At 41.0% G+C, this 72,089-nt stretch overlaps 1 protein-coding gene across 1 annotated transcript; it reads left to right on the forward strand.

Annotated features, from left to right (window-relative positions):
- The first annotated feature begins 16,905 nt into the window (after positions 1-16,905).
- LOC132206807 (deleted in malignant brain tumors 1 protein-like) lies at positions 16,906-47,956 on the forward strand. The gene is made up of 9 exons (XM_059641854.1): positions 16,906-17,242; positions 18,648-18,965; positions 19,051-19,107; positions 19,194-19,382; positions 21,415-21,639; positions 22,512-22,625; positions 24,005-24,136; positions 39,832-39,902; positions 47,645-47,956. The coding sequence occupies exons 1-9, from the start codon at positions 16,906-16,908 to the stop codon at positions 47,954-47,956; spliced, it is 1,755 nt and encodes a 584-aa protein (XP_059497837.1).
- Positions 47,957-72,089: the final 24,133 nt, after the last annotated feature.

Here is a 72,089-nt window from a genome sequence, read left to right on the forward strand (position 1 = left end):
TATTTTTAGAGGCATGTACAGGAACGGAAGGAGTTCTTTTTTCTACAAGAGAGTATGTAGCAACAAACAGACATTGGAGTTTGACTCTATCCTGCAAACAAAGCTTTGTCGTCTCTTACTTGTGCAATTTTTGATATATACTTGAGGCATCAGGAGGGTTCAAATTAACTTCAACAGGAAGAAGTCAGACAGTGGTAATTACTCACTTCGCCTTGATGGTAGCCATTCCAACACTTAGTGTGTCTCTCAGCACGTGGAACTCGAGTTTGAATGATACTAGTCTACAATGCAAAATCGACTCAACGCCTTGTTTTTTTTTGAAAACCAACAGTTTTCAGATAGACTAAAGAGCATCTTTGACCGAGTTGGTGGCCCTCCAGATATAGATCTTATGTTTGTGTCCCTCTCTGTGCAGGGCAACAGATGGGATAGCGAAGAATCCTGTGTCACCGAGCTGTGTGAAGCAAACCAATAATAACTAACAGAGTCTTTCGGTAGGCTTTCTTTGCAATGCCACATTCCAGAAGGATATGTGTGACAGCCTGTGCGACTACCAACCCCTGCCCTCCTTGACAGCCCTCAGATAGGTGTGAAAACTTCCCTCAGTACTGTGCTGTTTATTTAGCGTGAATTTCATGCTGAAACCAATGGAAATTCATTTGAAAACTTTTGACTTTTTGGGTCAAGGCAAGTATACTGCAAATTGAAATGTGTCTGACATTAATATCGTTTTGCAGGCAATGTTACCGCTTTGTCAATGTAAGTGCATTTTAAAGATATTTCCGATTTTCTGTTGAGAATTTTTTTTCCGAACTCCGTTTTTGATGTGATTTGGATGGATATGTCAAGAAGGTGTGTTCACTTTACCTTGTTTTTATTACTTTAACTTTCCCCAGAGGTATGACTTGAGACAAGTGAACACGAAAGCAACTGTCCAGAAAATCTAAGCAACTGGCAACTGAACAACTGATTCTTTTGCTTAATTTATTCTAAATGATCAATGGGTGGTGGTGACAATTAATATAGGGACGTTAATCCTCCGACTCTATTTCTATTTTTGTTCAAAAATATGGGGGTGTCTGCTTTGGCCAGTGTTCCGAAAAATCTAAGCCTAGTGGTGGTGATTTGCATTCATGAACTGTTGCATTCTGTTAATGCAAGAGAGGGAGAAAATATTGCTGAAGCTCCAATCAACGAACAATCCAATTTGGATGGGACCCTCAGGTGCTACTGTTTCAAATTTTTGCGCACGTTTCATCATTTCTAAGAGTAGAGTTTTGTTAGGTAGTGTGAAGGAGTTTAGCTGAGTTGTTGCAGTTCACTCTAATGGTGATGCCTTAAGTTGTTAAGCTAATGTGAAGACTGTAAATGAAGCCGTTACTTTGTGCCATGTGCCGTCAAGCTTCTGAAGGCATGTGCCATTTCAACGCAGGAAGGTAAATAGCATTTTTTTTCATAGACCTGGATTGTGTACTGCTGACAGTCACCAATCTCTGGAAGTCACAGGTTGTATTATGCAGAAATCCGCCACCTATTCTCCACTTCTACCAAAAGAATATCCCAGTTCAGATTCTGGTAAATGCTATATTGTAGTGTGTTAATAGTGCTCAGGTGTACGTGGATATTTGTTTTGTGTTGAACTTGGTTTCTCAATCTCTTTCAAACTTGCCTCCTATTTACTAAGCATCAAGAATTATTCAATGAGACATGAAGTCTTTGTTCTCATTCTGTTTCTCACTATCAAAAGTCTGCCTGTAATTACGTTAATTAATCCCTTTCAACTGCAATTAAATTGCTCCTGCTCAAGGGAATGTTCAATGATTAGATCCTTTTTGTATTTATCTTTAATAGTTCTGTGAGTATTAAACAATTAAGTCTTGAATCCGAATTATGTGTATTATTTTCATGAAGAATATCTTAGTGTTTAAGTCAGCATTTCGGGAGTGAAATTTCTGGACTAGAGTTACTAGTTTGTGCAGACTTTTTTGATGTGCAGCGTTTGGTCAATCAATTAATGTCGTGTCTGCTGCTACTTTGATATTTACAGCGACTACATTTTATTTCCAGAAGACTGAATTTATGTCTTTTCATGTGAATTTTAGTTATAAAAACACATTCAGCACTTTTTGCGTTTTGTTAGAAGACTACGATTCGCATTCTAGAAATTTGGATGCATTTTCTTCTTTCAAAGAACCGTTTGTTTTATGAAGAAATTGATTTGATTCGAATACTTTTGCATAGATTTGGTCGGGTGTTACTCAAACAAACATAGAGATTGTGGAAGAAACTCAGCAGTCCGTGAGCATCTATGAAGAGATAAGCAAAGCTAGTATTTCGACTCCAGTATGTCTATTCTTCAGAATTAGAGAAGAAAAACAAACTATTATACCACCCTCACAGCCTTAATACCGTTTTTGTCTCCACTTATGCTGCTATGTCTGCTGGATTTCTCCAACGTTCTCTGCATTTGTTTCAGATTTCTAACCTGCACATTATTTTGCTTTTCACTTGGTGTCTCAGCACTTTTGCGTATTTTTGTTTTGGGATTTGTACTGTTGGACTAGACAATATTTGCGACAAGACAGAGAAATGAAAAAATTATAGAGACATAGAAGGTAGGAGGATGAAGAGTCCATTCTTCACGATTTTTAATGATCACCCAGTTCAATAGCCCAATCCTCTTTCTCCCCCATAACGTTGATGCAATTTGTCCCAAGTGCCCTGTCTTGTCGCCTCATGATTACAATCAATGTTTTGGCATTAACTACTTTCTGTGGTGATGAATTCCACAGGCTCACCACTCTTTGCTTGAAGAAAAGTCTCCTCACTTCTATCCTCCACTGTCCACCCTGAATCCTCACACTGTGACACTTGGTTCTGAACACAACCTCCATCAGTTACATTCTCCCTACATCTACCCAGTCCATTCCAGTCTGAGTTTTATAATTCTACGTGAAATCCCCCCTCACTCGCCTGAACTCCAGCGATAGCAATCCCAACCTAGTTAATCTCACCTCATCTGTTATACCCGCCATTCCCAGAATTAGCCTGGTATATGTTTGCTGCACCCAATTGAGAGCAGAGCATCACTCCTCAGAAAAGGAGACCACAACTATGCACAATATTCCTGGCTTAGTCTCATCAAGGTCCTGTTCAAATGGTAAGTAGTTTTATTTGAAACCTTTCCTGTTCGATTGGAAGGAGACCTGACTGGGGGACTGGGGACCGTTGCAAGAATAAATAGCCATTTTGAAGAGGTTGATCAAAATAATTAATAGAAAATCTTCTGTGTCTATTTTGCGAGCCTTTGAGAGCAACAGTGATTCATTCAAATTCTTAAAACGGCTAAATATCTGAGAGGGTTTAACCCTTCAGGTGCATGGCCATTCCAAAAATAGCCATCTCATTTCGCAGTAGGAATTGAGAAGATGCTGAGAAAAGATGCCAACAGATTTTATAGAGAAGCAAAATAACCTTGGATGTGTATTTCTTGTACACTACTTATTTTGGCTTCTTCTATGTAACTATACAAGTTGTGAAGTGCTTGGACAGATTAATTATTTATGTAGAAGTTACAATGTTCCCGCATCCAATGATTTGTAATAAGGTGGTGAATAGCTCCATTCATTACATTAATGAAGTTTCATGTTAAGCAGTAAGAGAACTTTACTAAATCCGATTTTGCAAGTTGCATAGACCACTTTAATATTCACACCGTACTCAAACCATAAATAACTGATTTCTTTCTCAAAAGTTGCACTTTTGTACTTTTTTAATCTCCTAAGACGAAACAATTGGGAGAAGCAATTTCAGGAGCCAATGTTTAAATCATTTGATTTTCTTTCATTGTGACATTTGGAGTATACTTTCAGTAATTAGTTACTGATTAAGTACTGTTAATTTATTGTTTATTTCAATGTTGTTGATCAAGTACTAAGCTAAATTTACTGGAATCCTTTGATAAGGGCGCCTTGCTTTGAACACTGATGAATAGCTATGTTCTCTAAAGTGACCATCACAATGTTGAGTCACTCTGCAGTGCAGCACGATGCAGAACAATCAGGAATTTTGAGAAACATCCACCGTGATAACACATGGGTCCCAAAGAGGCTCACCAAAATTCCCAGAAAATTGGGTAGTCAAGGGGGCCTGGCTGCGTGAAAACAATTCGTTAAATTTAGACAAAAGAATGGCAATATCAGTTCACGTCAGAAATTACACTTCCTGGGTTATACATATTGCATGTAATGATAATTTCATATTTCCAGGTACTATTTACTTTGCAAAGTAATGGCACATCCCCTCCCCCGCCAGATTATTTTCATCTGTTTAATTGGTATATCTACCTGTTCTATTGATTCATAAAGCTTTCATTCTTGTCTCTCTATCTTTCAGGCAGACTTGTCCACACTCAGGCCTCTAGAACAGGTAAGTGCACGTTATTTTCATATGGAGCAGAATCTCTACTTGCTGATGTATCTGTTCAAACATGAAGGTTTTGAGATTTGTCCATTCATTAATCTGGGTGTTGTGACGAGCCAATTGATCATAACTGAAGGGGATGCATACTTTTGAAGATCTACATTTCCAGGATTTCTGGAGAGTGTGAGGTTTCATCAACTACTTAAATTGCCATTCTCAAATCGAGAGATAGTGAACGGGGAGAACGTGAGGAAACAGTTCAACACACAGAGCTGCTATTGGAGTGGTAGTGAAATTATTTCACTCGCTGTTGAGCAGTGAAATCGTGCTCACATTATCATGCGTCCCTCAATATTTCTGTCTATTATGGACAAAAGTACCATTTCAGTTTCTGCTATTCACAGGGCGGGACCTCCGTGCTTTCTCATCACTCAGTGCTAAGCACGAGGAAGAAAAGCCCATTACTGGCTTTGCTCCTCTCAGCTTTGCTGAAGTTAAAATATTTTCTTCAAACTTGCCAGTATATGCGCAGATCAAACAAATTTCAAGAAGGTCAAACACCATTCAGGATAAAGCAGCCCATTCAATTCGCAATACTTCCAGAAACATCCAACCCTTCCATCACTAACGCTCATTAGCAGCACGAAGTACCATCGGCAAGACACATTCGGGAAATTCACCTTGATGACAACTTCCAAACTATGACCTCTTCCATCTAGATGGACAGTGGCAACAGATACATCGGAAAACCACTGCCTGCAAAATCCCCTCCAAGACACTCCTCGTCCTGACTTGGTAATATGTCATTGTTCAGTGAATCCCTACAGGCTACGCAGTCCATCGAGCCTGTGCCACTCCAGTGAGGAGCTTCCCACTCACATACACCCATTCTCTATCTCTGTAACTCCGACTATACCATGCTAGCTCACATAATCTACAGTTAACTGGACATCAAATTTGGCATGGCCAATCTAACAAATCTGCATATCTTTGGACTATGGCAGGAAAGTAGAATACTTAGATGTAATCCACGCAGACACAGGAACAATGGGAGAACGCCACACAGGCATTCGTTGAGCCTGGGATCAAGCACGGGTCTCAGTGGCACTGCGAGGCACTTGTGCTAACCAGTGAGCCAATGCGCAATTCCTTCACTGACAAATACAAAGATCCTGAAAATCCCTCTTTGAGGCCATGTGGTGTACCTGTAGTGTACGGACTGCAGTGGTAGAAGAAGGCATCTCACGTCTACCTTCTCGAGTGGTCAAATAGGGAGAGGGTAATAAATGCTGGGCCCAGCCAGCGAAACTCACGTCCCACGAATAATAAGGAAAACAAACTTCTTATGTTGGCCCTTCTCAAATATTTTCTTCCCCTGAGGAAACGTTTCCCCAAGCCTTGCTGTCAGTGACCAAGCACTATATTTTACACCCTGAAAACGGTCCCTTCCCCTTTCAACACATGTGATACATTTATTGAGTTATATTGTGACAGATTGCATTTGTACCATCTCGTCACTCACATTGTATGAGGAATAAGAGCGGTGATATGAGCATTCTTTATTTTACATTGTTATGCTTAGTTACTATTCCTGTGTTTTCCAGGGACAGTGAACCTAAGACTTGAGAATGGGGCCAGTCCTTGCGCTGGCCGAGTGGAGGTTCTCCACGAAGGGCTGTGGGGGACTGTTAATGATGAAAGCTGGAACCTGCCAGATGCTACTGTTGTTTGTCGGGAGCTGGACTGTGGGAATGCGGTCTCTGCCCCTCGCGGGGCTCACTTTGGACCAGGATCTGGATCCGTTGTGACAGGGGATGTGAGGTGCAGCGGGAAAGAGCGTTATCTGCGGGACTGTCAATCAAATGTATGGTATCGCCGACCCTGGTCACACAAATATGATGCTGGTGTCATCTGTTCAGGTATAAATCGACCTGTGTTTCTCTGCATTTGCATCAAAACCAGACTCTGCCTGAAACCAGAAAAGGATATTATAACACAACGACAAATATTTAATAATTATGTTTACGATAAAAATAGAATAATTGGTTTGTTCAGTATCTTTATATGATCTGTTGAACGTGTCTAGTTAATGAAGAGGTGAGAAGCCCTTCCGTTTTGTATGTCAGGGAGGGGACGAGGACAAGTATTCATTCTGATTTCACTTGAAATCACATTGAGAGCGCTGCACCACTGAAAGTAAATAAGTGAAGTGATTTGTCATTGTGTTGGCTGGCAGAAACACGTCGAGTGGTTTATCTTCAGTCTGCAACTCTCCTTCTGTCAGAACTGGTCAGGATGCTGGGCAGTGAACATAAATAATGTCACCAGGGCACCAAGCAAACAATTATTGATGGAACGTTTTACACACGAATATGCCAAAACCATCATTAATTAGAAGAATGTTCATCAGTGAACAATGTGAGTTATTCTTGTTCTAATTTAACTGGTCCACCGACCTTTCTTTTCCAGAACACAGGGCTCCGAGGTTGGTACCTGGAAAATCCAAATGCTCCGGTCAACTGGAGGTCCAGTTCGGTGACACCTGGAAAACAGTATGTGGATTTGATTGGGATTTGAAAAACGCCAATGTGGTCTGCACACAGCTTCATTGTGGAGTGGCCGTATCTGTTTCAAGCTCTGCTCATAATGGAGGCAGTTCTGTGCACAGGGCTAATGAGGTCTTTAAATGTGTGGGCAATGAGACCCAGCTGTGGAAGTGTTCTCGGTCTTCAGACACTCACCATGATTGCAGTGGACACGACAATGTCACCCTGATATGTTCTGGTGAGTACACACTTAATGGAGTTTAAAGACGCATTTCAGTTTAATGTTTGTGAAAGCGATGGCACTGGGATTCCTGAAATTGGTTAAAACAGTGCCAATTTTAAACTCATCCTTTTAGATTCGAATGTTGCCATGCATTAAACGTAATTTGGCAAAGTATACTTGAATTATTGGGAATTTAGATGTTTCAAAATGTTTAATCTTGTATTGGAAAAGACATTTCCTCACGTTGTATACTGTGTGCAATTAACATTTTATTGACTAGATTGTGTGAAAGTTGATAATTTACGATAATATTTAATATAGGTGTTCATTCTGATTTCATTTTAAATCATATTAGGAGAGCTTCACCGCTGGAACTATCAAATTTTAGACTCAATAAGGAATGAGACTTGAAACTGTGTTGCTGACAGAAAAAACTTGGGGTCATTTATCTGCACTCTTAAGGTCTTCTTCTGTCATTGAAATGAATATCAGACATTAAATTTGTGACAATCTTATGCATGTTTTTACCATCCCTGCCTCGATAATATTTTGACCAACGTTTGCAAACATTTTGGAATAACTACCCTGCACCCTTTGTAACAACTTTTTCAGGAAAATGTTCTCGCTCAGAATAACGCAAATTCTGGCGTGATCATTATGGTCATTTTTCCTCCCGCCGTTTTCTGCACATACTATGACATCTATAGACGAACCATTTGAATCACTGATCATTCACGTTGGTTTGAGTTTGTTTTGCCTAAATACCCCTTGTTCATTGCACCACAGTCTTTATATTGACAGTTGTTTGATTCAAGTTCGTTCCAATGAGCACACTCCTCTTGCCACAAATTTTAACATTTGTGCCCAACACTTTTGTGACCACCAGCAAACGGAAGTTTTTATTTTGTTGTTTTAACTGCCTTACACAAACAAGTTCCATTACTTAAAGACGAACGACAGCCTGTCTGCTAGACACTTGTTGATAATTGTAACCCTTTCGTACATCTGTTTGAGTATTGCTTATCAGCGCCTCCTGAAGAACCGTGTCTTTCTCTGTGAATAGTGTATTCATTCACTGGATGAGCGCATCGCTGGCTAGGCCAGCACTTATTGCATATCCCAAATTGGCCAGAGGCCAGTTATGAATCAGCCATATTGCTGGGCCTCTGGAGTCACATGTCAGCCAGCCCATGAAAGGTAAGGATGGCAGTTCCCTTCCTGAAAGTACATGGGACAGCACGGTGGCTCAGTGATTCGTGTTGAAGCCTCACAGTGCCAGGGACCTAGGTTCAATTCCAGCTTTGGGCGACTGTCTTTGTCGAGTTTGTATATTCTCCCTGTGCCTGCATATGTTTCCTCCAGTTTCCTCCCACCATCCAAAGATGTGCAGGCTAGGTGGTTTGGCCATGCTAAATTGCCCATAGTGTTTAGGGGTTGGGTCTGGGTGGGATGCTCCAAGGGTCAGTGTGAAATTGTTGGGAAAAATGCACCTGTTTCCACACTGTAGGAATTATATGATACACAACACAACAAAGATGTATTTATCCTTGGCAATCAGCAATGGGCTCATGGCGTGCCATAAGGCACTTAATTCCAGTTTTTTGTTTGAATCGTGGAATTCAATGTCCATCATCTGCAGGATTCGAACCTTGGTAGCGAGTTTTGAGAAGATTTGTAGCTCAGGTTGAGGTTCTGGATGTGAGTTTGCTCACTGAGCTGGAAGGTTCGTTTTCAGATGTTTCGTCACCGTTCTAGGTGACATCAACAGTGAGCCTCCGACGAAGCGCTGGTGTTATGTCCCGCTTTCTATTTATCTGGTTAGGTTTCCTTGGGTTGGTGATGTCATTTCATGTCATACTCGAACAAACAGCTCTGCCGATCATCCAGCCCAAACTTTGGGTCCACTATGTGGAATACACCTTTGTCATCACTAAGCAAAACAAATTAGAGGAAACCTTCAAGACCATCAATAATACCCTTTACTGGCATAACATTCACAAAAGAGGAGGAAAACAACAACAAACTGCCATTCCTAGATGTCACAGTAGAGCGAACAGTCAATGGGGAACTTCAAACCAGCGTCTCCAGGAAAACAACACATACGGACCAAATACTGAACTACAGGAGCAACCATCCCAACACCCACAAACGAAGCTGCATTAGAACATTATTCCAATGAGGCACCACACACTGCAGCACAGAGGAACTACGCAGAGCGATGGAAAATCACCTATACAGCGTATTCAAAAAGAATGGGTACACTATGAACACAGTCCGCCGATTCATCAGCAATAAACCCAAACAAACAGACAAACCGGGCTCAGAAACCATAATCACTCTCCCCTACATCAAAGACATTTCCGAAATGACTGCCAGACTACTCGGAACTCTTGGCATCAGGGTAGCCCACAAACCCACCAACACACTAAAACAGCAGCTAATGACCTTAAAAGACCCTATACAGACAACAAATAAAACGAATGTCATCTACAAAATACCTTGCAAGAACTGTGACAAACACTACATTGGACAAACTGGCAGAAAGCTCACCACCAGGATACATGAACATCAACTAGCCACAAAACAACATGACCAACTATCACTTGTATCCTAACATACAGATAAGGAAGGACACCACTTGGATTGGGACAACACATCCATCTTAGGACAAGCCAAACAGAGACACGCACGAGAATTCCTCGAATCATGGCATTCCATCCGGAATTCCATCAACAAACACATTGATTTGGAGCCAATCTACCATCCTCTGAGAAAAAGAACAGGAAATGACATCACCAACACATCACCAACCCAAGGAAACCTAACCAGATAAATAGAAAGCGGGACATAACACCAGCGCTTCGTCGGAGGCTCACTGATGATGTTACCTAGAATGGTGACGAAACGTCTGAAAACGAACCTTCCAGCTCAGCGAGCAAACTCACATCGAACCTTGGTGCTTAGGTCTCTGGATTTACAGTCCAGTAACAAAACCACGAGGTCATTACCTCCCCTTTCACACTGCTTTTCTATCAGCCTAAAGACAACTGGAGAACAATCATCACAACGATAATAAAATGTGAGGCTGGATGAACACAGCAGGCCCAGCAGCATCTCAGGAGCACAAATGCTGACGTTTCGGGCCGAGATCCTTCATCAGAGAGGTCTAGGCCCGAAACGTCAGCTTTTGTGCTCCTGAGATGCTGCTGGGCCTGCTGTGTTCATCCAGCCTCACATTTTATTATCTTGGATTCTCCAGCATCTGCAGTTCCCATTATCAATCATCACAATGACTCTGCTTCTGCTCTAATTAACTCGTTTTACCAATTTAGGTTCAAATGGCATTTCTGATTATTCTGCCACGTTTTTTGTCAACTTTACACAACTGAGCTCATGAAGTGCTAGCCCTTCTGATTAAGTCTACTCAATGAAAAAAAAAAATGAAAAAAATGAAGAGTGAAAATTTGGAAATGTTAAAATGCATCCTAATGCAGTCATGGGAAATTCCATGCGTCCCGTTTCAAAAAAAATCTACAGCTTATAAAATAACAGGCGTGGAGCTGGATGAACACAGCAGTCCATGCAGCATCAGAGGAGCAGGAAGGCTGACGTTTTGGGACGATTTCGGGTATATTTCTGAGGAAGGGCCTAGGACCGAGACGTCAGCCTTCCTGCTCCTCTGATGTTGCTCGGCCTACTGTGTTCATCCAGCTGTACACCTTGTTATCTCAGATTCCCCAGCAGCTGCAGTTTCCACTGTCACCTACCGCTTATAATCGTTTATATTACAGTAGCAGATAAAGTTTAAGAAATCTTCTTTTCCAATTTTCTGACGATTTTGCACAATTGAACTGCTTACGTTTTTTTCCAATGCATGTAATTAATTAAAATGAAAAAGAAACATGTCTGGTATAACGAGGCAGGAAGAACGTGGCTCAACTGGTCAATAAATATTGACAGCTGGATAATTGCATATTGCAGCCAGCATTTGATGCACTGTTCTGGATTTAGTCAACCCAGATACAATACATCAAATTATACAGAATAGCTTTCAACATTATAAGTCTCTCAATTACCTCAAGCGTATAAACTTCTTTGTTGTCCATGCTTAAGTAAATTTTGTTCATTAAGTAAATATTGACAACTTTTGCCATTTTTGTCGGACTGTACTGCAGAATTCCTGACAGGTATAGGTTAGCTCAGCTGGTTGAACGGCTGGGTTGTAACAAAAAGGTGATGCCACAACAGGGTTGGTTGATTTCCGCCACATTATGGGTTTGCCAGGAAAATCTTAACCTTCTTAGCTGGTTCCTTACCCGATGACTGGTGCCACCAGGTTAAATCACAATCAGTCGACTCTCTACAATGAGAGACCAGTCACATGATCGTTTGGGCACTGTTAACTTTGCCTTCAATTCATCATTCCCAAAGCTAATCTACCTTCGCCAGCACGCAAGATCAAAAGCAACACAGATGCCACCTAACCACAGAATGCCACAAATATACATTTGCATCCACATTACTTATATTCCCCAGGATAATACGTAAAATGTTACATTTTATTAATTTGTGAGGGTCCTTCCGCAGTCAGTGTTATAAACAGGTTCAAGAAGTAAAGAAGTCTATTTGCAAACTCCTGTATTTCTGTTTGTTCCAAAATAGGAAACCATGGACCCCGACTGGTTGATGGGGAGAACAGGTGCTCTGGGCGAGTGGAAGTGTTGCATGGAAATCAGTGGGGAACACTGTGCGATGATTTGTTTGGCTTACAAGACGCCAGTGTGGTCTGTGAGCATCTTCAATGCGGGGCTGTAAAGTCAGTCCCCAGAGAATTTCGATCTGTGAATGGAGGCAGACCAGTGTGGAAGGAAAACTACAGATGTCGTGGAGACGAGAGAAGATTGTGGGACTGTCCAGTTTCGCATGGAGAAAACTTCATGTGTTCACATGAAAACGTGGCTCATGTCGTGTGCTCTGGTGCGTACTCCATTGCAGATGGTCTGTTGCTAAATGGTGTTTCTTCACTGATGTTCTCTGTGTTCAAACTTTTGAATTGTTTTATTTAATATTTAATGGCATGTCAACTTTGAGACAAAGATTTTTTGATCATTAGTGATTAACTTCGGATTGATTGGTGTACTAGAACATTTCAGAAGTTTCTTCATATATGTATTAATCAGTCCGCAATCATATGCAAGAAACAGATGAATTTTTAGCAAAGATTTTTAGCAAGATTTTTTTGAGCGTCACCATTACTGATATTAGATTTAAATTCCGGATTGTTAATTGAGTTTCAACTCCACAAGCTGGTGTTACTGGATCGTGGCACTGTCACTGCATTACCATGTCCAAATTACTAACTTCATCCTACCAGTCAAATGATCGTAGAACATAGAACATAGAACATTACAGCACAGTACAGTCCCGCCGGGCCTTGATGTTGTGCCGACCTGTCATACCGATCTCAAACCCATCTAACCTACACTATTCCATGTACGTCCATATGCTTATCCAATTACGACTTAAATGTACCTAAAGTTGGCGAATCTACTACCGTTGCAGGCAAAGCGTTCCCCTCGTGCTCGCCGTCACCATCCTAAGAAAAAGGCTTTCCCGATCCAACCTATCTAACCTATCATGTTTGATTTGCAACAGCAATATTCTGAGATGTGATTATTAAATTGCTGGAAGTTACTTTGAATTAGATACACACTATGCTGAATTTCTGAACCTTTAGTAAATACCATTTCAGATAAAATTACTTTGCTTAACCTCTGTGTTACTCCAGCACTCATCAAATGTTAAACACCTCACTTTCCAAAGATGTTTCCAGACTGACTGGGTTATTCGAGCACATTCTGTCAGTACTTTTAAGATCTCTATACTCCTTCGCAATAGGAACACTTCACTAATATTTAAACAATAATTATTCCTATTTTGAATCATCTGGGTTTTGAAGGTGTCACCAGTGCGGGAAGAATTGTTGCCAATGCCTGATGTCTATCCAACCAAGTTGTTTGCACAGTCCATTAGTTATGATTTACCCATTTTTTTTCTTTGCCTGGATTCTGAGGGAAAGCATATCAGCTACAAATAACAGATATGCATTCCTGAAGAGCATCAGGAGCTGGATGAGTTTCCTTTTACGATATTTCTTCACAATTTAATCATTCACTGACAGAAACTAGACACCAATTCCGCATTATGTATGTAAAGATATGACCCCAGAGCATAGCATTATGCATCTGGATGATAACCATCAAGATATTAAATGCATCACATTCTCTCCTCAACTCTTGACAAGAAAGATCGAAATGGTCACAAATGTCTGTACAGAAATTCTACATGTTCACATATATTAAAAAGATGTTTTTACATATAAATAGGATTCTTTTTTAAAAAAATGTGCTTCGTGTCAACAGTCATGATAGTGACCGAAAACCTCACGTTTCAAAATATATGCACCGTCCCAGTATGTTGCAAGATGTTTGGATATCGCTAATTTGCTACTGTCCTCAAAAAGACTTTCTCAGTCCGCATCTTCTATTATCTCAGTTATGTTTTGTTGAGGGGGAAGGTGTGGAATTTGCTAAGTGCAAAGTGCTCTGCTGTTAGAAACGAACACAATAGCAACACAACAGGCGACGTAACATTCAGGGTCCCTAATGCTGTCTGTAGAACAAAAATCAGACTCATGTCGTTATTTTTTGGTGAGTTATTTTGGAACAATTTTATTCCCCCATTGCTCCACATTAACAACACTTGTTGTTCCAAATTTCTCTCAATATATTTTGCAAAGTTAATGTGATGGCAATGATGAAACAATTTGAAAAGCAAACAGAGAAGACATCGTTTATGGTCTCCTGATCATTGTTAATTATGAAAATTCTCTATTCATCTAATCTTTACTCTAAAACACTCCGATGTTACAGGTCAAAATTGGGCTCTGAGACTAGCGAATGGGGAAAGCCACTGTGATGGCCGAGTTGAAGTTTACTACAATGGAAGCTGGGGCGGATTACAGGACACTTTATGGAATCTGAATGATGGTCACGTTGTCTGCAGACAGCTGGGATGCGGTTATGCCATAGAAATATACAGCTCTTCAAAGTACGGAGAGAATGACCTCCGTCCGTGGGTGCTTATTGCCCAGTGTCGTGGGTGGGAAGCGCAGATCCAGGACTGCAGGACCTTCGGCCCATTTAATTGGTCTGGCACTGACAGCAGTGGTGCAGGCGTTATCTGTTCAGGTGAGCAGACTCTTCCCAAATAAACCTGCGCAGAAATGTCAAATCAGATATCTATGTGCTGAGCGAACTGAGGATGTACATCGCCTACTGCGCAGTGTCAGTCCGAACATTTTCTTTTTCTTAGGCTAAAATCAGACGTGAGCCAGATGACTGAATGCGAGAAACTAAGATTTTTTTTGTAAGATACCAACAGAACACTTTCATAATCCAATGAAAAAACTGCGACATGTGCGCGTGATATGCTTTTGTTCTAGCGAAGAGCCAGTGGACTCGAAATGTTCACACCACTTTCTTTCCTCAGATGCTGCCAGACCTGCAGTGTTTGACCAGCAATTTCTGATTTTATGAGAGAGATGGTGGTGTCGCTATTTCAAATTTTGATGAGAATGTGTATAACAGATGTTGATGAGATGGGCAGCATGCCAAGGATTGGCAGGTGGAGTTTAATTTAAACAATCTGGAACTGCGGCATGTTGGAAAGTCAAAGGGGGTGGACTTATCCACTTAATGGTGATCTCCCGTGCAATGTTGCAGAACAACAAGACATTGGTGTGCAAACTCATAGTTCATTGAAAGTGAAGGCTGACAGTACAGTGAAATGTTGGTCTGCTAATATTCATTGTTCAGTATTTTGAGTACAGGAGTTGCACGTCAAGCTGCAGCTGCATAGGACATCGGCTAGACCACTTTTGGAATACTGCATTCATTTGTTTTGTCGAAGAGTTTGAGTAAAAGGAATGTTTGAATAGGTGTTTTTTTTTCCTGGCAGCGATGCAGTTTAAATGTCTCCATACAGAGAATAACAATATCAGCAGGGGCTGATGGAATCTTCACTTTACATCGACAAATGCAAGGAAATGATTTGTAATCAGCTGATACGAATAGTTTCAGTACAAAGTGGTTAGGCTAAAACTGCATGAAAACATTGACCAGAGCGGAATAGTGTGAGCCATCCTTAAACCCACCATCAGAAGGTGGATTTTGATGTTTAATACTGGAGAGGATGCAGAGGAAAGGAACCAGGCATTTTTTTTCCTCAGGTGGAAAAAACTTAGTTACGAATACAAATTGGCATGGCTGGGATACTTTTCCATTGAACGGAGCAGACTGAGCATAGAGAGAATTCAGGGATATAAAAAGCCAAAAGGAGCCTTTTCCCGACTTTAAGGTAATGTGTTCCATGTATCATGCAGTGAAAATAAAGAACATAATATTACGGGGTCATGGGGATATTACTTTTCATTCAGAGTTTCGTCCAATTTGGCACTCACTGCCTATCAGGGTGGTCGGGTCAGATGTATTTAGATGTGCCCCAGTGATGCCAATGAGTACACGGGGAACACAACTGCAGGGAAACGACATTAGAATATTTCGCAGCTTGTATATCATCTCTATCTGTCTTCACCACTTCACCATCTGCTAACGATTATGTTGCTAAACAGACCTCCATTATTGTGAATGTTGGAGACGTAACCCATGCTTTCCAATGAAACCGTATCCATCTTCACAGCAAAATGTCTCTTCATGTCGAAGGCAGCATCAAACTGATGACAACAAGTGTTAAATCTGATCACAATGTATTTTTAAAATATCTATGTTATGTTTAAAGCCATTGATTTACACCATTGTATTATTGGCTCCGCCCTCATTTAACTGATCAACTGCTGAGGCAGTATCCTTATTAAATTTCCATTTGTCTCGTCAAACCCATCGATGACTTCCATCCTGACAGCCTTTTAATATCGTTCAGATCAGAACGTCATAGATATCATTGTCCTGCATTAATTCTGACATGCTGACCTGAATTTAAATAGCACAATCCAGGCGCTGGTAAGTTGCTTTCTGAAGACTATACAGCTAGAAATCCCTCTTTAAAACGCCTCTTCTTCTCAAAGTAGCCTTGCTCCTATGATTTTTACATTGGAAGTACTTTATCTTTGTTTTGGACAAATTAAGGATAATATTAAAAATCACCTCGCGGTGAAGATTGGCCTGGTATCTCTCCTGTATATGTGTTAATATGTTTTGTCCTGTCGTAGTTTTCGCTTAAAATGTTGGAGTTGAAGGTACGATGAGAGAGGCTCGATATCAAAGACAGATAAATTCGGTCTAGCTGTAAAGGTAAAGGGACATGGATATGCTAATGTATAGAACCAGTGGCCATAAACTGAGTGAAAGAATACAGAAAGGAAAAATCCAACGGATTGCACAGTAACTCATAGAATATTCACAACAGAAAGCGAAACTGAAACTGTCAGTACGAGACATAACCTGAATTCTTGAAATATTTCTCTGTTGTACCTTCTGGCTAGTAGGTTACATTTAGTTGATTTAGCTTTTGAAGATATTCTGTCTCATACTTTTATGGAACTGTCATAGAAACATTTTAAACTCTTTTTTTCCTGTATCAATATATTGTACTGGATTAAGCGATGAAAGAATTATGCCATGAATGCATAATGCTATGTGTTTTTGTCTAACAGAACACTTACAGTTAAGGTTGTCAGATGGTGGAAGCACTTGTGCAGGTAGAGTGGAGATTTACTACAACGGGACATGGGGCTCAGTTTGTGATGACTCCTGGGATATGGTAGACGCTCAAGTGGTTTGCAGACAACTGGGATGTGGAGATGCATTGGATATGACCCTTCCTTCCTACTGTGGACCGGGCTCAGGGCCCGTTTGGTTGAAAGATGTGAAGTGTTCTGGAAACGAATCATTTCTCTGGGAATGTCCTTCAGCACGATTCGGTGAACAAGACGACTGTTCTCATAAAGAGGATGTGAGAATTATCTGCTCAGGTGAGGCAATCCTCAATGTTCCGACTTCCCTAAAATATTTCAACCGATGCATTAAAGTGACACTTGTACACTGGACGAAAAAAGTATGCAAAGGCCGGAATTTAACTGAAAGGACTCTAACGTGTTTCAACCGCACAGCAATCGCAAGAACCATTATATCCTCCAATATGAATTGACTGTGTATGAGTTTATTCCTCTGTCAGATACACGCTAGGCTGAGCATTAAATGTGCCAATGGTGGTCCATTGTCCCTTCCCGTGCGTCACATAAATATTCTCTGAAATATTTGAAACGTTTTATTTGAAAAAAAACTCCATTTACTCTGAAGTTTTGTATTCAGACGTTGTAAACGTGACTCCTGGCTGTTTGCCCCTCAAACTCTTTATTATTCACGAACAAGGGGTGCCTGACGTCTACACAGGTCCCACCAGATTTCACCGCATTAAACATCGCTGGACAAAAATTACATCATACCTGTTGGGTTACCAAACTGCCCATTCATTCATTACTCGATACTTAGAATTTTAAAAATTATCCTGAGCAAACGTTTCCGTAGTTTGCTTTTAACTGGGGCATTTTGAAATTGTCTTCGGGTTGAAATATTCCAAGTTGTCTTCATAAAACAAATACAAACAGAGCAGTGATAATGGGAACTGCAGATGCTAGAGAATCCAAGATAACAAAGTGTGAAGCTGGATGAACACAACAGGTCAAGCAGCATCTCAGAAGCACAAAAGCTGACGTTTCGGGCCTAGACCCTTCATCAGAGAGGGGGATGGGTAGAGGGTTCTGGAATAAATAGGGAGAGAGGGGGAGGCGGACTGAAGGTTGAGAGAAAAGAATAGTTTTGGTACGTCGTCACAACCATTGTTTGGTAAATATGACACACACTGCTTCTGAAACAGGCTCTGTGTTTGCAGTCAGTTTCCTCACATCATCCATTTCACGTGCTCAGTCATTTAAAATGATTTTAGTGATCGCTTTCTCTCAATTTTGCACATCTTCGGCTTATTCCTGCAGAATACTTCCCTAACTTCATTCAATAACTAAATCAACTACATCGTGTAATATGAACAGTAAAAAGGAATTGGAGTGGACTCTGAAATATGAAAGAAAAAACGGAAATTGCTGGAGAAATTCTGCAGGCTTGGCAGAATATCTGGAGACAATTCAGAACCGATGTCTGCTCAGTACAGAATCAGCGTCGCTGTAGGATAAATGTTGTCTCGGCTTTGCCTCTCCACACAAGCTGTCAGAACTGCTGTGTTCCTCCAGCAATTCCTGTTTCTTTATCATGTGTCATGTTTGTTTCGGAAATCAGTGTTGGAAATATATGGTAACACAGAGTGATGCACGAAGGTCCTAAACAATCTATTAATCTGGATATCTGTTATTGTATGAACAGAGCACAAGGCGATGAGGCTAGTGAATGGAAAACATCGCTGTGAGGGAAGAGTGGAAGTGTTCTACAACGGGACCTGGGGAACAGTGTGCTCAGACAAAATGAATTCAGTCAATGGAAACATTATTTGCAAACATTTGCACTGTGGCGCATTCCAGTATATTGAAGATGACATTAACTCATTCGGAGCTGGAACAGGACAGATTTGGCTTGATGAAATAGAGTGTCAATCGCATGAGTCGAAACTCTGGCAATGTCAGTCAGATTTGTGGGGTCAACACAACTGTAACCACAAGGAAGATGCAGGTGTTGTTTGTTCAGGTAACGTGACAAGCATTCTCAGTATTCGGCTCTCAATTTACGTGCAGTTTTCCAATCCAGTTCAGCATATTTCTCCTCTTAACAGAGATCGATGAAAGGATGGAACAGCCTCTAAGTTCCAATTCCTGCATTCAGAACTCAGGTGCGTCCTCATCGTGAGGGTGAGAACTCTCGGAATAATATTGCTGTTTTCTCCTTCATTCAGTAATTATCTATTCTGTGCCACAGATTCACAACATACCTTGCGCCTTGTTGGAGGAAACAGCAACTGTTCTGGAAGAGTGGAAATCATGTGCAATGAACACTGGGGAACATTGTGTGGTGATTCCTGGGATATGACTGATGCCAATGTTGTCTGCAGTCAGCAGTCATGCGGTTTTGCTGTATCAGCTCAACGAGTGCCCGCTGTCTCCCAGGGTGAGGGTGTGATATGGCACAATGACGTGAAATGTAAAGGAAGTGAATATTCTCTGTCTGACTGTCTCTCCCCAGCACCAGCTCAAAGAGAGTGCAATCATAAGGATATTGCCAATGTGATCTGTTCTGGTAAGCACAATGCTGAGTAACTATGATTTGTGATCATTAATGTTGCAAATTAGTGCCAACGTTTCTCTTCTTGTATTAAATTTCACCTTCATGAATATTTGTACTGTCTCATCCGCAGAGTCCGAATTGTTGACGATCTCTCCTTCATCTTCACCTGCAGGTATTTACAACTGAAACGATTATTAATGTTTGTTGTAGCTTTACTTTCCTGAATTGATCCTGTTTGTCATTTTCACGAATTGAATGCTATTGGCCAGCGTGTTCTCATTGATGAATTCTTTACAATTGTACAAGACAGACGCTAACTTCGCGAAATGTCTCCATAATGTCTCCTTTAAGGACAGGAAAGTGAATCTATTTCCATACCTGTTGCCGTCTGCTTAACATTGGGAGTTCTGTTAATTTTTGATTTGATCGCACTACTGGTGGTAATGCAGAGAAAATTACTGATGAAAGGTGAGCCTCACATGTACGGATTGAGTTAACACTTCAGTCAGTTTTCTTCTTCCTTCTAGTTTCAAAGCTGTTGATTTATTTTTTCAATTTTCCATCACTTGGCCCGTTTGTTACGAGTGTGAGATGGTGTCTGGCTGCTTGATATCTTCAAGGGGCTTTTCCCACTGAAAGGCCACATATAACTTGAAGTGAAAGGTACAATACTCCAGCACATATTATAGGTTGTAGTAATATGCCATAAAGTTTCACTGAGACTTTTGCCGGTTCCCGCAAATTATGTATCCATCAATTAGTTTCGTTTACAGTTAGCCGGTTTCTAGGTGCTGATGGAATTATCCAAGATCAATGTAAGGGCGAAGTGTCCTTTTGTAGCGACTTCCAATCAACCGATAACTCGTTTCCCTTGACAAGCCAGGTAAGATTTCTTCACTTTTTACTGAGATAACGAAACCTGCCGATGCTGGAGTCAGAGATTACAAAATGTGGACACAGGGCAGAAGAAGGGACCCGCCCCCTTTAGCTCACAGGTCTGAGAATGACACCGGCTGATTATCTGCTTCTCTGATGCCGGCTGACCTGCTGTTTTCCTCCAGATTCACAGTCTGTTATCATATTGAATTTTCACATCGGTTTAGAAGCGTTTACCTGGGAACAGTTTTCCCAGAGAGCACAATGAAGATTAACACAAATAATAATTATTCTGTTTGCTTTTGACTGTCTCTTAAGCATAATTTACATAGAGTAATTTAAACTACACACTTCGCAGATATTCTCCTTAATCTATTTTTGTCAGATATCATGCCCAACTAATTCCAACAATTCTTCACTTGTCTGATTACAATATTCAAATTCTAATTTTCTAAGCATTGTTATCTAAGTATGTTTTTGTTGTTGGAGGTTGGGAGCAGCGTGACAGGATATTTATCTTGAACAGTGATTGTAAACTCAACACAGTCCACCTGGTTTGTTTCGACTCATTTCTCCATCTTAAAATTATTTGTCATTGTTCCTTGTTTTAAGCAGTTTCGATATCTATGGACTGCACTTTCCCTCACACGGTCCATTGTGAGCTGAGTTCTTTTTAAATAAGCATTTGAATGTCGATATGACGATTCCTCATTCAAACAGAGGTGACCATACACATCAAATCCATCAAAGTCTCTCGCGGCCTGTTATCACAATAAGTTTCAGATAGTGATGGGAAATGAAAATGCCTATTGGCCTGTTCACTTCCTCTCCAAAATTTCTGCTCTCGCTTTTCAGTTAATGTTGTGCCAACATTATGCTTTCCTGGATTGCATGAACTATAAGTGCTTTGCACTGGTGTTGCTTCACATAAAAACTCAGTGTTGATGCAAACGTCCAGTTGCAAATGTTGACCAGTCGATCCTTCCTCCAACAGACGTTTATGCTGGTGGCATAAGCTCAAGTCTTCCTTTGTACCAAGGAATTTATGAAGAAATTGAGAATATCCCCGTTAGTACGACGGCAGTTCAGAAACAAGGCACAGGTATGGATTTCCTCGTTCGTAGTGAGTCGTTGTTGGAGAAATGTGGCTTCCATTCAAGTTCAATCATCAGTGAACTGATTGAATATGTTTATATGTTAAATCACTTTCCTCGTGTGAAGGAAGATATCACATTGAATGAATCTCAGTCGGTGTTTGGAGAGAGTAAGAATGATAATTTGATAGTACCCAATGATCTTCGTTATTGAAAAATAAATATTTCTGACATTTGTTTGTATGCACGAGAACTGTTCTTTTCCAATGCCACCCTACTTCCACACTGATGTCTTCAGACATCTGAACATTAAATCCATTCATTGATTGTGCTATAATTTAATCTTCGTTATGATGCTCAAAGAATGTCACATAACATTAATCAGATGTGCTTAAAGGACATTTCATCGACTGAATGAATATGCATTCTAATTATTTTTTCATATTTTCTTAAACCATGGTAGAGATTACGATTTAAGTCATTAAGTTTACTGTGTGTGAAAGTGTCTGTTCGATAGGAGGAGTAAAGCATGTCCCCCATCTCTCATTCCGGTGAGGTGGCATTTCAACTTACGTTGTGCCACTGCAATCTGTGTGTTGATTGCTTTCCCAGAAATGGTTCCATTGATAATATTCCAGTTATTGCTGCAGATACAATGAAATAATAATGCCTTCTGTTTTCAAGCTCCAATGAATAACATAAAACGTTAAACCATTGTCGTAAACATTAGGATATGTAAGAGCAGAACTGCGTTATTTGGCCCTTTGAGTCTCTTCCATCTTTTGATCATGGCTGATATGTTTCTCAATTTCTTTTGTTTGCTTTTTCCTTGGGAGTTCTTTTACCCTTATCAATTAATGAACATTCTATCTCTGTCTTAACGCTATTCACACACTTGACCCTCATAGCCTCCTGTGTCAACGAGTTCCACAGGTTCACCACCGAATGGCTCAGGAAATTTCATCTCATGACAATTCAAAAGGGTCACGGTTTCACGTGGAGATTCAACTAAATAATATCTCTCACTTTCTGTTTTTTTTAGGAAATTCTGCTTCCATTGACTCACTCAATCGCATTGACTACTACACCAACCACAACGTGAGTGAGAATAATCCAGAATCACCAAATCCTGAGGTGAAATCCAACAGTATTCCAGGTGTGTACGTATTCTCTTTGGGCTAGCTTACTATTGCCCTTCACATTGTCTGCAGTGCAAACTTACAGATGTCAGTGCTCCCGTGGCTCAGAATGACATTGGTTCTTTCATGAGCATTGCCTGTTAAAAAAAAAACAAAATCGCTGGTTGGCATTGACTATCAAGTGACTGCCTGTCAAAACAGCCACGTAAATATTCTACTCACATTTTAAATATGAGGCAAGTTATATTTATAATGGATATCTGGACGTAGGCCACACAACAGATAAGCATGATCTCATTGAATTGAAGAAGGAGCTCGAGGGGATGAACGGCTCAATCCTGTTTCCTGAGATAATGGGAACTGCAGATGCTGGAGAATCCAAGATAATAAAATGTGAGGCTGGATGAGCACAGCAGGCCAAGCAGCATCTCAGGAGCACAAAAGCTGACGTTTCGGACCTAGACCCGAAACATCAGCTTTTGTGCTCCTGAGATGCTGCTTGGCCTGCTGTGTTCATCCAGCCTCACATTTTATTATCTTCAATCCTGTTTTCTGTTCACATGACTCAGAGCAATTTTTGATTTCACAACGCAAGCATTCCTCTGAATACTTCTTAAATGTAATTGGACTCTTATACATCCATCAGACTTCCAGGCAGTGTATCCCACGTTCCGACACGGCTTTGAGTGAACATAATTTTCCTCACATCCACTTTATTATTGTTTTCCTTTCCCTCAAAGCTATGTCCCTAATCGTTAATCACTCCACCGAAGAGAAAAGTGCCATCCTGTTGATTCCAGCTGTGTGCTCCGCAAGTTTAGGCAGCTCAATCCTGTCCACCCAGGAGTGTGCTCAGTTCGAAGGAAAAATACGAATAGAAAACACGATTGAACCATTCATCCCCGCAAGCTTCTTCTGTCTTTCAATGAGATTGCCTGTTATGTGGCTGAAATCCAGATATCTATGAATCCTGTCTCATATTTACAATGAGCAACCAAGGCAATATCAACTGTCTCATTAGGAAGAGAGTGTCAATTCTCTACCAACCTTTCTTCTTGAATGATATCTCCTTATAGACTTAACCAGAAGTCAGAAATTATTCTTCCGAGATCTAGAATCTCGATAATTGGGAATAATTCGTCTTTTTCTCACTTTCATTTAAAAAAAAAACTGGAAGAATTCGATCACATTCCCTTAAACTGCTAATTTCTAGAGAAAACAAGCAGAATTTTCTGCTCATGACTGCTTATGCCATGACTCCAGATGTCCTTGGGGACTAACTCTTCTATTACCACGTTTCAGAGCTAGTGTTATTTTCTGGCTCGAATCTGATTGTTTCACCTCTTGGCGTTGTTTGTTACAATTTGTGCCAATGATAGTAATCTTTTCCTCCAAGGTCCGATTTGTAGAGATTATGATGATATTATGACTGAAGAAGATGAATCTCAGGCTGGCCATTCACAACTGGACAGTGATCCTGATGAAAACCTCACATTGACAAATGCTGACATTGGACTTCATTCAGTCGGTGAGCTGAATTACAGTGACTCCCACATTAGGCAGTGCTATGTGCGTTCACACTGCAAAAATTACTTTCCATTCTGTGACCAAAATTGCAGACTATTATAACCTGAGAACATTCAAAACACCCCACCAGCCCCACCACCACTGGCACTTTTTTTTGCAACTGTAGCAAGTGCTACAACTGTTCCTGCAGCTCCCTCATTCCTCACCCCCATCCCAGGCTCTAAGAATACCTTCTATATTAAACAAATGTTCACCTGCACATTTGCTATTACGATATACTGTATCTGCTGTTCTCGTTGTGGTCTTCTCTCCTTTGGGGAAAGCAAGTGGAGGCCTGCGGACCACTTTGTGGAACATCTACGCTGGGTTCGCAACACACTACACCTCCCAGTCACGAACCATTTCTGCTCCCCCCCTCAATCCTTGGACGACATGTCCATCCTGGGCCTCCTGCATTGACACAATGATGCCAACAGAAGGGTGCAGGAGCAGCAACTCATATTTCACTTGGGAAACCTATAGCCTAAGGGTACCAATGTGGGCTTCACAAGCTTCAAAATCTGCTGTGACAGACCACATCCAAAAATAAGCCCAGCTCGTCCCCCCTCCCTAACCATTCCTCCCAAATCAAGCACCACCGCTATCTCTTACCCACGAACCTCATCCCGACTCCTTGACCTGTCTGTCTTCCCCGGACAGACCTATCCCCTCCCTAAATCCCAGCCTACATTCACCTTTACTGGCTCCAAACCTGCCTCTTTGACCTGTCTGTCTCCTCTCCACCTGTCTTCTTTTTTATCCATCTTCTGTCCGCTTCTCTCTGTCTCCCTATTTATTTCAGAATTCCCTTCCCCTTCCACATTTCTGAAGAAGGCTAGCGACTCAAAACAGCAGCTTTCCTGCTCCTCTGATGCTGCGTGGAATGCTGTGTTCATCCAGGTCTACACCTTGTTGTTTCAAAACCCCAAGAACCTTATCTCCACAACTTTCATCCTGAAACAGGCATATTTCTGGAGACGGATCTCAATTTCAAAATCATGAAAAAATCCCTTCAAAAAATGAAATAAGCTAATATAATTAGAATCTGTATTTTTTTCAGTTCTTTGAACAGCCGACACTGTCTTCACCCATTGGTGAGATTACAAGTTGACAAAACTGCTGATTCAATGAATCACCGTGAAGCCACATGGGGAATCTGGAAGGTTGGGTTTTAAAGCTTGATGTTTTAAAATGTTGTAGTTATTTTTGCCAACGGTCAACACAGACCTGTTGATCTTTATTTGTAAAATAGAACGGCAGATGGATTTGATGTGGTTCTTGTGTGGAATTGTATACTGTAAATTCCCGACAAGGAATGAATCACTCTGAATTGAACGCCATAAACGTCAATACCTCATGAGCGTCATTGGCATGAAAATCCAGAATATCTGGTTAGCTGCTCAGTCACATTCAAAATCTCCAACAGGCCAATCAAGCTACTGCATCATCTGTAATTGTTTTCTACCCTTAACATCACTTCATGGTAATCTCTGTCAAATGTGAAACATAACGTATGTATTCGTTTTTTCGAATTATACTTCCAATTGTTACATTATTGAAATGCTTCACCTAAGTTGCCAATAAAGTTCAAAATGAATGTGAAATTGATTAACAACAGTTGGTCCTCTCTAGAACAGGACGCAAGAGTCATTAACAAATGGGAAATAATTTAAAACTGAAAGGCAAGAAGATTAGAGGGGATGTGAGGAAGATAAATTCCCAGAGAGAGGTGAATGTCCAGAACTCACTGTCTGTGCGCGTAGTTGTGGCAGGATACCTAATCACTGTGAAGACAAACTTCCACGTATACCTCAAGCTCTTGAAAAGTAATGTCATCAGTAATTGAAGTGTTGAAAATTGAAGACTATGGAGGTAGAGCAGGAAATTGGTGCTGATATAAGTAGTTGCTTATCTTTAGTAGTAAAGACTTGATGATTGAAGAACGTTATCTGTACAGTAAGATTCTATAGTTTAATGATGCATTCTTTGAAATGGCCACGTAGTTCTCCTGAGCGCCATTGGTATTGTACATCTTCCTGGGTAACTCTCAAAGGAGCTTGAATCATCTCCGCTCGAGGGCAGCACATGCAGTAGCTGGTGTTGAAGCATTACCTCTGATGCCCTCACACAAAATCCATCCTTCTCCTTCTGAAAATTCACGCACCCACTTTACCTTCTGTATCGACATGCATAGAAAGTGTGAAACACAGTTTTACAGTGAACAAAAGTCATAACGATCCAGTCTACGTATTCTCATTTGTTTTAATGTTTCTGATGCAGGGGAGGCAGTAGGATATTCTGGACCTCTGCAAAATCATGAAGTATATTGAACATTATGAAGTGTTGAAAGTTATCACAGGATAACTGAATAAGGGTCCATAAAAAAAGGCAAAACTCTGCATCGTATCAAGGTCCCTTCGTAACCTGGAACAGCCCTCCATACTATCCACAACTCGACCCACGTTTGTATCGTCCACACACTCACTAATCCACCCTTCCGCTGCTACAATCAAATCATGTACAAAATCACAAATTCTGAAGAAGGGTTCAGATCCAAAACATCAGCTTTCTTGCTCCTCTGATGATGTTTGACCAGGTGAATTCACTCCGCTCTGTTGTCTCCGACTCCAGCATCGATAGATCCAACTGCCACATAGAACATTGAGACTGTTTTACCACGGTGAAAGAAACCAAGGACTTTTTCTTATGTTGCACGTTCTACCACGTCCCCACGTGCAAAGTGATTCATAAACAATGATGTACTTTTGGAATTATCTTCTCTGCTGGCACAGCCAGCATATCAACAGTAAACTCACACAAGCAAGAAGGCGTTAATTTCTTTGTAAACGTTTAGTGAGATGATAGATTTTTGAAAAGGTATTAGTTGCATCATCACTTGCTGCGCAGATCTTTACTAATCTTCATGATGGACACCAGGCTGTTTGTTGCACCTATTTGAGAGGGCAGATCGATGCACACTTCAAAATTCCCTTTAAAAGATGACCTTTCACCACTCAGCCATTGCTTAGTCAGACATTGCCTTGTTCCCAGTTCCTTGTTTTTAGACCTTCAGATGGCGATTGACAGTTTTATGTGCTGTAAATAAGGCCACAGGTAAAAGTAACTCAAATCATTTTCTTTCTCATTTCAGGCAAATTCTAGAGTCTATTTCAACACAGAACGTCCAAAGGCAGATAATATTGCAAGAAGTCGTCCACTATAATTTCCAAAATGCAGAATTTTATTTTTCTCAACATGAGTTTTTCCTGATTGTAATTCTTCCGCATTTCTTTGTATTGAACTGACTATATTACTGTTCTCTCCTTTGTTTCTCAATTGCTCAAGTGTGTTGCCATGAGTTAACAGAGGAAATGAAACCACTTTGTGGGATCTTTTTCGTGCTTGGAATAACTATCTCATTCAGTTTTGTTTATGGATTGTTTAACTTTGTATTGAGGGTGACGTCTCTGTCATTAATGAATGAAGTATTTTCAGGAATTCCATGTGTTATTGTTGAACTTTCTCACATCCATCAACGAGAGTTAATATTTGACGAAACAATACTGCTCGCTATTGTACCGTTACTTGTTGAATGAAAATGTTGCCTTCTTTGCGATATTCTGAATGAACGGGCAATTGTTCTGTTAGTGATGATATACAGTGTAAACTGAATTCCATCAATAAAACGGCGGCTATTTCATGTTTGTGCTTTGATTCTGTGTCTCTTTGAAGACGTAAGTCCCACGATAAATATGTGAGAATGTCAGTGAGTGAGTAAGAGTGTGTGTAATTATCTGTGATTGTGTAACCCTGTCTGTGAGTGTAATTGTGATTATGTGTGCATTTTGGAGTCCTATTGCAGGAGGGAAGTATACAGTAAACGGCAGAAATCATAGAAATATTAGCAATAGGAGCATTCTGGGTGAACAGGTCGGCAGTTCACTGAAAGTGGCCACACAAGCGGATAAAATTGTCAAGAAGGTGTACATCATTCTTGCTTTCACTAATCGGGGGAAAATGTAATTTTTTAAAAAATGTCAGGTTGCTTGTTATCGAAATTTAGTAAGACAACTTTTGGAATATTTTCTTCAGTTCTGGTCACAACGCTGTCAGAGGCATCTGGAAGTTTCTGAGACGCTAAAGAAACTGCTTACCACAATGCTTCCAGCTTTGGCGTGCGTGTGGTCCAGTGAGAGAGTGACCAAAGTGGATTTATTTTCACTTGAACATCGGAGGCTCGGGGCGACTTGACAAATGTTCACAAAATATTGAGAGGAATAGATAGAACGTACAGTTGAAATCTTTTTTCCCAGGGATAGAAATGTCAATTGCGCTTGGAAATGGGCTGAAGTTAAATGGGGAATGTTTCATGGAGATGTGAGAGCCAGAATTTTGTTTGTTTGTTGTTTTCAGTGTGACTCGATAGATTTGGGTTTCACCTGCTCCCACTTTCTTCATGTCTATCCTTCTTGCATTTGAAGTGAGGCAATGGTGATTAGTATGCTGATGTGTGTTTCCCGAAGTGTGCATGAGTGTTTTCGTACATGTACGTCTGCGGGTGTATCCCTGGCTGCAATGAGGCATACTTTGTCCTGGAGGAATGAAGGAATGAATTGATAAATGATTAATCAAAGGCTCAGTCTCTCTCTCTCTCTCTCTCTCTCTCTCACACACACACACAAACACACACACACTCTCTCATACACACGCACATATACACACATACACACACACTCTCTGTGTCATGCACACACACAAAAACACACACAGACACACACTCTATCTCTCATACACACACACACACACACACACACACACACACACACACACACACACAGATGGGGGGGGGATGGAAGACAGTCTCTCTTTCCATCTCATTCTCTCTATCTGTCTCTCACTCTCTGCAGTGATGTCGTCTTGTGTTTAAATTGATGCAGTGAGACCCTCTGGTGGCCAGTCTGTGCCACTACACAAGATTATGCCCAAGTGATCAGCTTCAGATTCGACTAAATATAATTAAGCGAAGACTCAAGCACTCCAATTTACTTAAATATGAATGTTTATCGCATCATATTGACTTATTGTGGTGATAACAAGGTAAAGAAGAGAAAAGGAAAATATAAATAAATCTCACATCCATCTAGAAAAACCAGCATGTCCCTTCTCAAAAAGGCAAATAAATCACGCCCTTCTGCCCATTGGGGGCCCGTCGATCGATGGCTGGACTGAAGGCTTAAGTTCATTCCTGGTTCCGTTTGCGATTCGAGACAAGGCGAATTCCAGCACTTGGGTCAAAACTCTTCCTCTCTCCCTAATACAATATAACAAACAGCCAGCACAAAGAATGCAGATACAGAAAGACAAAACTGTTGGCTAATACATAAAAGCCAGCTGCAGGAAAACAAGCTGCAGGTATCACCTTCAGCTCATAAAGGAATGTTCACAGGGCTCATTCAAGGTCATGCAGCTTTTCGAGTATCATTAACAATTGTATACCTTCATCCCATGTTATATAATTCATTTCCCATGTAGTTGTCGAGTATGATCACTGAATTTTCCCGCTTCTATGCAACCAATACACCAAGATATGAACAGAAGGCGATGGGAAAACCTAGCGCTCGTCTCACATCCTACAGTTTTGCATTATTTTCTCACTTCTATTATGAGAAATCAGGCTAAAATACATTAATTTCCGAAATTTCCAATAAATTCATAATATCTCAGATAATCTCGAATTTGTCTGGATACATTTGCAATCAAAACACTCCAGTTAATGGTTGTCATTAAAATCTGAATTGATTTTAATTATGGGAACTCTTAACATAACACTAATGGCCTCCTGAGCAGCAGCAGAAGGATGTATGTGAACTGTGTGTTTGTGCCTCTGTGGGTGGGGCATGTGGTTGTCTATTTCTATGTAGTGCTTGCGCCAATATGATTTGCGTCTGTATGTGTATCTGTGTATGTTGATGCTGTCGTGAGCTGCTCTCTTTATCTCTCTCTCTCTCTCTCTTTGCCTCTGTCTTTCTGACCGAACCCCTGATTGTTTTCAAGCTCCAGCATCTCCAGTGCAGCGGAGCTGTGGAACAACAGACGGTAGCATCATATCAATTTAAACACACAGGAACACTCAGGAGACAGTTTTATTAATCATTCTTTCTGCGTTTCTCCCTCTCACTAATCGTCTACCTCTCTCTTCCCCCTCTCATACTGCTCTCTACCAGGTGCTCAGAGATAATGGGAACTGCAGATGCTGGAGAATCCAAGATAACAAAGCATTGGGCTGGATGAACACAGCAGGCCAAGCAGCATCTTCGGAGCAGATGCTGCTTGGCCTTCTGTGTTCATCCAGTCCCACACTTTGTTCTCTACCACGGGCTCTCTACTTCTCTATTTTACTCTTTCTGTTTACCTCATCCTCTCTCTCTCTCTCTCTCTCTCTCTCTCTCTCTCTCTCTCTCTCTCTCTCTCTCTCTCTCTCTCTCTCTCTCTCTCTGTCTTTCTCTGCTTCTCCCTCTGTACACCTTTCTCTCTGCATCTCCCTCCCCCTCCCTAAGCATAGATGACTGGCCTCCACTAACTATGACCATCTTCCAATCTTTAGCTCTGACTTCATCATGAAGAGACTTGTCCCCAGAAACCCATTGATTCCAATCTTTCCATGGCTCCTTGATGCCGCACTCGGCAGAATGCAGGTTTGATATCAAGAGCTAACATTGTTATCTCAACAATGGAAGCTAGCTCTTTTTTCCCACTTTTGAAAGAAAGCTCTGCTAAGGTCATGAACTGAGTGGCCTTGGCAGAATCCAAACTGGGCATCACTGAGCAGGTTATCACTAAGGATTTGTGACTGGATAACATTTCGATTGGCATCTTCCATCTTTTGATGATTGATTGATTGGTCTATTATAACGTGTACTGAATTGCAGTGAAAACCTTTCTTCATGAGCAGTACGGACAGATAATAGTAAGAAATGTTGTACAGATTAAACAATTTAAACAGAGGCACAGGTTACATTCCATATAGGGTGCTCAAGGTGAGATGACTGTTGGTAAGGACAACCACTATTTGAGAATGGAGAATCTATCCACCAGTGTTAAAAAGGCTGGTAATAAGCTGCTCCGGAGCCTTCTCCTTTGTGGATGCAGGCTTCTGTATCTTCTGCCTGACAGAAAGCGTTGTAGGTAATTATGATCCAGGTGCCATGGCTCATTGATAATTTGGCAATCTATGCACATTTGGAGTACAGTGAGCAGATTTTCTCACTGGACAACAGGAAGAATGTGGATAATTTGGATAGAATTCCAAGGGATTCAGCAAAATATTGTCTCGAATGTAGTGTATCGGCTATATTGAAATTAGCTAAAGTTGGATTGTTTCGTTAGAGCATCAGAAACTGAAGGGTTGAACTGACGTAATTCATTAAAATGATGAGCGGGACGGATAAAGAGGATAGTTAGAGGCTCCACACGATGAGTAGGTCAAATGCGAGCAACTTACTTTCAAGGTGAGTGAAAATTGAAAATTGATAGGAGATGTGGATGCTTTGGAGAAGATTCAGAGGAGGTTTACCAGGATGCTGCCTGGACTGGAGGGCTTATCTTATGAAGAGAGGTTTACTGAGCTCGGGCTCTTTTCATTGGAGAAAAGGAGGAGGAGAGGGGACCTAATTGAGGTATACAAGATAATGAGAGGCATAGATAGAGTTGATAGCCAGAGACTATTTCCCTGGGAAGAAAAGGCTAACAATTGGGGTCATAGTTTTAAGCTGGTTGGAGGAAAGTATAGAGGGGATGTCAGAGGCAGGTTCTTTACAGAGAGAGTTGTGAGAGCATGGAATGCGTTGCCAGCAGCTGTTGTGGAAGCAAGGTCATTGGGGACATTTAAGAGACTGCTGGACATGCATATGGTCACAGAAATTTGAGGGTGCATACATGAGGATCAATGGTCGGCACAACATTGTGGGCTGAAGGGCCTGTTCTGTGCTGTACTGTTCTATGTTCTATGTGCAAGAAATGTTTTTAAACTCAAGACCGTAAATGCCTGCAATGGGCTGCCTTTGGATTTGGAATAAATAAATATTGTAGCAACGTTTTAAAGACATTTAGATGGGTGCATGAACCGACAGAGATGAGAGAGATGTGGACCCTAAGCAGACACATGAGATTAATTTAGAACAGCATCATGGTCGGCACAGGCATTTTGTGTGAAAAACCTAACCTATCCTACTGTCTTTGTTCTTCTATGTAATGAAGATATCGATCAATGTTATCAGGCCTGAATGTCTTTCTCTGTCTCCTTCCAAACCCTTGCGCTGTGGTCTGATGTTCCCCATTTGGCGTCACTCCCTGGTCATTTTTATGGTGATTTACGCATTTTCCATCAATCCTATTTAACCCCCATTCATATGCCTGTCCGACTGCCTCGAATTTATTGCATTCATTTCTCCTCTTACCAACTCCCATGTCACCACGTTCGAGGCACCTCCTGATGTTTGTGATTTATACAGTTCATAATAGTCATGGGTTATATTGTCAAATGAAGAGAATTTGAGGTTCGCAATCAGAGTTCTCTGAAATTTGTGTCAAATGTCGACAGGTTGCTCAAGACGACGCTTACCACACTTAACTTTATTATTCATACCAATGATTCTCGGGGTTGGGGCATCATGATGAGGTTCTGAATCTAGCTGGAGAGGCGAATGTTGGAATACACCTTGTATTTCTGGTCTCTATCTGGAATAAAAGATCATATTAAATCGGATTAGGTTGTTGCTGGGATTGATGCATTTTAGTGAAAAGAGGCTCGCAGGCTGGGACTTTGTTTACTCAAATACAGAACATTGTGGAGTTTCCTTTTAGAAGTTTTTGCTTTAATTATGAGGACCAACAATTATGTGAATATCAAACGTCTTCCTTCCCGATGTTAGGAGAGAATGAAACTAGAGGACATATTTTTAATGTGAGAAGAGAAATATTTAAAAGGGATTTGGCAAATGCAGGCACAGTTACAACATTCCAAATGCATGAATAGGAAGAGTCTGGTGGTCTTTGAGCCAAATACACCCAAATGGGACGAGTTTAGTTTGGGAAATTTGGTTGGTAAGAACAACTTAGACCCAGAGTTTCTCCTGAGATGCTGTTTGGCCTGCTGTGTTCACAAGCTCCACACTTTTTATCCCCGAGGTCTGTTCCCTTGTTGTACGAGTCTGTCACTCGGCCTTTGTTAAATATGAAACCTCTCGCATTAAACATATGTTGTCTGATATTTGAAAGTTCCACGCTGGGAAGAAAAGAATCCGACCACCCATCTTGTACAAGTTCCTAGCTCTGATACTCAACAAGTAATTCTGCTTTGTCTCTCAGCTGCTCATAGACATGCAGAAGTATTCCAGCATTTTCTGATTTTGTTTCTGTTTTCCAATACCCGGAGGTGATGCATATATTTTTAAATTCTTCGTAGAACTGAATTTGTAGTAAAACAAAATAACCAATGCTAAATGTTCGAAAACATCTCCTTATATTACAAATGATGTGGATAGTCTGGTCAAATGTGGAATAGCCTTCAGAGAGTACAGATGAGATTTAACAATTTGTTGCTGAGTTGTAGCATTTTTTGTAATGGAGGCAGTTTGGATAGATTGAATTTGTTTTGTTTGGAGCAGAGGGGCTTCAGTGAGGATGCTTCGTTGAGATTATTCAAATTACGAGGAGAATAGATAGGCTTGAGATACAGGCACTCCTTCATGACATTAAGGGATCAATGACCATGGCCACAGAATTTAGAAAAGGTGTTGGAGGACCAGTGGGGAAGTGAAGAAACAAATTTTCACGCAGATTGCGGTGATAACCTGGAACACACAGCCTGTATGTGTGGGTGATGCAGAAAACTTCATGACATTTAGGCAGTATTTTACATTGACACTTGAAATGCTGACACTTTCGATGCAGCAGGTCATGAGCAAGAACATAGGATTCAATGCATTTTGTGCTTTATTGTTACCAGGCACAGACACAGTGCTCGAAAGTGACATTTTATTGCACAGTGGATCTCTATGACTCTGCAATACAACTTACGACTGTTCTTGGTGGGAGAAAGAAATAATTTCAACACCATGAGTGGGCTTGTCAGAGATGAAAGTAACATTGAAGATATGTGCAGAAGATGACCATTCTGTCCTAGCCTGCAATACCATCCGATATGATCGTGGTGATCATGCATTTTCTTTATTCCTTTCCCGCTTTCTCTACTTACCACTTGCATTTATTATCAGCAAGGATCATATCTACCTCCCTCTTGAACATATTACATGAACTGGCCACTTAAGCTTCATGTGAGAGAGACTTCATAGCTTCAAAACTCTTTGAGTGAAGGATTTCTTCATTTTCTCAGTTCTGAATTGCTTACCACTCACTCTTAGTCTGTGAACACCGGTTTTTGAATTCAACAACATCGGGAGATTCTTCCCATATCTAGCCTTTCCAATTCCATCAGGATTCTTTATATTTCCACGAGATCCTCCCCTGCCCCCAAAATTCTTCTAAATTCCAGTGAGTACAAGCCTAATTGATCCAGTCTTTTGTGAAATCTACTCCTCTACTCAAATCCTCTCCCTTAAAGGTCAAAAATCCATCATCATTCCTCACCACCTTCCACACCTGCATGCCAATATTCATCGCCTGTTCCAATATGAAACTCAGCTCTCACTGAACTTCACCTTTTTGAGAACTGCCATCATTCAGATCATAGATAATAGGAACTGCAGATGCTGGAAAATCCAAGATAACAAGGTGTGGAGCTGGATGAACACAACAGGCCAAGTAGCATCTTAGGAGCTAAAGCTGAAGTTTCTGGCCCAGACCCTTCAACTTTCCTGCTCCTAAGATGCTGTTTGGCCTGCTGTGTTCATCCAGCTCCACACCTTGCTGTCTCATAATTCAGATCATAACCTGTCTTCATGTTTTTGACAACTTGGGGAGAAACTGTTCCTGTTCGCAAATGCACAAGAACTGAAATTCAATGATCTGCAACAATCTGAATAAAGAGCAAGAACTGCAGATTCTGAAGTCAGAGATAATAACGAGTGAAGCCTGAGTAACAGTGCAGGTCAGGCAGCATCAGAGGAACGGGAAAGTTGATGCTTCGGGTCAGAACCGTTCTTCAGAAATGAGAATCCTGAAAATTCTGAAGAAATGTTGCCATCCAAAACGTCAACATTCCTGTTCCCTTGATGGGCCCTCGCCTGCTGTGTCCCTCCAGCTCCACACTTTGTTAAAATTACATGAAGGTTTTTTTTAACACAAGCAGAAGTTAGGATATGGAGGTTACTGCCTGTAAATGTGTGGAAGGCAGATTAAATATGATCGTTCCAGAGGGATTTGCCAGAATATTTTTGCATTAAAATGGGCAAGGATATGAAGTGAAATCATGTCACTGGCCCAGGTTAATTGTCATTATATGTATTGACAGTGCAGGTGCAATTGGCCGAATACCTCATTCCATGCTGTAATGCCACTGTGATTCAGTGATTCTGTGATATCCACATTTTCTTCAAATGTGCAAGGATATTCTTTGACCCTAAGTCACGTAAATTCTAACTGGTGAGACTTCAAAATCATTTTGCATCGCATGCTAAAGTGTTCTCTAGTACGTTTGTGTTCTTCGAAAAAGATCATTGAAATTATGCATGACGAATCAGGATTTAATGTTGCAAGACATTTACATATTCCCAGTTGCTGTGAAAATGTTGCTGAGATGTGCTGTGCCATGATGAAAAGCTCACAGAGATAACGTGGAGCTTCAATTATAAATGCAAACTTTATTTAGCATCGATCTGTAATTTTTAATATTAGAAGTGAAGCAAGCAAAAAATCCAGAACATAAAATTTACTACAATGCCAGGTGTTTCCTGTTGATGCAACAGAAAGACTAGATGCACAGAGACAGTTCTGTGGTTCACACAGCTGAGAACTAGTTTCACGTATTGAGCCATGCATAAATCTTGTCTGATTAAAAATTACCACTTTTCCATAAAATTGCTTCTAAATCATATTTTTCAGGCAGGAAGTCAAACCTTACTTGGTGCTAGGTACTGAGGAGGAATGTTGAACATTTCTGACAAGTTACTATTCCAATTCTCTCGGAAAGATTGCATTTAATCAGATAGTTGGCACGTTGCATTCTATCTTTACACAAACCATAGGCGTTGCGAGGTTCTGCAGAACAGCTGTTAATCATTGCTTAAATACTGTCACGCAGACAAACAGAGCATAACAGCACAGACTCAATTAAATATTTTTGGAACGTGTATAAATTGAGGAGGCAATATCCGAGTTATACCATTACTGGACTGTTAATACAGAGACCCAGATAATATTCTGGTCACCCAAGTTCGAATCCTCCCATGACAGATGATGGAATTGAATTCAATAAATGTCAAGAAGTAAGAGTGACATGATGACCATGAATCCCTTATCAACAGTAGGGGAAAGCCTTATCTGATTTACCAATGTCCATTAGGGTAGCGAACTGCCATCCTTATCTGGTCTGTCTCCAGACTCACAGCAATGTGGCTGATGCTAAACTGCCCTCAGGGCAAATAAGGATGGCAATAAATGCTGCCTGACAGCGACATTCTCATTCTGTAAATGAATACAAAATGCGACTGGCCACTGTAAATCGGATGCATAAGTGAAAGTGCAGTTTTAATCCTAATACAATTGAATGAAAGTTCTTGCCTGCTTATGGGTGCGCATTTCAGTGTTCGCCACCATAACATTGTTAGGTTCAAAGTAATTATGTCAAAGGATAAAAATCTTGCTGAATTTAAGGGTCTAAGATCATATCAGAATAATTTCAATACGATTAGCCATGATCTGACAGCTGTGTGCTTGGAACAGCCAACTGAGTGTACTCAAACATGTAAATTAATGGCCAATGTGTTTCTCTAATAGTCAAGGGCAACTGCATAAGGTTCAGGGCAACCCTGAATTTCAAGGAAACTCGAGAGCATGAGAAAGAAAAAAGGCAGCGAAATATGTCAGACGTATGGAATGAAGGAAAAGAAAGGCCTCTCAAAGAATAAATAATGAATTTTTTCTTGCATGTGTCAGTGGGAGGGGCGTTTGGTCAGTTTATGTGCGATCTGAAAAAGAAAAAAAGTCGACATGTGATATATCTTTGGCTGATCATATGAAGGGAACCACCCCACTCACCAGCCCCAGTCTTTTTCAGGATAACAAAGTGTGGAGCTGAATGAACACAGCAGGCCAAGCAGCATCTCAGGAGCACAAAAGTTGACGTTTCGGGACTAGACCCTTCATCAGAGAGCCTCTCTGAGGAAGGGTCTAGGCCCGAAACGTCAGCTTTTGTGCTCCTGAGATGCTGCTTGGCCTGCTGTGTTCATCCAGCTCCAAACTTTGTTATCTTGCTTTCTCCAGCATCTGCAGTTCCCAATATCATCAGTCATTTTCAGAGTGTGTCACGAGGCAGAGGGAAGAATGTGGTCTAATGGAGATCCAATGATCAAAATATGCCTCGAGAAAGACATGTGAGCTGAGTAATTACTGTCTGTATTCATATGAGGGTAAATAATTGTAGCTGCTAATTTGTTATAAAATGGCGAGCCTGCAGAATATCTTATGATCAATAAAGAAGAAGGATTTGTTACTGTGGCGGCGTAAAGTTGCATAAATCATAAGCCTAACGACATCTTCCTCAAATCTGTTATTTACTGCAAGACCGGAGATTATTGGGGCTCTGGTGAATATATAGTGTACTTCCCTGGAACGAGATGAAGTCCCAGATGAATGAAGGGCAAAGTTGTTCCTTGATAAAGTCAGCTGGGACAGACGAAGTGATGTGAGGCAAGTCAGGTTGATGTCAGATACAGTGAAATTGTTGGATAAAAAGTTATGAGATACAGGATGACTCAACACTTGGAAGAGCAAGGATTGATCAAGCATCGTTAGCAGTGATTTGTTGGAGAGAGAGATGTCCTTTATGGTTAATTTTGGAAATGGCATTAAACATATTTCTGAGGGAAATGCTGTCAATGTGATTTACATGAACTTCAGTAACGCATTTGTCAAGGTCCACATGGAAGGGTGATAAATAACAAAGACGCCCATGAGATCCATGGCAATTTGGAATCTAAGATAAATAATGGCCTGCAAATGTGACACCAAGACAAATGAATGCTGATTTAATGGTTTGAAGCTTTTGACGAGCAGAGTCACATAGGCATCAGCGCTTGAATCCATATTGTTTGGATGTTTGACCATTTGGACATGGTTGTAGAAAGGAGAATTATGATCTTTTCAGATTATGTGAAGATCAACGATGCCTTTGATTGTGAAGAGAAAGGCCTCAGTCGATCTTCAGCTGGAAGATCAGGCAGAGCAATTGCAGATGGAATTTAACCCACAGAAGTGAATGGTGATGCCTTTTTGGTGGCCTAAAAAGTGAAGAATACATAAAGCGAATGTAGGGCTCTGGGGATTACCGAGGAAAAAGTGAGTTTAGTGTACATCATGTAGATCCCTGAAGATGTCAGCACAGGAAGGCGAAATGGTGAAGAAGGCACACGGGATGTTTACCTTGATTGGATAATTTAGTGTTGACCCAGAGGTATCTGGAAATATATTGTGCGCTGCTGATGGAAACAGTCGCACACACAACGTTTCAGAAGCATCTGGTTATGGAATTAATATACCAGGGAACCATACACAATGGACATCTGGCAGGTAAATGCGTTCGGTGCTGTTTGGTGTTCGTTCAGAAAAAACATCAATGATGGAAAGAAGTGATCAGAGATGATGGGAACTGCAGATGCTGGAGAATCAAAGATAACAAAGTGTGAAGCTGGATGAACGCAGCAGTCCAAGCAGCATCTTCGGAGCACAAAAGCTGACGTTTCGGGCCTGGACCCTCTCTGATGAAGGGTCTAGGCCCAAAACGTCAGCTTTTGTGCTCCGAAGATGCTGCTTGGCCTGCTGTGTTCATCCAGCTTCACACTTTGTTAACAATGATGGAAAGAAGGTCCTGTTCCGATTGAGAATGCATGAAAATATGATGCGTATGTCCACACGTGTTATTAAATGCTTGTTGGCATTTGCCTGTTTCGCAAACCAAATCTCCAGTGAACTGTGTTAACTCTTTCTCTCTCTCTCTCTCTCTCTCTCTCTCTCTCTCTCTCTCTCTCTCTCTCTCTCTCTCTCTCTCACTCTCTCTCTGTCTCTCTCTTTCTATCTATCTGTCTTTCGGGTGTCTGTATGTCTATCTGTCTACCTATATAGAACATAGAACAATACAGCGCAGAAGAGGCCCTTCGGCCCTCGATGTTGTGCCGATCTGTAAACTAATCTAAGCCCATCCCCCTACACTATCCCATGATCATCCATATGTTTATCCAAGGACTGTTTACATGCCCCTAATGTGGCTGGGTTAACTACATTGGCAGCCAGGTCATTCCAAACTCTTATCACTCTCTGAGTAATGAATCTGCGTCTGACATCTGTCTTAAATCTATCACCCCTCAATTTGCAGCAATGACCCCTCGTACAAGCCGACGTCATCATCCTAGGAAAATGACTCTCACTGTCCACCCTATCTAATCCACTGATTATCTTGTATGTCTCTATTAAATTCCCTCTTAGCGTTATTGTCTGCAATGAGAACAAACCCAAGTGCATCAGTCTTTCCTCATAGGACCTTCGCTTTAGACCAGGTAACATCCTGGTAAATCTCCTCTGCACCTTTTCCAATGCTTCTGCATCCTTCCTCTAATGGGGAGAACAGAACTGTTCACAATATTCCAAGTGAGTCCGCACTAGAATTTTGTACAGTTGCAGCATGGCATCATGGTTCCAGAACTCATCCGTCTCCCAATAAAACTCAACACAGCGTGTGCCTTCTTAACAGCACTACCAACCTGGGTGGCAACTTTCAGGGACCAATGTACATGGACACCAAGATCCCACTGCACATCCACAATACCAAGAATCTTTCCATTGACCCAGTATTCTGCATTCTTATTGTTTTTCCCAAAGTGAATCACCTCACATATATCTGCATTGAACTCCATTTGCCACCTTTCAGCCCAATTCTGCAGTTTATCCAAGTCTCCCTGCAACCTGCAACATTCTTCCACACTCTCCACCACTTCACCAACTGCAGTGTCATCTGCAAACTTACTCACACATCTACCTATGCCTGCATCCAAGTCATTCATCAAAATGACAAACAGCAGTGGTCCCAAACCAGATGCTTGAGGCACACCACTAGTAACTGGAATCCAGGCTGAATATTTTCCATCAACCACCACTCGTTGCCTTCAGACAGAAAGCCAATTTCTAACCCAAACTGCTAAATCTCCCTCAATCCCATGTATCTGCATTTTCTCCAATAGCCTACCATGTGGAACCTTATCAAAGGCTTTACGAAAGTCCATGTACAACACGTCAACTGCCCTACCCTCATCCACATGCTTGGTCACCTTCCCAAGAAACTCAATGAGGTTTGTGAGACACAACCTGCCCTTGATGAATCCATGTTGACTATCTCCAACCAAATTGTTGCTTGCTAGATGATTATAGATCCTATCTCTTATAATCCTTTCCAAAACTTTTCCTACAACAGACGTAAGACTCACTGGTCTATCAGTACCTGGGTGATCTCTACTGCCCTTCTTGAACAAAGGCACAGCATTTGCCATCCTCCAGTCCTCTGGTACTAAACCTGTAGACAGTGATGGCTTAAATATCAAGGCAAAAGGCTCTGCCATCTCCTCCCGAGCGTCCCAGAGAAGCCGCAGAAAAATCCCATCCAGCACCAGGGGATTTATCTACCTTCACACCGTCTAGAATTGATAACACCTCCTCCTTACTGACCTCAATCTTTTCAATTTTAATAGCCCGTATCTCACTCTTCTCCTCTACAATATTTTCCTTTTCCTGAGTGAAAACAAATGAGAAATATTCATTTAGCACCTCTCTGATCTCCACAGTATCCACACACAACTTCCCCCTTCTGTCTTTGACTGGCCCTATTCTTACCCTAGTCACCCTTTTATTCCTCACATACATATAGAAAGCTTTAGGGTTCTCCTTTATTCTACCCGCCAATGTCTGCTCATGTTCCCTCTTTGCTCTTTTTCACTCTCTCTTTAAATCCTTCCTAGCTAATCTGTAACTCTCCACCGCCTCATCTGAAACATCTCGTCTCAATGACACATAAGACTCCCCCTTCTGCTCAACAAGAGATACAATTTCTTTAGTAAACCACGGTTCCCTTAGCTTATCACTTCCTCCCTGCCTGACTGGACATATCTACCAAGGACACGCAATATCTGATCCTTAAACCAGCTCCACATTTTGACCGTCCCCACCCTTGTATTTTACTATCCCATTCTATGCCTCCTAAGTCTTGCCTAATCGAAGTATAATTGTCCTTCCCCCTTCTATAACTTTTGCCATGTGGCATGTTCCTATCCCTTTCTATCATTAAACTAAACGTAAAGGAATTATGGTCACTCTCTCCAAAGTGCTCACCTACCATTAAATCAAACACCTGGCCTGGTTCATTACCAAGTTCCAGCTCCAGTGTGGCCTCCCCTCTTTTCGGCCCTTCGCCATACTGTGTCAGGAAACCATCCTGCACACATTGGACAAAAACTGATCCATCCGGAGGACTAGAGTTAGAGCATTTTCAGTCGATGTTGGGGAAGTTAAAGTCTCACATAATGACCACCCCTGTTCCTTGCACTCCTGCCCAGAATCGTTTTTCCAATCTTCTGCTCCACATCCCAGGGACTTTTCGGAGGCCTATAAAAAGCTCCCAGCAATGTGACCTGTCCTCTCCTGTTTCTGACCTCAGCCCGTACCACCTCCATAGATGAGTCCTCGTCAAAAGTTCTTTCAGCCACTGTTATACTGTACTTGACGAACAAAGCCACACCTCCCCCTCTTTAACCACCTTCTCTGATCTTTATGAAAGATCTAAGCCCTGGAACATGCAACACCCATTCTTGACTTTGTTCTATCCATGTCTCCAAAATGGCCACAACATCGAAGTCCCAGGTACCTATCCATGCTGAAAACTTATCTACCTTATTGCAGAATCTCCAGGCGTTGACGTAGACACACTTCAAACCAGCTTGTTATCTGCCAGTACACTCCTGTAACAGTGAAATCCTGCCCATGTCCTCTCTACTCTCATCCTCCTGTGTACTGGAATTGTACCGCAGTTCCCCTTCCCGCTACTGAGCTAGTTTAAACCCACCCGAATAGCACTAGCGAATTTCACAACAAAGATATTAGTAGCCCTCTGGTTCAAGTGAAGACCACCCTGTTTGTAGGGGTTCCACCTTCCCCAGAATAAGCCCCAATTATCCATATACCTGAAAAGCTCCTTCCTGCACAATCGCTGCAGCCACGTGTTCAGCTGATATCTCTCCCTGTTCCTCACCTCCCTGTCACGTGGCACGGTTAAAAAAAATGGAGATAACCACTCTGTTCTAGCTCTCAGCTACCTAGCTCCCTGAAATCCTGCCTTACACCCCTATCCGTCTTTCTACCTATGTCCTTGGTAGCTATGTGGACCACGACTTGGGGTCGTCACCCTCTCCTTCAGGACCCCAAAGACACAACTCAAGAAATCACAGACCCTGGCACCTGGGAGGCAACACACCAACCGTAAGTCTCTAACCAATTATCTTTCTCTCCATCTCTCTCTCTCAATCTCTCTCTCTCTCTATTTGAACGTATGTGTGTATGTGTGTTTGTGTGTGTGTGTGTGTGTGTGTGTGTGTGTGTGTGTGCGCGCATGCATGCGCGCGCATGTGTGTGAGTGTGTGTGTGTGTTTGTGTGTGCGTGCGTGCGTGTGTGTGTGCCTGTCTGTCTCTGGGACAATACAGCAGCCTGTACTTCCTTTGGAACTTTACTTTTGCCTTTAACTTCCATGGCCATCACATATATGCTTTCATGACAGGAAATCTATTCATTTCTTGTCCAATGTACTCAATGACAGTCACAGGTGATCAAGAATTCCACTGATTCACTCTCCTCTGAGTTAAATACACTCTCGTTGCCCCTGGAGAAAATAACCTAACTCGTGATAATCCCTTTTTTGTGTCTATCCTAACCCAGGTGTGAGATGAGATCTGAACCAATATGCCCAGGCCTGTCATAATCAAATATATTACAAGACGATTCTCTCTGATTCTTCCAAACAGGGTACTTAACCCGTGCTTTCTGTCACGTCCATTACATGTACCGTAATAAGATATTTTCCTCTTGCAGTAAAGCTTTAGTCCAGTGAAGGTCAACTCACCCCTTGTCTTTTTATCTCATACCTGCTGTGTTGGTTTCAATTCCTGGTGGACAAGTTTGCCCAAACATTTAAATAACATAAAGGTGTTCTATTCTCATTTCTTGTCCCTCAAATGTCAATAACATCTCACTAATCATAAATAAATTGCATCCTTCTGATATTTGTGCATCAACTCAATCTGTCGAGGAGGCCTTTAAGACTCTTTGCATGGTTCTTGCAGTTGACGTGAACTTTTTCCCGACGTGGCAGAGAGTTCCAAATAGTCCGATCCTCAAATTTATAACAGTTCTGTCACATTTTTCACAGTCAGACTCCTTGGTCTTCGCAGAATCTGTAATCTTTGGACTATGGCACACCAAACCACCTACCAAATCTCTTTCCACATGCTTCAGTGAAGGTAAATGCAAATTATTAGTCTCGAGGGATTGATCATCTTTAGATTGCATTTATTTGTAAGTTATATGTAAAATCATGGCCGGATGATTTCAAACTCTGCAGATTTTATAGACGAGCAAAATCAAGAGTCTGCATGGGAATTCCAATACGTGTCAACCTTGAATGGCCGGATGTTAGACAATTAGACCATAAGACATAGGAGTGGAAGTAAGGACATTCGGCCCATCAAGTCCGCTCCACTATTTAAATCATGGCTGATGGGCATTTCACCTCCACCTCCCCGCACTCTCCCCGTAGCCCTTGATTCTTTTTGAGATCAAGAATTTATCAATTTCTGCCTTGAAGACATTTAAAGTCCCGGTCTCCACTGGACTCCGTGGCAATGAATTCCACTGGCGCACCACTCTCTGGCTGAAGAAATGTCGTCTCATTTCATTTCTAAATTTACCCCCTCTAATTTTAAGGCTGTGCCCACGGGTCCTAGTCTCCCCGCCTAATGGAAACAACTTCCTAGTGTCCACCCCTTCTAAACTGCACATTATCTTGTAAGTTTCTATCAGATCTTCCCTCAACCTTCTAAACTCTAATGAGTATAATCCCAGGATCCTTAGCCGTTCATCATACGTTAAACCTACCAATCCAGGGTTCATCTATGTGAATCTCCGCTGGACACGCTCCAGGGCTAGTATGTCCTTCCTGAGGTGTGGGGCCGAAAATTGGACACAGTATTCTAAATGGGGCCTAACTAGAGCTTTATAAAGCCTCAGAAGCACATCATTGCTTTTATATTCCAACCCTCTTGAGATAAACAACAACATTACATTCACTTTCTTAATTACGGACTCTACCTGCAAGTTAACCTTTAGAGAATCCTGGACCAACACTCCCAGATCCCCTTGTACTTCTGCTTTATGAATTTTCTCACCATTTAGAAAATAGTCCATGCCTGTATTCTTTTTTCCATTGTGCAATATCTCACATTTACTCACGATAATTTCATCAGCCATTTCCTGGACCACTCTCCTAAACTGTCGAAAACTTTCTGCAGCTTCCCCACTTCCTCAGTACTACCTGCCTGTCCACCTATCTTTGCAACATCGGCAAACTTCGCCAGAATGCCCCCAGTCCCTTCATCCAGATCATTAATACATAAGGTGAACAGCTGCAGCCCGAACATTGAACCCTGCGGGACACCACTCATCACCAGTTGCCATTCTGAAAAAGAGCCTTTTATCCCAATTCTCTGCCTTCTGTCAGACAGCCAATCTTCAATCCAAGCCAGTAGCTCACTTCAAACACCATGGGCCCTCACCTTGCTCAGCAGCCTCCCGTGAGGCACCGTATCAAAAGCCTTTTGGAAGTCCAGATAGATAACATCTACTAGGTTTCGCTGGTCTAACATACTTGTTACCTCTTCAAAGAATTCTAACAGGTTTGTCAGGCACGACTTCCCCTTACTAAATCAATGTTATAGTTTATTGTGATGTACATCAGGAACTGGAAATCTGAGGCCCAAAAGCAAACCTAATTGAAATTGAATAAGATTTTACAGACAAAGACAGAAAATAATCATTTCCTGTTGCACGGTAGTCGGTATGGAAATTCTATGAAATGGCCATGGCTGGTAAAATATCGAGAGGGATATTGAGGAGAATCAGCTCACCCAGGGGATGGGGCAGGTATCGAAACAATAAATTAAGTATAACGTCAAGTTTTCGGTGACCTAAATGAAGTTAATTGGAAAATTAGTTGAAGACATAACATTTTCAGCAAGATAGAAAGACGAAATTTAAAAGAAAAAGTCACAAATACAGTCAGAAACTGTAGAGAGACAAAGTGAGATGATGCTGTGAAGTCAATGCGAATGTTTAGAGCAGCGATAGTTTCTAAACTGTGAACAGAACGGCAAGGAGAAGCCACTTTATCACATTGTGAGTTTGAAAAGAGCTAAACACAAGTGACTACCAGATATGATATAGGAGAGAAGTAAGTTGCAGAATGCCTGCTACTGATTGGTATGATGGGGTGAAAATGTGTCTTCTCTGCTGAGACCAATGCCAACAGGGCAAAAATATATAAAGGAGGGAGGGGCTAAATTGCGACTCAAAGGAAGGATAGAGAATTGCTCTGAAGAGTGCAAAATGCAGAGTGGAAATTGAGGAAATGTTTGCCTCCCAGCTGTTCCCTTCAGTATTGAATTGCACAGTGTTTTTGAGCAAACTAACACCAAAATCCTCCTGTGGTTGTGTAATTCTATGATATGGATTCCGAAGTTGGAACGTGCTCCATATCAGCATCTGAAACGTCATTGTTCTCTGAAGATGAGCTGGTGCTTTGAACCCAGTTTCATTTTATCCATTAATGGTCATATCACTTCTCATTGGGGGAGAAGACTAGAGTTTAATTCACAGTGTGCTCACATCGAAATCTATTGGCTGAAGGAGAGAAATACGGGTCTCTGTATGATCTGTGTCCAAGTAACTAATTCTTACACAGCTCGAGGAGTCACTTGATGCGTTCACTGTTGCTCAGTATCTGTGAAACATCATACAGCTAATTTTCAGTCAGATTCCAACTTATACCAGCAGTTGGGACAATGTTTGCAACCCTCCTGAACTTGCTTCTCCTGCAGCTATTGAACTGTGAGTTATGGTCTATTGAATACATTCTCTTAACTGTTGACAGACCAAGTATTACTTAGATATAAATGAGAATGCTATAGTGATCAGACCGTGTAAGAGAAAATATCGATATGAGTGGAATGAAAATTACATTTACTTAATTTTTCTCTGAATATTTATCAAACAGTTTGTGTGACTACAGAGCGTCCACCCTTCAGCTTCTCAATCCTTGCTCTTTGTTCTCTTATTTTCAGCTCAGCGTTGAAACTGTACTCAGGCAATTTGGGTGTGTTAGAAACTAAGATCATCCCTGGTTTAACAGCATGTGTGTCGTAGGGAAACTTGCTGAAAAATATCCAACTAAATTATTTGTCAAATTTGGATGAACATAAAATAGATCATGTCTGTTTTCGAATCATTAGAAATTTGATGTGACACTAATTTCGTCTCGTATTTCTCCTGTTAATATGGCATCAACTCTGTCTGGACAATGATGTATTTACAATGCGCTGTTCATGTCCTTGGAAAACAAAGGACTGGTGTACCAATTTTATAGAATCTGTTGTTGACGCAGTTCTACATTCTTGGAAACGTGACAGGCATTTTTTTTGAAGAAAAAAATGTAAGAATCATCATCCTGATAACGGCACTGTTCGCTGCTTATCTTGGAAATACAGGAGGTACATGCAACCCCAAAAGTTCATTCTGCTTGCTATCCACATATGCTGCCAGACCTACCTAGTTTTTCCAAGATTTCAAATAATTTCCTTTCTGATTTCCAGCATTCCCAATGCTTTGTCTTTTTCTGAGCTGATCTTTTGTTTTGTGAATTTCTTCAAAAGATACTCAATGCCAGAGCAGTATCCATATCTGTCTGTATTTGAACAGTTGTTGCAGAAGGTCCAATCCAATAATTGAGTTACTGGCTTCTCAATGAGATTTTATTTCTTTTGTTTAAGCATATACTTTATTAATAAAATGTCGAGGCATAGCATACACAGTAACTGAAACACTTCTATTGTCTGGAGTAGCACATATAGCCACAACAAGCATTGGAGTTTGACTATCCAGCAACAAGGTAATGCCATTTCCTACTTGTACAATTTTTGACATATATTACAGTCATCAGGAGGGTTCAATTTAACGCTTCGCAGAGAAAAGTCAGGAAGTGGTAAGCCTCCCTTAAGACTTGATGGTAGCCAGTCTAAGCTTTACTGTGTCCCTCAGCATATAGACATTGTCTTTGGACTATGCCAGTCTGAAATGCGAAGTCGAGGTCAACTTCTTGCTTTGGAAGACCAACAGTTTTCAGACAGACCAAACAGCATCTTTGACCAAACTGGTAGTCCTCCAGCTGTGGACAATCTTTTTGTCCCTCGGTGCTCTGGAGAACAGACGGGGCAACACAGAATCCTGTATCACGGAGCTGCTTGAAACAAACCACGAATTACAAACGACGTGTTTCTGTCTACTTGCTTTGCAAAGCAGTGTTCCAGAAGGACATGTGTGGCAGTCACTACCCCTTCCAACACATGAAACCAGTCCACACTCCTCAGATACGTTGCAAACTACCATCATTACTGAGCTTTTCATATATCTCAAGCACTAGAAATTGGTTTGAAAGCTGTTGAGTTTTTGAGTCTGAGGAAAGAGAGCTGTAAATTGAGACAGGGCGAACAATAATGTCATTTTGCTGGCAATGTTACCGCTTTGACAATTTTAGAGCATTTTAAAGATGTTTCTGTTCTCTGTTGAAAATTATGCTTAACTTAGATTTTGACGGATATGTCAAGGCAGTTTACTCATTTTGTCTGGTTTTCATTATTTTAAGTCGTCAAAATCTATTTCACTGAGATATCTTGTCTGATGCTTTTGCTTAATTTATTCTAAATGATAAATGGACAGTGGCAACAATTAATAAAGGGACATTAATTCTTCATCTATATTTCTATAATTGTTCAAACATATAGCCAGTGTTCCTAAAAAAAACAAGTCCAGTGTTGGTGAGAGAGCTAATGTGAACTGCAGATGCTGGAGAACCCGAGATAACAACATGTGGAGCTGGAAGAACACAACAGGCCAAGCAGCATCTTAGGAGCACAAAAACTGACTTTTCAAACCTAGACCCTTCATCAGGAAAAAAAGCCACATTTTATTTTCTGATGAAGGGTCTAGGTCCGAAACGCCAGCTTTTGTGCTCCGAAGATGCTGCTTGGCCTTTTGTGTTCATCCAGCTCCACACTTTGTTATCTCCAGAGTTGGTGATCTGTGTTCGTGAAACATTGCATTCTGTTCAGCCCAGTGAAGTATAGAATATTGCCCAAGTGCCAGTAAAGGAACAGCGTTGCCATTTCAAATCGGATGGGGGCCTGAAGGTGCTGTTTCCAATTTCAGTGCACATTTCATCATTGCTGAGAGTGCTGTTTTGTTTGGCATTGTGAAGGAGTTGAGTTGCGTTGTTACAGTTCTCTGCTGGTGCTAATTCTGGTGGGTTAGCTTTGGTTGTGAATGCTTTAAGTTATTAGGGTTAGGGTTAGCGTTAGGGTCAGGGTTAGGGTTAGGGTCAGTGTCAATGAAGACAATTACTTTGTGCCACGTGCCGTCGAGCTTCTGAAAGCATGTTTCAGTTCGTTGCAGTAATGGAAGTAGTAAATATGTTTTCATGGACCTGGATTGTGTCCTGCTGACTGTAACCAATCTTTGGGAGTCGCAACTTATATTGTGCAGAATATTCACCATCTGTTCTCCACTTCTGGTGAAAGAATGATATCTCAGTTCGAATTCTGGTAAATGCAATGTGTGCTACATTAACATTGTTCATATAAGTGGAGATATTTGTTTTGTGTTGAATTTGGTTTTTCGATCTCTTTCAAATTCCACTCTATTTACTCTGTCAAGAATTATTCAATGAGATGTGAAGTCTTCGTTCTCATTCTGTTTCCCACTATTAAAAACCTGTCTGTAATTGCTTCAATTAATCCCTGTCAACAGCAGCTAAATTGTTCCTGCTCAAAGGAATGTTCCATGAGTCAAAATCCTTTTTGCATTTATCAGTGGTAGTTCTGTGGATTTTAAATAATTAAGTCGTCAATCCGAATTCTGTGTATTGTTTTTATGAAGACTATCTTAGGGATTAAGTCAGAACTTAGGGAATGAAATGTCTGGGACACAGGTTTTCTAGTGCATGCAGATTTCATTGATGTGTAGTGTTTGGTGAATCAATTGACACTGCCTTTGCCAGTAGAGTGCTAACGACAGTGACTGTATTTTATTTCCAGAAGACAGAATTTATATGATTTCATGTGAATTTTAGTTGTAAAAACACAAACAGAGCTTGGTGTGCTTTTTTTTAAGACTAGGCTTCAAATTCTTGAAATTTGGATCTGTTATGCGTTCGTTAAATTTTAAAACCCTTTCATTTTATGAAGAAAGGGATTTGATTCCAATACTTTCTCATAGATTTTGCAGGGTATTGCTCAAACAAACATAGAGATTGTGGAAGAAACTCAACAGTCTGTGAGCATATATGAAGAGACAAACAGAGGTAGCATTTGGAGTCCAGTATGTGTGTTCTTCAGAATTAGAGGACAAAAATGAAGTATCACGCCAGACTCGCAGCATTAACACTGTATCTGTCTCTCCTTATGCTGCTATGCCAGCTGGGTTTCTCCAGCGTTCTCCGCATTTGTTTCAGATTTACAACCTACACATTATTTTGCTTTTCACTTGGTGTCTTATTACTTTGGTTCTATTTTTGTGAAGGGGTTTGTATTGTTGAATGAGATAATATTTGCGAAAAGACAGCAAAATCGTTAATTTATAGAAACATAGAAACTCAGAAGTTAGCAGAATGAGGAACCCATTCTTCACGATCTTGAATGATCATCCAGTTCAATAGCTTAATCCTAATTCCTCCCCATAACCTTTGATCCTTTTCACCCCATGTGCAATATCTAGTTGCTTTTGAATACATTCAATAATTTGACATTAACTACTTCCTGTAGTAATGAATTCCACGGACTCACTACTATTTGGTTGAAGAAAATGTAACTCATCTCTGTCCGAAATCGTCCGCCCTGAATCCCCATACTGTGAGCCATGGTTCTGGGTGCATCCACAATCAGGTACATCCTCCCTGCATCTACCCTGGTCGGTCCTGTTAGAGTTTTATAAGTCTCTATGAGATTCCCCTTCATTCGTCTGAACTCCAGTGAAAACGATCCCAACCTAGTCAATCCATGCTCATACGGCAGACCCGCCATGCCAGGAATTATACTTGTCAACATGTCCTGCAGACTCGCGAGATTAAGAGTATCCTTCCTCAGAAAAGAGACCAAAATGACACACAGTATTCCAGGCGAGATCTCACCAAGATCCTGTGAAAATCGGTGGTGTTTTGGTTTGAAACCTTTCAGGTTCAGTTTGAACGACACCTGACTGTGGACCAATGCAAGAATAAATTGTCATTGATAATGAGGTTTATCGGAATACGTGAAAAAATACCTTATGTGTTTAGTTTGAAATCCTTTAGTGTTTAGTTCAAATTCTGAAAATGGGTAAATATCTGACAGAGTTTAATCTTTCAAGTGAATGGCTATTCGAGAAATAGCCATCTCATTTCACAGTGGGAATTGAGAAGAAAACATGAAGAGAAGTCAACAGATTTGATAGAGAAGCAAAATAACCTTGGATTTGGATTTCTTGTCCATTATTTTGTATTGGTGTCGGTTATGCAATCTTTCAAGTTGTTAAAGGTTTGAGCAGATTGGTATGTTTTATCCAATTATTAATTATCTTGAAATGACAACATTCTAGCATCCGATAATGCATAATGTGATTATTAAAGTCCTCGTTTCTTACGTGAGTGAAATGTTATGTTAAACAGTAAGAGAATTGTACCAAATGCGAATTTGCAAGTTGCATAAAGCACCTCAATATTCACCTCCTACCGAAACCATAAATAACTGACTTCACAATCCACTTCTGATCTTTTATATATCGTTTTTTTTTGTTTTATCTCCTAAGTAAAAACAAATGTGTGAAGCATTTTGGGGGCACAATGTTCAACTTATTTTTTTTTCTTTTATGTGGCTTTTGGAATATAATTTGAGGAGTTAATTAGTGATTAAATAATATTAATAATAATGTTATTGTTCATTTCAGCGTTTTTGATCAAGTAAAAATCTTAATCTACTTTTTTTTAAATAGGAGCTCATTGCTTTGACTGCGGGGAATTGTAATGTTCTCTGCAGGGATCATAGCCATTTTGATTTACTCGGCAATGAAGCACCGAGCAGAACAGTCAGTAATTTTCAGTGGCATTCGCACTGCCAACTGGGCCCCAAAGAGGCTCAGCAAAAGTCACAGAACATTAGTTGCCACTGTGCCTGCCTGTGTGAAAACTATTTGTTATATTAATTCAAAAGAATGGCAATGTCTGTTCCCTTCAGAAATTACACTCCCTGTATTATAAGTATGACATGTAATGATGATTTCACGTTTTCAGACATCATTTCCTTCGAAAAATGATGATAATTCTTACCTCCAGTTTCTTGCATCTGTTTAATTTATCTCTACGTTTTGCGTTGATTCTAATAACTTTAATTCTCATCCCTCTAAATTTCAGACAGACTTGTCTACACTCAATCCGACAGTACAGGTAAGTTCACATTGTTTTCATATGGAGCGCAACCCCTACTTGCTGATGTATCTGTTCAAACACCAAGTTGCACTGATCGTGTCCATGCGTTAATGTGGGTATTGTGACAAGCTGATTGTGCATAATAGAGGGAGGATACATTACTCTGGAAAATCTCCAATTTCAGTATTTCTGGAGGGTTTGAGCATTCATCACCCACTCACATTGCTGTGCTCATATCAAGAGACAATGAACGTGGAGAATGTGAAGAAACAGTTTGATACATAGAGCTGCCGTCGGAAATGTACTGAAACTATTTTACTCACTGGCAATCAGTGGCATTGTGCTCACATTATCATGCGTTCTTCATTTGTTCTGTCTGTGAGACGTGGAAGTATTGCTTCATTTTCTGGTGCTCACAGGGTGGGACCTGTGTGCTTTCTCTCCATTCAGGGCTGAGCATGATGAGCAGCAGCTCATAACTGGCCTTGCCACTCTCGGCTTTCTTGAAGGAAAAATGTCTTCTGAGCAATTACTAGGATGTGTGCAGCTCCAATAAATTTCAAGAAGGTCGAACACCATTCAGAACAAAGCAGCCCACCCAACTGACACTACATTCGGAAAAGCCCAATATTGCCATCACCGATGCTCAGCAGGAACAGTATGTTCCATTGACAAGGTACATTCTGGAAATTCACATCGATGACAACTTCCAAACCAACTACTACTTCCATCAAGAAGGACAATGGCAGCAGATACATGGGAAACCACTACCTGCAAAATCCCCTCCAAGCCACTCACTGTCCTGGCTTGGAAACCTGTCATTGTTCATAGAGTCCCTTCATTGCAGAAGCAGGCTATGCAACCCTGTGAGGAGCATCTCACTCAGACGAACCCCTATTCTATCCCTGTAACTCCGCATTTACCATGCTCGTCCACTAACCTACAGGTGACTGGACACTGGGAGTATAATTTAGCATGGCCAATTCACCTAACCTGCACGTCTTTGGACTGTGGATCGAAAGTGGATCACTTGGATGAAATCTACGTTGACACCGGGAGAATGTTCCAAATCCATGCAGACATTCTCTGAGGCTGGAATTGATACCACTTCAGGGGTACTGTGCGGCAGTAGCATTAACCACTGAGCCACTGTGCATGTCCTTCACTCTCGCTGGGTAAAAATTCTTAAAAATCTCTTGTCAGGGCATTGTGCTTTACCTGGAGTGCACAGACTGCAGCGGTTCAAGAAGGCAGCTCACCCCTACCTTTTAAAATGGGCAACTACGGAGAGGTGAATATATGGCAGGGCCAGCCAGCGACACTCACGTAATAATATTAAAAATATAATAAAACCAAACTTCTGATGATGGCCTGTTGCATGTAATCTTTTCTGAGGAAACATTTCTCTGATCCGCTGTGAGTGAGCAGCACAGATTCTGACCTGAAAATAGTCCCTTCCCTGATACCACATATGATGCTTTCATTGTGTTACATTATGAAGTTGTGCATTTGTACCATTTCCTCACACACATTGTATGAAGGGCAAGAGCTGAGATGGGAGAATACATTATTGCACATTGTTAAGCTTGGTCACGATTTCTGTGTTTTCCAGTGAGACTGAGGCTTGAGAATGGGGGAAGTCCTTGCGCTGGCCGGGTGGAGGTTCTCCACAAAGGGCTGTGGGGGACTGTGGCTGATTATAACTGGGACCTACCAGATGCTACTGTTGTTTGTCGGGAGCTGGACTGTGGGAACGCGGTCTCTGCCCCAGGCGGGGCTCACTTTGGACCAGGATCTGGACCCGTTGTGACAACGTTTGTTGAGTGCAGCGGGACTGAGCGTGTTCTGCGGGACTGTCAATCATGGGACTGGGGTCAATACTCTGATTCACACGACACTGATGCTGGTGTCATCTGTTCAGGTAAAAATAGACTACTGTTTCTCTGTCGATTCTGCTTGAAACCAGAAAAGGATATTATAACAGAACAACTGTTCAATAATTATGGTCATGCTAAAAATAGAATCATTGATTTATTGAGTATCATTATATGATCTGTTGAACGTGCAAAAATAATGGAAGAGGTGAGAACTCCTTATTTTGTTTACACCAGGGTGGGGGCAGGGGCGTCAAATATTCATTATGATTTCACTTCAAATCGCATAGAGAGAGCTGTACGGCAGGAATTAGCATGCAGACAATCCCATTGATAAAACAATTCGACACTGTGTTGGCTGGCAGAAACGCGTTGTGTCGTTTATCTGCAGTCTGCAAAGTGCCTTTCGTCGGACTCAGTTCAGGATCCTGGAGAGCGAATAATATCAAAGTCGACAGGGCACCAAGCACACATTGATTAATGGAACGTTTTACACACGAATACGCCAGATCTGTCATTAATCAGAAGAATGTTCATCAGTGAACGATGTGAGTTATTCTTGTTCTAATTTAAACTGGTCCACTGCCTTTTTTTTCTAGAACATAGTGCTCCAAGGTTGGTACCTGAAAATTCCCAATGTTTTGGTGGACTGGAGGTACAGATCGGTAACACCTGGAAAACAGTGTGTGGCCTTGACTGGGATTTGAAAAACGCCAATGTGGTCTGTACACAGCTTCATTGTGGAGTGGCCGTGTCTGTTTCAAGCTCTACTCATTCTGGAGACAGTGTGCTGCTCACTAATGAGGTCTTTGAATGTGCGGGCAATGAGACTCAGCTGTGGAAGTGTTCTCGGTCTTCAGAGACTCGCCAGGATTGCAGTGGACACAACAATGTCACCCTGATATGTTCAGGTGAGTACATACTTAATGGAAAAGAAAAACAGATTTTGTTTTAATGTTTGTGAAAGTGACGTGCGGGCATTCCTGACATTGCTTTAAACAGTGCCAATTTTAAACTAAACCTTTGAGATTCCAAAGTTATCATGCACTAAATGTAATTTGGCAAAATGTACTCGCAATGATTGGAAATAAAGATGCTTCAAATGTTTTTGATCTTGAATCGGAAAAGACATTTCTTCGAGTTGCAAACTCGGTGAAGTCAACATATTCATTGACTAGATTGCCTAAAAAGTCTATAATTGATAATAATATTTAACAGAGGTGTTCATTGTGATTTCAGTGGAAATCACATTCACAGAGCTGCCTGCTAGAATTATTACATGTACAACCCAATAAATAACGAGATTTGATTTATGTTCGCTGACAGAACGACTTTGTGTGGCTTATCTGCACTCAAAAAATCTCCTTCTGTCATTGAAGTGAATATCAGCCACTTAAATTTATAAAAAGCCAATAGATGCCTTTACCATCCCTGCCTCGACTATATTTCCGAACAATGTTGGCAAACTGTTTGAAATAATTGTCCACCACTCTCCTTCCAACCTCTTTTTTTCTTAACTGCCTTGCAAACGAAAGGCATATCCCATTGTACTTGCAAGCTTTTCCGCACCACTACTTCAAGATGAATGACAGCCTGTCCACTACATTTGTTGAAAATAGGAGGTGGTTCATATAACTATTCCAGCATCGCTTATCAGTGCCTCCAGCAGGACCATGACATTTTTTTGTGTGTGAACTGCGTGTGCATTCATGGAATGAGGGTGTCGCTGGCTCGACCACCACTTATTGCCCATCCCGAATTTGCCAAAGGGTAGTTAGGAGTCAGCCACATTGTTGAGGGTCTGCACTCACATTTAGGCCATACCAGAACAGACAGGGATGGTAGTTTCCTTTCCTAAAGAACACTACTGTATTAGATGGGCTTTTCCTTGACATTCTGCAGTACATTCACGGTTTACCATGAGATTCTTAATTGCAATTGTTTTTTCTTATTGTTGAATTTAATGCCCACCATTTGCAAGATTCGAACCACGATTCTCAGAATGATAAATGAGTCTCTGGATTAACAGTCTATTCATAATACCACTCGGCGATGAGATCCCCATTCACTCTGCCATTATATCAGCTTAAAGACAGCTTGAAAACAATCATCACCACGTCGCTGCTTCTGAACAACCTAACTCTATTTTTCACATTTCAGTTTAAGTTTCTTCTCTGATTACTCTGCTAAGTTTCTGACAACTTTACGCATCCGATCTCATTAAGTGCTCACCCGTCTGATTACGTTTCCTCATTCAAAGTATGATCAGTGAAAATGTGAAAGCCTCTAAATGTTTGTTGCATGTCATTTTCCAGGATGCCATTTATTTGCACTCAGTTCCACGTTCCTCGCATCTGTCCATCCTGCTGCCCTTTGCATACCTGACTAATGTTGATAGCTGCCATTGTTAACAGTTTAAACACATATATGCCTGATGTCATGAAGTAATTTTGAAAACGTTACCCTGCATCCCAGTGCAGACACGGGAATTTCCATGCCTCACTCAACAAAAGTGAAGAACCAACAGCTTATAATCACTTTTCTTAGAGTGGCAGATAAAGTTTAATACATCCACTTTTCCGATTTCCTGACGGTTTTGCACAATTGAATTACTTAACCTGTTCCCAATATATGTCAGAGATTAAAATAAAAGAAAAAAAAAGCAGAAGGGGACATAAAATTACGACGAATTACCTCAAATGTTTAGACAGGATGACAGTAGCTCGACTTTTCACGAAATATTGACAGTTGGGAATTTGCATTCTACATGCAGCATTCAATGAAATTTTCTGGATTTAGTCACCGACATGTAATACAACATGAGAACATTAAACTCAAGCGCATAAATTCCTTTTTTGTCCATGTTTACACAAATCTTCTTCATTAAGTAAATATTGACAACTTTTGTATTTCTTGTTGGACTGTACTGCAGGATTCCCCCGTGGGAATCGATTAGCTTAGTTGGCTGAACATCTGGGTTGGAATGCAAAGAGCTGACACAACAGTGTTCTTTGATTTCCATCACATTCTGAGCATGCCAGGAACATTCTCATTTCCTTAGTTGGCCTCTCGCCTGGCGAGCGAGGCCCATCAGGATAAATCACAATCAGTCGTCTCTCCTCAACGAGAAAGCATCCATTTGATAATCTCGATATTGTTAACTTTGCATTCATTGCATCACTCCCTAATCAGTCATCCCACATGAGCATTCGAGAACAAAAGCAACACATATGCTACCTAACCATAGAGCGCTGCAGTTGCACTTTTGCATCCCAATTACTGACATTCTACAGGATCCTACGCAAAACATAATAAACTTTATTTTCAGAGAATCCTTTCAATTCTATTTGTTCGAAAATAGGAAACCATGGACCCCGACTGGTTAATGGGGAGAACAGATGTTCTGGGCGAGTGGAAGTGTTGCATGGAAATCAGTGGGGAACGCTGTGCGGTGATCTTTTTGAATTCAAAGACGCTAGTGTGGTCTGTGAGCATCTTCAATGCGGGGCTGTAAAGTCAATTCCCAGAGAATTTCGATCTGGGAAGGGAGGCGGACCAGTGTGGAAGGAAAACTACAGATGTCGTGGAGGCGAGAGAAGATTGTGGGACTGTCCAGTTTCGCATGGAGAAAATTTCATGTGTTCACATCAAAAGGTGGCTCATGTCGTATGCTCTGGTACGTCCTCCACTGCAAATGTCCTGTCGCTGAATAGTGTTTTGCCTCGTTGTTGCCTGTATTCAAATTTCTGAATTGTTTTATTTAATCTTTCATGGGATATCAACGCTGAGACCATGATTTATTGACCATTTGAAATGACCTTGATATTGAATGATGAACTGTCTCATTTCAGAGATTGCTTCAGTTTATGGATTCTTTAATCTGCAGTCTTACGTAGGAAACAGATGAGATTTTAGGAGAATTGATTATAATTTGAGTGCCGCCATTACAGAGACGAGATTTCCACACTGGATTGCATTCCTTTTGTTAATCCTTATATTGAATCTTCTGGTGTTTGAAGGTTTCACCAATGCAGCCAAAATTTGTGCCAATGCCTGATTTCCATCCAACTACGTTGTTGTCACAGTCCATTAATTCTGGCTCACCCATTCGTTTTTGAGCCTGAAGTCCCACGAATACCACGGCAGCTATAGCTAGTAGATTTGCATTTCTGAAAAACATTAGAAGCTGGATGAGTTTTATTTTACAGTATTTATTCATACTTTCATGGTGCAGTGACAGAAACGAGACCCCAATTCCGGGTTAATACCTAAAGTTACGCCCAAGGCATTATATCTCACAACTGGACAACAGCCCTCAAGTATTTAAACAGAAAGCCTTTTGCCCTCAACTCCCGTTGGGAAAGATTTAGGTGGGCACATATGTCTGCACAGAAATTGAATGCGTTGGTACTTTTAAAAATGATGTTGAAATATAAATGGGATGAAGTCTTTTTAAAAAACAAAACGTCTGTCATGTCAACAGCAATACAAGTGACCGACAGATCGAAGAACCATTCCATTGTATCGCAAGATGTTTGGATATCACAAATTTGCTACTGTCCTCGAAAAGACTTTCTCAGTGCTCACCACCTTTGTATCTGTTATTTCATTTATTATTTTGTTTCGGTGGATAGTCTGGAATTTGCTAAATGCAAGGTATTCTGCTGCCAGAAATAAATACAAGAGCAACAAAACAGCCGTCGCAACATTCAGAGTCTCCTGTATCGTCTGTGGAGCCAAAATCGGACATAATGGTTCATGTCGTTATTTTATGGCGAGATTTTTAAACAACTTTATATCCCCATTGTTCCAGATTAATGGCACGTGTTCTTCCACATTTCTCTCAATATTTTTACCAGATAAAAGTGAATAACAAGATGGAAATATTTAAAAGCAAATGGAGAAGAGATCGTTAATCATTAAAAATCCTAATTTTCTTTTATTGTTATTTATGGAAAGTAGCCATTCAGGTTAATTTTTTTTTCTCAAAAACTCTGGTGTTACAGATGAAAATTGGGCGCTGAGACTAGTGAATGGAGAAAGCCACTGTGACGGCCGAGTTGAAGTTTACTACAATGGAAGCTGGGGCGGATTACAAAACTCTCTTTGGGATCGAAACAATGCTGCTGTTGTCTGCAGACAGCTGGGATGCGGTTATGCCTTAGAAACACATAACTCTTCAAAGTATGGGGAGAGCGACAGCCGCTCATGTTTGCTTCAAGTCCACTGTCATGGAAAGGAACCACATCTCCAGAACTGTAGCACCTTCGAACCATTTAATTGTTCCAGCACTCACAGCAGTGGCGTAGGCATCATCTGTTCAGGTGAGTATACTCTTCCCAAAGAAACCTGCGCAGAAATGTCAAATGTCAAATCAAATATCTGTCTGCTGAGCGAACTGAGGGCATCACTTACTCTGCAGTTGCATTCAGAATATTTTTTTTTTCTCCCTGGGGTGAAATCAGACGTGAGCCAGATGACTGAACGTGAGAAAACAACATATATTTGAAAGACACAAACATAACAAATTCATAATGCGAAATACAAAAAGCTGCCTCATGTGCGTGTGGTATGTTTTATTTCAGGCGAAGTGTCACTGGACTCAAAATATTAACACCACAGTCTCTTAATATCGTTTAGATCAGAAGGTCGTCGATATTGTTATCCTGTATGAAGTCTGACATGCTGATGGTTCTGAATTTAAGAGGTCTAATCCAATCACTCAGAAGCTGCTTTCTGAACTACTACAGTCAGAAATCCCTCTTTAAAACATCTCTTATTCTCAAAGTGGCCTTGCTCCGAAAATTTTTAAATGGAAGCACTTGATCCCTGTATTGGGCAACTTGATGAGAATATTATTAATCAGCTCGCAGTGAGGATTGGCCTGGTATCTCTCCTCATTGAGTGTTATCATATTTTACCCTGCCATATTCTTTCTTTCAACTTGTTGGAATTTATGGTACGCTAAGTTAGTGTTTATATCAAAGAAAGATAACTTTATACCAGCTGTCAAATAAGAGAAACACGGATTTAATAATGCATCGAAGCACTGGTAGACAAAAACTAAGTGAAAGGATATAGAAAGGAAAAAATCCCACTGATTGCACAATAACTCATAGAATATTCACAGCTCAAAGCGAAAGGGAAACTGGCAGTAGCAGGCATAGCATTATTTTTAAAAATTGTTTCTATGTTGTATATTCTGGCTGGAAGAGCATATTTAGTCGATTTAGTTTTTCAATATATTCTGTCTCATACTTTTATGGAACTGTCATAGAAACATTTTAAACTCTTTTTCCCCTGTATCTATATATTTTGCCGTACTGAGTGATGAAAGACTTATGTCATGAATGCATAATGCTATGTATTTTTGTCTAACAGAACACTTACAGTTAAGGTTGTCAAATGGTGGAAGCCCTTGTGCTGGTAGAGTGGAGATTTACTACAACAGGACATGGGGCTCTGTTTGTGATGACTCCTGGGATATGGTAGACGCTCAAGTAGTTTGCAAACAACTGGGTTGTGGAGATGCATTGGATATGACCCTTCCTTCATCCTATGGACTGGGCTCAGTCCCAGTTTTGTTGAAAGATGTGAAGTGTTCTGGAAACGAAACCTTTCTCTGGGAATGTCCTTCAACACGACTCGGTCAACAAGACGACTGTTCTCATAAAGAGGATGTGAGAATTATCTGCACAGGTGAGGCAATTCTCAGTGTTCCAATATCCCTAAAATATTTCAAGTGATGCATTAAAGTGACACATGTACACAGAACTGGAAAGTATGCAAAGTGTGGAATTGAACTAAAAGGATCCTAACGTGTGTAAAGCGTACAGCAATTGAAAGAACCATTATATCTTCCACTATGAACTGACTGTGTTGGAATTTATTCCTCTATCGGATACAAGCCAAGTGTAACATTGAATGCATCATTGGTGGTCCATTGTCCCTTCCCCTAGGTTACACAAATACTGTCCTAAATATTTAGAACGTTTTACTTTTAAAAAAAAGCTCAATTTATTCTGAAGCTTTGTATTCAGATATTGTAAACGTGATTGCTGGCTGTAAGCCCCACAAACTGATTATGAACCAAGGAGCAAGGAGTGTCTCACCTCTACACAGGACCCTCCAGATTCCACCACATTAAGAATAGCTGTTTTAAAATATATATCATAACTGTTAGGCTCAAGCTCCCAAAATGCCCGTTCATTACTCGATACTTAGGATTTCAATGATTATTCAGAACAATAGTTTCTATAGTTTGCTTTCAACTGGGGTATTTGAAATTGTCTTGCGGTTAAAATGTTCCCAATTACCTTAATAGAACAGCTACAAACTGACACAAAGCTCTTGTATGTTGTAACTTCTACTGTTCTGAAAATCTGACACACACTGCTGATGAAACACGCTGTGTTTGCAGTCAGATTCCTCTCCTCAGCCACTTCTCATGCTCAGTCATTTCAAAGGATACTTGGGTTCATTGTTTTTCTTTTCTCAATTCTGTACATCTCCAGCTTACTCCTGAAGAATACTTCCCTAACTTAATTCAGAATAATTAAATCAACTACATCATGTGTTACGAACAGTAAAAAGGAATAGGTAGAGTAGATGTTGGAAATTCCGAAAGAAAAACAGGAAATGCTGTAGAAATTCTTCAGGCCTGGCGGAATATCTAGAGACAATTCAGAACCGATGTCTCCTCAGTACAGAAGAAGCGTCACTGTATGAGAAATGTTGTCTTGGCTTTGCCTCTCCACACAAGCTGTCAGAATTGCTGTGTTCCTCCAGCAGTTCCTGTTACTTTATCATGTGTCATGCTCATTTCAGAAATCAGTGTTGGAAATACATGGTAACACAGAGTGATGCACGAAGGTCCTAAACAATCTATTAATCTGGATATCTGTTATTGTATGAACAGAGCACAAGGCGATGAGGCTGGTGAATGGAAAACATCGCTGTGAGGGAAGAGTGGAAGTGTTCTACAACGGGACCTGGGGAACAGTGTGCTCAGACAAAATGAATTCAGTCAATGGAAACATTATTTGCAAACATTTGCACTGTGGCGCATTCCAGGATATTGAAGATGACATTAAGTCATTCGGAGCAGGAACAGGACAGATTTGGCTTGATGAGATACAGTGTCTATCACATGAGTCGAAACTCTGGCAATGTCAGGCAGACTTATGGGGTCAACACGACTGTAACCACAAGGAAGATGCAGGTGTTGTTTGTTCAGGTAATGTGACAAACATTCTCAGTATTCGGATCTCGTTTTAGGTGCTGTTTTCCAATCCAGTCAGCATATTTCTCCTCTTAACAGAGATCGATGAAAGGATAGAGCAGCCCCTGAGTTCAAATTCCTGCATTCAAAACTCAGGTGCGTCCTCATCAGGAAGATGCAAACTCTCGGAATAATATTGCCGCTTTCTCCTTCATTCAGTAATTATTTGTTCTGTGCCACAGATTCCCAAAATACCTTGCGCCTTGTTGGAGGAAACAGTAACTGTTCTGGTAGAGTGGAAATCATGTGCGATGAACGCTGGGGGACATTGTGTGGTGATTCCTGGGACATGAGTGATGCCAATGTTGTCTGCAGACAGCTGCCATGCGGTTTTGCTGTATCAGCCCAAAGAGAGCCCGCTGTCTCTCAGGGTGAGGGTGTGATATGGCACAATGACGTCAAATGTAAAGGAAGTGAATACTCTCTGTCTGACTGTCTCTCCCCAGCACCAGCTCAAAGGGAATGCAGTCACAAGGATATTGCCCATGTGATCTGTTCTGGTAAGCACAATGCTGAGCAACTCTGAATTGTGATCATTAATGTTGCAAATTACTGCCAAAATTTCTCTTCCTGTATTAAATTTCACCTTCATGAAAATTTGTACACTCTCTTCCACAGAATCCAAATTGGTGACGATTTCTCCTGCATCTTCACCTGCAGGTACTTATGCTTGATATGATTATAAGTGTTTGTTGTAGCGTTACGTTCCTGACTATATCCTGTCTGGCATTTTCACGAATTTAATGCTCTTGTTGCGTTTCCTCATTAATGAATTCTTTACAGTTACACAAGACAGACTCGAATTCAGCTAAATACCCCTATAATGTCTTCTTTAAGGACAGGAAAGTGAATCTAGTTCCATACCTGTCGTCGTCTGCTTAACATTGGGAGTTCTGTTCATCTTTGATTTGATCGCACTGCTGTTGGTAATGCAGAGAAAATTACGAATGAAAGGTGAGCCTCCCATCCACGGATTGAGTTCACACTTCAGTCAGTTTTTATTTGTTCATTCTCGTGCCAAAGCTGTTGATGATTTTGTTTCAATTTTCCATCACCCGACCCGTTTGCCACGAGTGTGAGAAAGTTTGTGGCTGTTGTACTTCTTCAAGGGGCTTTTCCCATTGAAACGCCCCATATAACTTGGAATGAAAGGTGCAATAATCCAGAATACATCACTGATTGTAATCATATATCATTTAGTTTCATGGAGACTTTGGCTGTTTCCCGTGAATTATTTATTCATCAGTTAGATTCGTTTAGAGTTAGTCAGTTTCTAGGTGCTGATGGAATTATTGAAGATCAGTGAAAGAACTAAGTGCCCTTTTGCGGTGACTTCCCATCATCCGACAACTCGTTTATTTTGTCGAGTCAGACAAAACGTCTTCAGCTTTTACTCAGGTCGTGAAATCTGCAGATATTGGAGTATGGTGGAGATGACAATGTTGACAATGTTTGGAGACGTGGCAGAAGAAGGGGCCCGCCCCCTTCAGCTGACAGCTCTGAGAATGGCACCGGCTGATTATCTGCTTCTCTGATGCTGGCTGAGCTGCTGTTATCCTCCAGATCCACAGTCTGATATCTTACTTAATTTTTACATCAGTTCAGAAGCATTTACCTGGGAACGGTTTTCCAAGAGAGGCCGATGACGATTAACATGAATAATAATTATTCTCTATGCCGTTTACTGTATTTTAAGCTGAGTTTACATAGAGCAATTTAAAATGCATACTTCATCTGCGATTGTCAAGATCAGTCATAGTCTCCCTAATCTATTTGTTCCGATATCATTTCTAGCTAATTCCAAGAATTCTTCATTTATCTGACTACAATATTCAAATTCTCATTTAAGCATTGTTATCGAAACATGGAGGTTAGGGGTGGGGTGACAGGATCTTTATCTTGAACATTGATTGGAACCTCGTCTCAGTCCACCAGGTATTTTTTCCGACTCATTTCTTTATCTTCAAAAGTATTTGTCATTGTTCCTTGTTTTAAGAAGTTTCGAAATCTACGGACTGCATTTTCCCTGACACATTTGAATATCGATGTGACGATTCTTCATGCAAACAGAGGTGACAATACACATCAAAACCATGGCCTTTTATGATAAATTTCGGATAGTGCTGGGACATGAAAATGCCTGTTGGCCTGCTCACTTCCTCTCCAAAATTTCTGCTGGTCTCACTGTTCAGTTAAAGTTGTGCAAACATTATGCTTTCCTGCATTGCACAAAATACAATTGCTTTGCACCGGTGTTGCCCCACACAAAAAAATCCGTCTTGCTAGTAACATCCAATTACAAATGCTGACCAGTCTATCCTTCCTCCAACAGACCGCTACGCTGCTGCCACAGGCTCAAGTCTTGGTTTGTATCAAGGAATTTACGAGGAAATTGAGGATATCCCGCTTGGGGCGAAGTCGGTTCAGAAACATGGCATGCATTTCCTTGTTCACAGTGAGTCATTGTTAGAAATGTGGCTTCCATTCTATTTCAATGATCCGTGATCTGATTGAACATGCTGATGTATTAAATCACCGTCCTCGTGCGAAGGAAGATATCACATTGAATTAATCTCTATCTGTGTTTGGAGATGCCGAATGACAATTTGAGAATACCCAAAAGGCATTCGTTATTGAAAAGAAAAAAATACGTTGATAGGGCATTTTTTTGTACGCACAAGCAGAGCTATTCTTTTCCAATGCGACCCGACCTCCGCACGGATGTCTTCAGACATCTGGGCATTAAATCCATTCACTGATTGATTGTACTGTAATATAATCTTCATCATGACTGTCAAAGAATGCCACCGGACATTAATCAGACACGCTGAAAGGGCATTTTATAGAGTGATTGAATGTGCATTGTGTCACTGGAATAATAAGCTTCAAATCGATTCAGCCATAATGAATGACGTCGTTGAGGAAACTGAAGACGTTCTAATTTTTTTTTCATATCTTCTGAAACCACGATAAAGGTTATGATTTAAGACATTAAGTTTACTCTGTGTGAAAGTATCTGTTCAATCGGAGGAATCTCTCATTACAGTAATGTGGCATTTCAATTTACGTTGCACCACTGCAATCTGTGTGTTGAATCCTTTCCCAGCAATGGTTTCTTTGACAATATTCCAGTTATTTCTGCACATATGGTGAAAGAATAATGCTTCTGTGTTCAAACTACAATAAAAAACATAAAACGTTAAATAACTCTCACTTTCTGTTTCTTTTTGTTCAGGAAATTCCGCTTCTGTTGACTCACACAATGGCATTGAATACTACACCAAACACACCGTGAGTGACCACAACCCAGAATCACCAAATCCTGAGGTGAAATCCAACGGTATTCCAGGTGTGTACATATTCACTTTGGGCTAGCTGACGACAGCCCTTCACATTGACTGCAGTGCAAACTTACAGATGTCAGAGCTCCCATGGCTCAGAATGGCATTGGTTCTTTCATGAGCATTGGCTGTTAAAAAAACAAAATCGCGGGTTTGCTATGACGTGATCGTTGACATCGTCCATCAAGTCACTGTTGTCAAAACAGCCGCCTAAATATTCTAATCACATTTAAAATATGAGGCACTTTGTATTTTCCCTGGATATCTGGATTTCAGCCACAAGAAGCTCGAGGGGGTGAATGGCTCAATCCTGTTTTCTGTTCACATGACTCAGAGAAATTTTTGATTTCACACCGCAAGTATTCCTCAGAATACTTCTTAAATGTAATCGGACTGCTATGCATCCATTAGACTTGCAGGCAATGTGTCCCGCGTTCCCAAGAGATTCTGAGTGTTCACAATTTTCCTCACGTCCACATTATTATTGTTTTCCTTTCCCTCAAATATATGTCCCTAATCGTTAATCACTCCACTAAAGAGAAAAACTTCATCCTGTTGATTACAGCTGGGTGCTCTGCAAGTTCATGCAGCTCAATCCTGTCTACCCAGAGTGTGCTCAGCTCGAAGAAAAAGTTACGAATAGAAAACAGAATTGAGATATTCATCCGCTTGAGTTTCTTCTGCCATTCAATGAGATCGTGGTTGTCTGTTATATGTCTGAAATCCAGATATCGAGGATAAATGAATCCTGTCTCATATTTACAACGAGCAACCAAGATAATATCAACTGTCTCTTTCGGAAGAGAGTGCCAATTCTCTACCAACCTTTCTCTTTGCATGATACCCCCTCTTAGGCTCAACCAGAATTCAGAGATTATTCTTCCAACATCTAGAATCTCCAATAATTGGAAATAGTTAGCCTTTATTTGGCTTTCATTAAAAAAAAATCTGGAAGAATTCGATCACATTTCCTTAAACTCCCAATTTCTAGAGAAAACAAACAGAATTTTCTGCACATGTGTGCTCATATCGTGACTCCAGATGCCCTGGTGAGTAAATAACTCTTCTATTACTACGTTTCAGAGTGAGTGTTATTTCCTGGCTCGAATCTGATTGTTTCAGTTCTTTGTGTTGTTTGATACGATTTGTGCCGGTGTTAATAATGTTTTCCTCCCAGGCCCACCTTGTAGAGATTATGATGATATTATGACTGAAGAAGATGAATGTCAGGCGGGCCACTCGCAACTGGACAGTGATCCTGATGAACACCTTACATTGACAAATGTTAGCATTGGACTTCATTCACTTGGTGAGTTGAATTGCAGACACTCCCACCTTAACCAGTGCTCTGTGCCTTCACACTACCTTAGTTACTTTCCATTCTGTGAACAACATTGCAGACTCTTCCAACCTGAGATTTTCGAAACGCCCGAACAGCCCCACCACCACTGGCTCTTTTGTCTGCAATTGCAGCAAGTGCTACACCTGCCCCTGCAACTCACCCATCCCTTAGCCCCGATTCCAGCCTCTAACAAGACCTTAAAAATTAAAAAGAATGCTCACCTGCACATCTGCTATTATAATATACTGTATCTGCAGTTCTTGTTGTGGTCTTCACTACTTCGGGAAAAGAAAGTGGAGGCTTGCAGACCACTTTGGGAACACCTACACTGGGTTCGCAACACACAACAACTCACTCCAGTCACGAACCATTTCCGCTCCCCTCCCACTCCTTGGATGACATGTCCGTCCTGGGCCTCCTGCATTGACACAATGATGCTAACAGAAGGGTGCAGGAACAGTAACCCATATTTCACTTGGGACCCCTGTAGCCCGAGAGTATCAATGTGGGCTTCACAAGCTTCAAAATCTGCCCTCCCCGACCACATCCCAAAATAAGCCCAGCTCGTCGCCCCTTCCTCGCCATTCCTCCCAACTCAAGCCCCACCACCATCTCATACCCACGAAACTCATCTCGACTCCTTGTCCTGTCTTTCCTCCCTGGACCAACATATCCCCTCCCTAAATCCCCACCGAAATTCACCTCTACTGGCTCAAATCCTGCCTCTTTGACGTGTCTGTCTGCTCTTCACCTGCCTTCCTCTTTATCCATCTTCCATCCGCCCCCACTTCTATTCCTATTTGTTTGAGAATTCCCTTCCACTCCCACATTTCTAATGAAGGGTCTCCCACCAAAACAGCAGCTTTCCCGCTCCTCTGATGCTGCTTGGAGTGCTGTGTTCTTCCAGGTCTATGTCTTGTTATTTTAAAACCCGCAGAGCCTTATCTCCACAACCTTCATTCAGAAACAGGTATCTTCTGGAGACCGATCTTAATTTCAACATCATGAAGAATTACCTTCAAAAATGACATAAGTTAATATAAATTAGAACCTGTTTGTTTTTCATTTCTTTGAATAGCCAACACTGTCTTCACCCATTAGTGAGATTGTAAGTCGACAAACCTGCTGATTCAATGAATCACTGTGAAGTAAAATGGGGATTTTGGAAGGTTGGGTTTCAAAGATTGATGTTTTAAAACGTTGTAGTTCTTGATGCCAACGGTCAACACAGACCTGTTCGATCTTTATTTGTAAAATAGAACGACAGATCGGTTTGATATGGTTCTTCTGAGGTATTGAATAATGTAAATTCCCGACAAGGAATGAATCTTTATGAAATGAACATCATAAACGTCAATACCTCATGAAAGTCAGTGGCACGCAATTCCAGACTATCTGGTTAGCTGCTCAGTCAAATTCAAAATCTCCAACAGGCCAATCAAGCTACTGCACCATCTGTAATTAATTCCCATCCTTCACGTCACTTCAGGTTAATCTCTGTCAAATGTGAAAGATCAAGTATGTATTCGATTTTTCCAATTATACTTCCAGTTCTTACAATATTTAAATGCTTCAACTAAGTTGCAAATAAAGTTCAAAGTAAGCGTGAAATTCATTAGCAACAGTTGCTCCTCACCAGAAACGGACGCAAAGGTCATTAACAAATGGGAAGTAATTTAAAACTGAAAGGCAAGAAACTTAGTGGGGACGTGAGGAAGATAATTTCCCAGAGAGTTGGATGTCCAGAACTCACTGCCTGTGAGAGTAGTTTTAGCAGGGAACCCAATCACTTTGAAGACATACTGCCACGTACACTAGAAGGTGTTTAAAAATATTGTCATCAGGAATTGAAGTGTTAGAAAATTGAAGACTATGGATTTAGTGCAGGAAATTGACAATTATGTAAGTAGTTGCTTATCTTTGGTAGTAAAGACTTGATGATTGAAGGACGTTATCTGTGCAGTAAGATTTCATAGTTCAATAATGCATTTTTTGAAATGGCCGCATAATTCTCCTGTGCACCACTGGCATTGTACATTTTCCTGGATAACTCTCAAAGGAGCTTGAATCATATACGCCCTACAGCAGCGTATGCAGTAGGTGTCCTTGTAGCATTACCTCTGATGCCCTCACACAAACGCCATCGTTCTCCTTCTGAAACTTCACGCACCCACTTAACCTTCTGTATCGACATGCATAGCCAGTGTGAAACACGATTTTACAGTGAACCAAACAAAATGATCAGGGCTACCTTTTCTCATTCGTTCCAATGTTCAGATGCAGAAGAGGCAGGAGGATATTCTAGCCTTCTGCAAAATCCTGAAGTGTATTGAGCATCATGAAGTGTTGAACGTTATCACAGGTAACATACAAAGAGTCCGGAAAAAGGCAAAGCTCTGCTTCTGATCAAGGTCCCTTCATAATCTGGAACAGCCCTCCGCACTAAGCGTTTGTATCGTCAACGAGCTTACTAATCCACCCTTCCACTCCGACAATCAAACCATACTCAAAATCATAACTTCTGAAGAAGGGTCCAATCCCAAAACGTCAGCATTGTTGCTCCTCTGATGATGCTTGACCCGGTGCATTCATTCCGCTCGACACTTTGTTATCTCAGACTCGAGCATTGATTGTTCGAACAACTACATAGAACATTGAGACTGTTTTCCCGGTTTGAAAGAATCAAGAAGCTTTTTCTTATGTTGTATATTCTACCACGTCCCCACGTGCAAAGTGATGCAGAGACAATTATGTACTTTTGGAATTATCCTCGCTGCTGGCACAGGCAGCATACCAACAGTAAACTCACACAAACCAGAAGGCGTTAATTTCTTTGGAAACGTTTCGTGAGATGACAAATTTTTGAAAACGTACTGGTTGTGTTGTCACTTGCTGCTCAGATCTTTACTATTCTTCAGGATGGATATGTGGTCTTCTGTTGCACCTATCTGAGAGCGCAGATCGATGCACACTTTAATATTCCCTTTAACAGATGGCCTTTCATCACTCAGCCATTGCTTAGTTAAGATTGTCTTGTTCCCAATTCCTTGTTTTGAGAGCTTCAGATGGCGATTGAGCGTTTTAGGTGCTGTAAATCGGGCCAGAGGTAAAATGACCTCAATTGATTCAAATCATTTTCTTTTTTCATTTCAGGCATATTCTAGAGTCTATTTCAACACAGAACATCCAAAGGCAGATAATATTGTGAGGAGTCGTGCACAATCATTTCCAAAATACAAAATTTTATTTTGCTCAACATGAACTTTTCCTGATTGTAATTCATCCGCAATTCTTTGCATTGAACTGACTATATTCGTGTTCTCTCCTTTGTTTCTCATTTTCTCAAGTGTGTTGTCATGAGTTAACAGAAGAAAAAAAATCTCTTTGTGGGATCGTTTTAGTGCTTGGAATAACTATCGAATTCACTTCTGTTTGTGGAATGACTGAATCTGTATTGAGGGTGACATCTCTATCATTAATGAATGAACTATTTTCAGGAATTCCATGCGTAGTTGCAGTGCTTTTTCATATCCATCAACGAGAGTTAATAGTTGACCAAACAATACTGCTCGCTGTTGTGTCGTTACTTATTGAATGAAAATGTTGCCTTCATCACGATATTCTCAAGGAATGTTCTGTTAGTGATGCTATACGATGTAAACTGAATTCCATTAATAAAGCTGCAGTTATTTCATGTTTATGCTTTGATTCTGTGCCTCTTTGAAGATGTAAGCCACACATTAAGTATTTGAGAATGTCAGTGAGTGAGTAAGAGTGCGTGCACACATCTGTGATTGTGTAACAGTCTTTGTGAGTGTAATTGAGACTATACGTGTGTTTTGGAGACCTATTGCAGGAGAGTCGTGCACAGTAAACAGCGGAAATCATTCGAATATCAGCAATAAGAGCTTTCTCGGTGAACAGATCAACAGTTCGCTGGAAGTGGCAACAGAAGCGGATAAGGTTGTCAAGAACGGGAGAGAATTCTTGCTTTCCCCAATCGGGGAAAAATGCAATACTCTTTAAAACTTCTAATCAGCTTGCTTGCTATCGAACTTTAGTAATACCACATTTGGGATATTTTGTTCAGTTCTGTTCGCAACACTGTCAAAGGGATCTGGAAGTTTCGGAGAAGCTACAGAAACTGTTCTCAGCGATGCTACCGGGTTAGCAGAGTGTGTGGTACAGTGGGAGAGTGACCAAAGTGGATTTATCTCACTTGAATGTCGGAGGCTGAGGGGCGACTTGGCAGGTGTTCACAAAATGTTGAGAGGAATGGATAGACTGGACAGTTGGAATCTTTTTTTCCCCCAGGGATAGAAATGTCAATTGCACGGTGATATGGCCGAAAGGTAAATAGAGTAAGTTTAAAGGAGATGAGAGAGGCAGAATTTTGTTTGTTTGCTGTTTTCAGAATGGCTCTACAGATTTGGGTTTCACCTGCTCCCATTTTCTCCGTGTCTGTCCGTTTTGCGTTTAGAGTAACACAATATTGATGAGTTTGCGGATACATGTTTCCAAAAGTATGCATCAGTATTTTTGGACGTGTGTGTCTGCGGGTGTATCCTTGGCTGCAATGACGCGGACTTTGTCCTGGAGGGAAGCTTGAATTAAGGAATAAATTGATCAGTGATTAATCAAAGGTTCAATGTCTCTCTCTCTCACACACGAAAGCACACACACACATGCTCGCGTGCACACACACACACACACACACACACACACACACACACACGCACACACACACACACACACACACACACACACACACACACAGAGGAGAAAGGTACAAAACGCAGTCTCTCTCTCCTTCTCTCTCTCTCTCTGTGTCTCTAACACTCTCTGCACTGACAACCATCTTGTGGTTAAATTGATGCAGTGCCACCGTCTGGAGGCCACCTCACGCCAGGAGACAAGTTTGTCTGCAAGAGGCTCGTTTCAGATTCGACTAAATATCATCAGGGAGAAGAGTCGTGCGCCCCTATTTGCTTATATATCAGTGTTTATTACATAATAATACATGATTGCGGTGGTAATAAGGTATGGAAGAAAAAAGCAAAATAACAACAAATCTCACATCCGTCTCGA

The sequence above is a fragment of the Stegostoma tigrinum genome, chromosome 43 (genome assembly GCF_030684315.1).
Source record: "Stegostoma tigrinum isolate sSteTig4 chromosome 43, sSteTig4.hap1, whole genome shotgun sequence".
Lineage (NCBI taxonomy): Eukaryota > Metazoa > Chordata > Chondrichthyes > Orectolobiformes > Stegostomatidae > Stegostoma > Stegostoma tigrinum.

Excerpts from the sequence above, each read along its gene's own strand:
- LOC132206807 (XM_059641854.1), top strand. The coding sequence starts at position 16,906 with ATGTGTTTTTGTCTAACAGAACACTTACAGTTAAGGTTGTCAGATGGT. Across the intron at positions 19,383-21,414 it reads AGTGCCCGCTGTCTCCCAGG|GAATTTATGAAGAAATTGAG; the intron begins GTGAGGGTGTGA and ends CTTTGTACCAAG. Across the intron at positions 21,640-22,511 it reads TCAGTCGGTGTTTGGAGAGA|GAAATTCTGCTTCCATTGAC; the intron begins GTAAGAATGATA and ends TGTTTTTTTTAG.